Raw genomic sequence first — 72,089 nt, 5'->3', positions numbered from 1 at the left:
AGATCACTTTATTAGCCATATAGAATTACTTGCATTAGGAATTTGTCTTTTCTCATACCCTAGCTTGCTCTCCATGAGAGACACAGGCACACAGACGGGGAGAGAGAAGCTCGGGGTCAGAGCACAGGGTCAGCCATTTATACGGCGCCCCTGGAGCAGGTGGGGTTGCTCAGGGGCCCAACGGAGTAGGATTCCTCTGCCGGCCGTGGGATGGCCTACTCAACATGCTGCTCTAACGACGCAGGACAACCTCAAGGACACAGCAGCCTGAGTGCTGGGGTGAATCCACCTGCTGGGCTCAAAGATGAAGAGACAGGCGCTGATATGCAGAGAAGACGGTTCATGTGCTGTAGGAAAGCTCCAAATATTGTACTCAAAATAGCAAGGTTTAAAGCTGGGGAGAAATGAGGCGAAAAGCCAGGGGAATCCAGAATCACAGTCAGGAAAACGTAGCGGTCGGTACACAGAACGGTAAAGAGCGAGCAAAGAGAAAGAGAACACCAGCACAGCAAGAAAGAGGGAGGATGAGGCAGCGGAAACCCAATGGCTCTGCCAGGACTTAAACACAGAAGCAGATGAGCACAGTTAACAGGCGATTACCTCATGAATGAGTGGCAGGGGGGACTGATAATCGCTCATATCGGATACGGACAGCCCCAGTGGATGATTTGGACACGGCTGGTTGCCGTAGCAATATGGGGGTGCGAGCTGGCATCTGCATGGGTATTACAGCTGCTTTCAAATATACTATACTGCAGAATTTCCCTGCTACTTGCAGTTAATTGTATTGAGACTTCTGATTATCAAATGAGATACAAGTCCATGTCAAAGTTTTGCACCGGAGGGGAAAAATTCAAGCTTTATTCAAGCTTCATTGTCCCCCAGGGGAAATATTTTTCACGGCACAGTCAAACATGACACAATGACAAATAAAAATCACAGAGAATACAGTAGTGTTACAGGAGAGAAGAAACAAGAGACAAGCCACCAACTTCAGCAGCAATGTCAACTGAAGTGGATAAACAACAAGATCTGTTACAAGGTGACAATGATGAAAAGAGTAAGTTTTACACAACTGATCCCTAAAGAGGACTAGGACTTGAACAAGAAGTATTCAATCTTTCTAAAGGAAATCACAATGATCATGAAATCACAAGGCTAAAGAACACATTTTTCATACAGGTTTGGGGTCACTTTAATTGATGCTATTTTATTGTTTGTACAGATGCTTTGGATGCAAAAAAGTAGCTAGCACCCACGTTTTGTTTCATTATTGCATGTCCCATTTTTGCATTGTGTGGATGTCCCTGCTTAGATTCCCCATAACCAAGTTAAATATTCTAAAAATGTCATATTGTTTGTTCAAATTATTTTGTCTACTTTTCTCGGAAGCACACACACCTTATGTAAAAATCTCTCAAAGCTGTTTGCCAGGACGTGTAAAGACGGGTACCAAACCTCACACAACCAGTCATGGGATTGCAAAACAGATACTCTTCCTCATGTGATTTCCTCTCTACTTCAAAGTTGTCTGAGAATCAGAAGTGGTACCTATTATAACACGCAGAATCTTTGCAGAAATGAAACCAGATAACCATGAAAAATATGGGTAAAATAAAAACAACAGAAATATGTAATCTTCACTTACAAAGGGTTGTTCTGACAGTTTTACATCAGTCCTATGTAATCAGCGTTTCTATGGTGAAGAGTACAGTGCCAGATCTTCAGAAAAAGCTTGATTATGTTCTGTCACATGAGAACTATACATGGCTACAAAAGCCAGACATGTTCGCCAACTAAGCACTAACTCAGAAGTTGTACTAATCTCACAGATATTTCACTTGACCATGATTAAACTAATCTGTTGCAACTGGAGTGGCCCTAGTTTTTTGTGTCCTCTTTTGGTTTTATAATAAAGAGCTGTTACTTTGCAAAAAAAAAGAACCATTGGTTGGTCCCATGGATATCTTTTACTGCACATTTCTTATCATTCTGTATTCCTGAAAACCAGTCAAAATATACAAACAAGTTCCATTCTATATTTAAATAAAGATATACAAAAATCTGCAGTCACATTCAATAATGAATAATCTTTTTACCATTATGTGCAGGGCATATCTCAATCACTTGTGTATGTGGATTTTAAGGAATTTAAAATGTAGGTAAAAGCCAATATACATACTGGAGTCTAAAGGCCTTTTACTATTTTATATGTTAAACTCTAATCTAACCTCAACTGCTACCAACATAAACATTCAGTATGTTTTGCAATATAACAGCACAAATAAACCACTAGTTCCTTGAGCTTTAATCATCTTAAACACCACAGAATTTCTGAAAATAAAAATCAAGAAGAAACCCTAGGTTTTATTACAGGAAACAATTTCCTGAACCAGTTTCCAGTCAAGTGCTAAATCTTTGCAATCTTTAAGCAACAACAAAGAAACAGAAGTTCTAAATAAGATGTATGGGGAAAAAAAAAAAAGAGATGAAACATATATTAAAGCCTAAAATATCTTATGACAACTTTCTGTGAAGTATTGATATCTCCAGCAAATCTCAAGTTAAGATTTGGATATGTGTCTACGGTGTGAGACAAACACCAAATTCTAAAGCCAAAGTCAGACTATGGAAACACCCAGAACTAATTCAAACAGATCTCAAAGACAACTTTGGACAGACTTGAGAGACTTAAGTCGAAATTTTAGATCTTTTGGCTAATAATTTGATGCCTATCTGGAATGCTATATCCCTTTGAAATGACCCTCCGTGCTCACCTTCTGTCTCGAAAAAGGTCTTTTCATTTGTGGCTTTCCTGAGAAAACGTTTTTTTTTCCTTCTATAAAAAGAAAAATAACATTAAAAAAAATAAGAAAAACAACAAGAAAGCACACTTAAAAGTCAGACACCTGACTCACTAAATACCTAGCTGCATTTTTCAAACTTCACGGCTTTTAACTAACATCAGAATGTAACTATGTACGCGTCAGAAAACAACCAGTCACCCTGTTTCCTTTTTATCCCAGGAGGACTACATCCTGCTTGTGGACACGTGTTTATTTGGAGGCCAGATCATTCCACACCCCCACCTCTCTGGAGACCAAGTTCCCACAATGGCCACTGTGTGAGGTTATGAGCAGTTGTGAATGACAGCTCTGTGCCAACTCCCAGACTGGGTCGCACTTCTCACTGCATAGCACAGAGCTGCCATTTGTCCCCAAATGTTCACCCTCTGCTGTGGGGCATGCAGTAACCCGCAGTTCACCACACCAAGGACAACTGACGCATAACTGGTGTCAGCACCAAGCAGATACAGCTGGTGGCCACCATCTCATGATAAACTGTGACTGATTCATTGAACAGAAGCATGTAAGTCAAAAGACAAAGCAGTGCTAAACACACTGCTCTGAATTACATCAGCGCCTTGACAATTTCACTAATGAAACTGACATTTTAATTAAGAGCTTGGGAGGACACATCAACAGAAAGCTGTTATATTATGGGTTTGTGAGTTAATGGTACTCTTTACCATGTGTGTAAGCAAAACTGTTTGTTTTGGAGATCACTCATGGCCTTTACTAAAAATGTTCCTGGTTAGATTTTGGCAAGGAAAAATAGCAAGATTATCAGCAGAACTCACATTAAGAATTTTGAAGCAGGTAATTCCAAAGGAATAAAAAAATATTTAATGGGTTTTAAGTAAGAGTGCCAAATTTAAGTACAGAAGGTAAAAAACACAACTCTTGAATCTGTACATCACCAAGTTCCAGAAATCCAACAGCAATTGCAGATCCACAGTATCTTAGTTAAGCGGAAGGCTGCACATTTTAAATGGGTTGTACTAAGATTTAATTCACAATTTTATTAAAATTTACAGGTATTATAATGCATAACAATAGTCCTTTTGACTAACAATATCAATAGTCATTTACAGCTGAAACATTTTAAAAGGAGGACACTTCAAATACCTCACAGTTAAAACTATATATACATACAAATATAAAATTACCATACAAAACAATATTAAAACCGCCACTGTTGTTGCATGAAAAGAACCTGGCCAAAAAAAGCCCACAACTCTACAAAAGCTCATCTATATCTTAAGAGTGGCATTGGGTGTTCAGTTTATCCAGGTCACAGTTGTTCACAGTGCAGGGCCTTGGCATATACTTGCCATCTTCCTAAAAGACACACCTGAACAGTCGTTTACATATGTTTGTTGAAAGTGTCTTTTGCAACGCCACGGCACAAAATTGGAAATCAAGTTTCTTCTGACATTCATATGTCTGGTGAAATAAAAACAACGTTTCCAAATTCAATTCCCAATGGCAGAAGCATTAGTCACTGGGGAAGTGCACGTAGCATTTACTGAAGGGTAAGTGCCTTGTCTCTGCCTTCTGCGGAGCACATATGCTAAAGGGGTCCAATTGGCACTCTGCCTGGGCAGCTTCCGCCTGGTAGGCCAAACTAGGTCTCAGTGTTGCTGCAGAAGGGACATGGATATGAAATAGTGCTGCTTCACTACCACTGGAGGGTGATAGGGAGGTGACTGGGTGCAGAGCTGTGCCACAGACCTACTGCAAGTGAAGCTGGGGGGTGGGTGGCACTGAGTCTATGCTGCTTCTTGGGTGTACCTGGAGATGCACAGGAGGAATGCACCAAGAAGCCCAACGAGTACAGAGAAATGGGTGAAGGCAACCTGTGTCTTTTAGGGATATGAGCCCACATTGAGCTGGTGTGTGGAAACCTACTGCTGTCATCTGAACTCTTGGACCACCACAGAAGCAGGAGCGGGCGGCACACACCATAGAGTGAATACACAACTCTGATGTGGTCTGTATGTGGCATTGGGATGACAGACAGCTGAAGATAGGCCAAATGAGCGATCTATTTGGGAAGGCACTGGGGTAGAGGGCAACATTAACATGAGATAGCCACAGTACAAGCATGATACACATACTGTAGGAATGGAAAAGAAAAAGATTAATTCTTGGGACAGGCAAGAATGGGACACATCCTTTCATGATGGAATGATACAGAAAGGACATGCATACTATTAGTAATGAACAGTCAGTCTGCAAATGTTTTTCTTTACGCCAATCAATATTCTGTGTCATCATTTTTAACCAAGTAGAAGAGATTTAATCAATAAAATAATGTCTGGTGTTTTGTGCCAATTCAAAGGGTAATAGTTTCAGAACATAAATAACTTCAAATTGTAAAAGGTGGGTGTGAGCAGAGATAAGAAAAGCTTAACCCCATGAAAAGTGACAGTCAAGCGGTGTTGTGGGGTACTGGAAACATTTAGGCAGCTTTCAGTAGATTCAGGAGATGGAGTGCACTGCATGCAACACATGCTAAACCAAATTTAAATTTAAAACTGTGACAAGGACAAATGGCCTTAAGAAGAACATGTGCTGCATATCTTCGGATAGCAAAATATATGGCCATATTTTCAAATTATTTACTTGAAAATCAAACAACCTCAAATCAGCCTTAGATAATTTGAAATGTGCTAGAAATGTATGCCTGAGACTTCTGGCTGACTGGCACTGGCTCAAAGTACAGGTGAGCTACAGTCAGCAGAATTATCCCCTGACTGAGAACAGGCTTTAAGAAACAAGTATTAAAGGTAATTTTATGTTTTATATCTTAGAATACATGTACAATTCTAACATTTTGAAAATATATCATTTTGAGTATCATTAAATGTACATTCTTAAATGATCTCCTTCTTGAAAAATTGAGGGCAGTGCTTCTTTACAGAGAGGTGATTTAAGTTTCAACAGAGACACTACACTGAAATAAATATATGTTGAATAAGAGGGTTTGAACTGAGGTTTTGTGGATGCAACTTATTTTAAGACGATTCTGCACAGAAACATTTGTCAAAACAGGCTAAGAATGTGTTTACACAAGGTATTTGCAGCTTGTATAAACTAGAAACCTAACTTTTGAATCTAATACTACTGTACCTCCAAATAGTGTTCTCGGTATGTCATGAGACGGAAAGAAATGTGATTTCTTTAAAAATAGCATTACATCCTGTAATGGATGTACAGGACGAGACAGGATTGGAAATACAAATACTGTTATGGGATGGGATGGGAAAATTTCTCACTGTACAGGATTGAAACCTTTGCACCCTGATGCTCTCTACTCTGGGGCTGTGCAGAAGGATTCACAAGGTGCCTGCAGTAGCTGAAGAAAGGCGAGTACCTGCCAGACACTACAGAACAGATCATGATATGAGTGCCAAGTCTTTTGTACAGTAAGTACAGATACAGCATGAACACCAAAATGACTGCAGGTCTAAGTAACAACTGCTTTGTGTCAACTGGCAGGGATTGTGTGGCAAAGTTCTGCACTGATGTCAAGCACCCATGAAGATTGATGCATCTAGACACGTCTTGATGTTCAGCATTAGCAGCTTTCAAGCACAGGATGTCAGAGTATTGAAGAGCACACACTCATGGTTGAACACATAAAGGTACAATAGGTGGTTCATTAGTTGGAATGCCCATTAAGACCAGAAAAGGGTAAAATTCTGTCAGTTAACTGTAATTGTAAAACAGAAAGGAATTTAGCAACACATAAGAGGAGCTTGCCTGCTCTCCACAGAATAATCTGCTGTGAGTCTAGCAGAATCCTAAGTAATTGTATAGTTTTCAGAACCCACAGAAGGCTCACAGAGAAAAGGGATTTACTGCTAGAGCTGAGACAGAGCAAAAGATGGCAAGGGACTAACACACCAACCTGCACCTGTAGGAGCAGACGGACAGAGCTGGGTGTCACGGTGTGGTCTGGCTGGACAGCTCTGGGGTATGCGTTTATCAGAAGGCAGAGACCCGAGACTTCCCCGTTCGGTAATGAACACATTCTGCCATTCACACCCTCGAGAGGAAACGACACATCCTACTAACAGCTCATTCTTCACTGTCAGGCTTATCATTTTCCCTCCCAAGCATCCTCACGTTGTTTTGCTGCCAAGCGCTTTTGTTCTGAAAGGAAAAATGAAAATGTAAAAATAATGACCCAGGCTCAAACCCACTGTCGCACAAATCAACATTAAACAACGTTAAAGCGACTGGCCTGGTTAAGCAACTTGAAAGGCCTCGGATCATACTTTTTTTAATCAATATTTATATGGATCCTTCAACTAATTTTGACAGTTTTATTTCCAGTAACACTACACATGCACACTCGGTTACTATTGAAAAACCCGACTGTTTCCATTAAACATCAGTTATGTTATCTGTATTCATGGTATTTATATCATTTTCAAACATGCGTCAAAATAATTGTTTTGCAAGCTGTTTTCATAACTAGTGTTATTTGTTCAAAAGGAAAAAAACAACCCTGGAAACTTATGCTTCCATCATTAAGGTTTCCCGGTCAAGACAGAAGCATCATGCAACTACGTCACTCAAACCAGAATACATTTAAAAAATATTGTTTTCAATCCAGATACTGGAGGGCTGCAGGCCAGCAGTGTTTATAATTTTACTTTAGACACAATTTAAGAATTGGTTAAATCTGTTAATCTTGTCTAATTCAACAAAGATTAATATCTAAAGAGCAAAAAGAAGTTGACAGATGAGACAGAGTGAAAACCTCCAAACCCAGCCACCCTGAAGTTCCAGAATTGGACATGCCTGTCATAATTATAAATTTATAGTTCTGGTACAATTGGTGCAAACATAACAGAAATTCCCTTAATAGATGATCAGACTTACTACTAACATTTTTCAAAGTTTCATCGTTTCTATAGAGAGGTTATAAGACTGCATTCTCTTTAAAATGAAAGCAGGCAATTCTGCTGATCACAGGATTTTTCTTCCTGGTGACAGTGATTTATGCATCATCATAATGCAGTAGAGAACAGAATATTTCATTCTGGGAATCAATGGGGAAAAAACCAACAGCTAGATCTTTTTCAAATGAGCTCTTCTGCTGCTAAAATAAAGCTTGTGAAGCCTGGTGGAAAGGGGACGGGAAGGACCCCTTTCTAAGGGAGGACTAGCTGAGTCCAGGGGGTTGCTCTCTAATGCGTTTCTCTGCCACACCGGTGTTTATTCACCTCTGCCTCAGCGTGATGACATGTTGTTATTTACAACAGTGCGCCTACTGTTCGACCACAAGCCATCAGGCCGACCCCTGTGTGCACACAATTCTCCCTTCTTTCCTTTACGGTTTGCTGGTGATTTCAGTGCCTGTGAAACACGAGGAGATTGCAGCAATTCTGCACAGACACAGGGCATGTGAGTTTTTAATACCTTCGAGACAACACAGGCTGACATTTAAGTAAACCTGTTCGATTTTTCTGCTAAATCTTATAAGTGTCCCAGAGACTAGGGTGGGGGAAAAGGACTTGATTTATTAGCATATTCATAGTTGATTTACAGTTAAATTAGACCCTGTAGAAAATCACTGTATCTAGGGAAACCTAACAATATAGTTAAAATTAACATCACTGTATTGCACTTTGTTTCATGGTTAGGATTAGAGATCCTGACAATATTACCCCAAAAACTGTATATGTGCTGTAAAGACTATAAAAGCTTTTACATAAATATAGTCTTGAAAAGCTCCTATTTAGCTTATGTTGCATGTTGTAGTGTTTCATTTTATAAATCTCTGCTAAACTACAGGCTTTTTTACTGTTATGAGTTTAATAACACTTGTTTGTTCCACTAATAAAATCTTTAAATCTTTAAGACCCTGTCGGCTTGCTCAGATATTTTAAAATACAAAACCTTGTAGTGCTGAAATGACTTAGGATGTTGCCTACATCAACTTCCTCCACAAGCTGCAAACAAATGTGTGTTTCTTACGAAACCTCCAAGACGTTGTTTGTATTACATGAAATATGTCTCCATCTAGTGGTTTCCACTGAAAGACGTTACTGCATCCGAATCAAGACACCATGTTAACATGAATATAAAAGCACACATGCTGGAAAAGAGAGGGCAATTCAGCTGATCTGGCCTGACTGGTTAAAAATATATTCAGCAGATCTGTGCTGTCAGATACTGAACTTTGAAAAACAGAAGAGGAGCAAAGGGAGGAGGAGAAGAAGACTTAAAGAACATAAATAAGAACCTAAGAAAGTTTTCTCTCATTCGTAAGCAGTTTGTTGGCACATCTAGCACGTCTACTCCTAGAGACTGAGAGAACCCTGACATTTTAATGAAGGAAGGAACTGTGGAAGAACGCTAATGGGGTTGGTTAGCAGTAGAGGAGGGAAGGAAGGAGAATCCCTTGAGTGAGTCCTCACCACGAGCTTCTTGCAGTTTCCTCTTCTCTGCTTCCCTCTCCTCTCTGCTCTGGGGGCTCCTCACACCCAGTGCCCCTATCACCAGCCTGCGGGCCAGGGCTGCGCTGGTCTGGGGCCGCTCCTTCGCGGGCAGGAGGTAGTCTGGGAGAAGGAACAGACAAGCACAAACGCCACTCATTGTAATGAAGATTCTCGGGGCTACAAGACTGCAAGAAAAGTGATGGAGGTGATTCAGATGAGAAAAGATTCCATTAAAGACACAGTCTGCTGACTTTTAACAGCCTGTGCACAGAAGATACACAAAGAGCAGCAAATCCTTCTGCAGCATAAAGCAGTCATCTTGGGACTAATACAACAAAACACCTGATCAGAAAGCTTTGGCAAATGAGAGACATGAAACTGAACATAAAGTTAATTGAAATGTGCCTGGAGACACTGCTTTGCCTTGCTTGCAGGTATTCTTCTGCAGGTAACAGTATCAGAAACAAATTATACAGGCGACAATTTGGAAGTGGAAAACACATACTCTGCTTCACTCCAGTGGATCACATAATTGGAAGCAGCTTGGCATGAAAATATTGTGAGGGTGGCATATCATAGGTATATGATTTCAAGGGCAGATTAAAAACACTTCTGCTTTAAAGGTTGTGCTCATGACAAAGGCTTTGGCTGCAGATAGCCTTGCTCTATAACACGACAGCAGCAAGATTTGACCCAAAAAGAGAAGCACAATTACTATTACCAGGCGTCTCCTGCCTATAATTAAGATGAACTGGAGCACTGCGACCATTATCATAAGTCAAGCTACTTTAAAGAAAGGAACTGATGTCAGCCCATTTGAATGTTCCAGCCTACAGTACCTGAACATCCACGAGCCTTTGCTTTTGAGGCTGAGGAAGCCTGGGAGAGAGGACGAACCTTCATCATGGGGTGTCTGGACCTTAAGGCATCTTTTGCTGAAGAACAAAATGATGAATTAAAGTAAACGGAACACCAACAACGAGAGCTTCTTCCCTGCAGGTTCAGAGGACAAACATTTTTAAAAGCACCTTTCTACACATTTCATTAATACAGTTTGAATTCAAATTAAAACTGCAACGCACTGTTCGAAAAAAGCAGCATGATGCGTGGAACACGCAGACCAGCCTAAGACAGCACCACAGAGCTGGTACGGAATGGGAAAGCTCACCTGCTATTGGGCTGGAGAAGAGTCCCAGTGCATGAGTGTCATCCACCCACTGAATGTCAAAGCCTTTCTGCCTGTAAAAGGAATTGCAACACTCAATTTCACTACATGGTACAATGTCTTTCTGTCCCTTAGCTGCTGAATGAATCTCATTGTGCACCAGCTCCAACCCACTCACTCGACCTGCTTTCAGGTCTGACCTCACTGCCCTTCCAATCCTGCAAAACCAAAAGCAGAATCTCATCTTTAAAGAAGCAGTAAAAGTGAGTTCATTTATGTTCCAATTACAAGAATGCTTACTAAAGGTGGCTGAGCCTTGACCGGACAAGGCCTGACCTTAGATATACAAGAGGCACATAGATGGCAGTGAGATGGAGGCCAAAGAATAACAGTGGAAATAATTCAAAGTAAGTGGTATTTAGTGAGCTTCTGGTGTTACTCAACAGCCCATTTACACTGGCACAAGCATAGCTAATGCCAAAGGCTTTTAAATTTATGATTCTCTGCTTTAGCTTTCGTCACCAGTATTTGCTTTAAATCAATTTGCATTAGTATGGCCTTTGATTAAAGGGTACAGCCATCTTGTTCATGTTCTTGAATGTTTAAATGGTTACTATTGGTTGCTACCTATACTCTAAGGCCCCATACTGACGGTCTTCAAAATAACAATCTCTGATAAATAGTCTGATCTCCACTCCCACACTCTCACTCGTTTTTCTTCGTTTTGAAGGTTTTCTGGGGGGAAAAAGGGATGATAGTTCTGTCAGTAAAAGAACTGCAGGTCTAAAATTCTCTCAGGCAATATTAAAAACGACTCCTCTAGCCTCTCTGTCAGTCTCTCATCTCACACTCTTTTATTAGGTCTTTCTCTCCTGACTTTCAGTCCATGTGCTTTTATTTTGCAGCACTGTTTGAAATGGTATAATTCACATGTGGTCTCCCCTGTCCTTTTTTCATACGCTTTGGACCCCCCTCTCGGGCTGCGGTACACACTGGTAGGAGTGGAAGGACCGGAGCAGGTCCTCCGTCTTGAACTCCGCAGGGAAGTCATAGATCTCCACAATATGAGACAGCTCATCCTCGCTGAGGTCCAGCTGCGGCTCCACGGGCCCGCTGTAATAATTGAATTGTGGCTCCTGGATGGATTTCTTCACTTTCCCTTGCTTTTGTGAGATCTGTGAAGGAAGGACAGCCCAAAAAATATTCAATAGTCAGAGTGGGGGGAAAAAAAACTATTAAACTTTAGGATGACACCTAACTGGAGAATTAAGCCTTTTCTGTCTTTTACTGTACTAAAGTGACTGGCCGATGACATAGAAAACCACCTGTTCTCAGTTCTGTTTTTACGTTTAGTCTCAAAAACTACTGCCAGTATGTACTGAAGGTATTTCAAGGTTTAAAAAGAGTATTAAGAATCTACGCAGTATACAAAAGACTGCTTCAGTATAGACAGCGCCAGCACTCACCCACTGTATTGGATTAGTGCCTGGGTGTTTCTGGGCTGAAAATAAACTTTCATATTTCCTTACACAGTGAAAAACAAAAATTAGAATCACTCCACCACTGTGGTTTTAGAAATTGCCACAGCTAACTAAATACCTAATTACGTTATTAAAAATGTTCCTCTCCAACCGGCTAAATAAACAGATTAAAATAACATCCATCATAGCCATAAACATACCCTGACCTCATTCAACATAAAAACTAGAAAATATTAAGGCCAATGACTTTGCATTGTTTAGAAAACTTCAAAATAAGGTACTACGTCCACTACATATAGAAAAGTGAAACCTGTATCGATCGTTTCTTTTCCATCTTCACTGCTGTAGACACTTTTCTCTTGAGATAATCATATACTGTTTCTGATTTGTACTAATAAAACCCATAAGCAACAGTGAAACCAATGCCAGTAGTGATTATAAAAGAGCTTGTATAAACTTACCTCTTCCATTAAGGCATGAACTATGTCAAAAATCTTTATTCTACCCCAATAATATCAACATTTCCAGAGTGCTGTAAAAACGTACAGCAATGATTTTGTTACTGATTTATTCCATTACCTTTTGCCTTCTCGAATATTTTAATGCAATAACATTTCCTTGCCTGGATAACAGGTCGTAATGCAATCTGATAAGTCATTATTATTCTGCCATGACTTAACCCGAAAAATAAAATGCAAATCAGGATAGACTGGGATCTTGTTTCATCTTGAACTATTTCTGTGAAATACTTAAATAAAGAATTATTTACATATAATTGTTTGATTTCCTTATATTTAGACTAAGATCACCTGACTTTTTCCATATTTTCTCATCTGATGTTTTAATGACAGTCCAGTTTTACGTTTCAGAAGGAATATAGATCCCTCTTCAGTCTTCATGCCTATGGTGAAACTGGACAATTCAGGCAAACTGTATTATGACTTACATACAGGGAAATCTCACAACCTTCAGAAATGTGGCTTTCAGCAGGATGTTCCCTTTGGCAGCAATCCAGCTGGCTGAAAAGGGTATGTGTGCTTGACTGATAAATGAAAATGAGGGCTTAAGAACATTTGAAAAAATAAATAATAAATTCATGATATATTAAACAAAAAGTGTTAGTACCAAAACTTTACATTAACTACTTCATCTTTTTCATACCCTGTTTATAGGTTTGCCAGGAGTGTCTGATAGAACTGTGCCAACCACAAGGGTATAGTAATCTGCTATAATTCATTTCCATTACCCAAAGGACATTTTAAAACCACACTAGTCACTTACAATATGTACTGCATATTACAATTATAGTATTTTTTCTGTTTAAGGCGTGAAGCAAGAAGACTTACGTTATATTAGTTGATAATAGAAACTGGTAATTGAGTAAAATTACCTTAAAATGTGTAATTCTTTAAAAGGACAGGGCAAATATAAAATATTATATTAAACTAAGGATCCACAGTTCCATTAAGCCCACAATTGCAGAGCAAACCAGTCAGGAAGAAAATAAGACTACAGATGGCACTTTATTGCAGCAATACTGCTTCTGTGTGCAAACCAGTGACCCAGAACAGTGACATCTACATCTTCCTTCTGAATTATCTCCCCTCAAGACAAATAGCCCTTGAGAAGAGTAATTTCTGCAAAAAAAAAAGTGACCAGGAAAACAAACCTTTACTGTTGTTAGGGAAGGCGGCGGCTATAAACTGACCAACCGAAGCATGCCTATAATCCCTTTTAACCTTCCTGGACCACATTACTTACACTACCCACAATAACATTTGCCATTACAGCAAATGTGCTTGAAAAAAGAATAGAAGAGTAAAGAGTAAAGTATTCACCCCTATTCACTCTATAACACTAATCTGTGTGGGTTATGTTAATGTCCTTTTCTTCAAAATGTGAAAGGTGAGAGCAAAATCCTTGATATATTTTTCAAAGGACACTGAATCACAGCATCATCAGTTCCCTTTGTTAATGACAAAGACTATAGGCCCCATACCGAGAATTACCCCTATAACCACCATAGATACTTAAGTAAAACAAATAACTGTTTTTTTTCCAGTTACTAAAATTAAGTTTTCCTTACTGAAGGACAGTTACCTCCTCTAGCAGGTGAGGGTCCAGGCAGTCCCCATCATCATTGAAAAGGGCGTCCCAGCTGTCCTCTTCCTGCTCTGCTGTCTCTCCTGGACCGAGAGAATCAGTATCTTCCTTGTTCTCGTCTCCTCTCACTGCCATCTCTGGCGCCTCGCTGACAGGCCTGTCGGAAGCAGGCCACTGTATGTTCTGCAAGGCAGTCTCGGAGCTCTGCGTGATCGCCCCTTTGTCCAGCTCCTCATCCTCGGGCTGTGCCTCTCCTTCGGTGGGAAGTGGGTTAGGAGGACAGGCTGTTGCTAAGCTAGGGCTACCAGTCACGTTTTCCAGATCTGTGCGGAAGACACCAGGTCCTCTTACAGCAGGGTCTCCCTCTCCCATTCTCGTTAGGGAATCGCAGAGCTCCTGAAATTTGTCATTCTCCACAGCATCACTCTGTTCCTTCTCTTCAGGCTCCAGCCGTTCATCGTCTCTCTTCTTCTCTGGCTTCCCTATACCATCCTTGAAACTGGAATCTCCGTCTGCTACCCCCCCAGCAGGCACCTTGCTCCCTCCTTCCCGGTCCCTTCTGGCTCGTGCATTCCCCTTCTTTCCTTTCTCCTTACACTGTCTGGACCTCCTGCCCACCTCGCCCGGGTCCTGGAGTCTGCCCCTTGCCTCGCCCTGAGTCTGCCTGCTGGCCACCTCGCTGGGGTGGGCTTCCTTCGCGGGCTCCCCCTCTTCCTGCCGTCTCTTGGGGACGTACAGCGCCATGTCGGGCCTCCTGGAGCGCGCTGGCCTCCTCTCCCCCTCCTGTTCCATCGGCTCCCGCGGCTCGGCCTGCAACAGCCAAGAGTCAGCTCCGTGCGAACGCCTGGCCGAGGGGAGCGCTCCCGTTCCACCACTGGACACACGACACGCACCGCCAGCGCCCGATGAAGACCTTCAACACGCCACCGAGAGAACCAGCTTCCGCTTTTATCACACTGAATGCAATCTCAGCTTTTTTCAGTCCATCCTTCAGAATATCTGAGAATATCTGTAAGTGCAGGTGCATGCTACATGTGCACTTGAAAAAAATGAGATTGCCGATATAAAATCTTGACAGAAGTGGTTTAGCAGTAAAATAACCTCAAGAGAGGTTGCTGCTCTCAAAGCAATAAAGAAAATATACCTACAGAAGGCCAAATCCAAAGTAACCCAAGGAACAGGTGTATAGTATTTCTTCAATATGCATGAACATGTCCGCTTGACTGTTCTGTGAGTTTGAGAGCACTGTGAAAGCAGAAGATTACTAGGTTATACTGTTATGCTTTAAATCCTAAAGTTTTAGCATTTATTAACCCAGCATACAGAGAGAGCACCCAAGTACCGATATAGAGTGACATACATCTAATTCAGTTCAAGTAGGGAGCTGTGTCTGCATGCATAGGCTGCAAAGGAACAAGTAAAGGTTTATTCCATGTTGAAAAGAGAGGAAAGGAAAACGCTTTGGCAGTGTTGCCTTCTTTGGGTGTGAGCTCCACAGCCGAAATGTTATTTCCTTTCTTCTCTTTTCAGCACGGAATAAGCCTTTTACTTGTTCCTCTACATCGAATTCAGCCGGCTCTATTAAGAGAGATTCAGCTTCTTACATAACCTTTTCATTTATGCAGTGCAAGAAACACTCTTTTAACTAAAATGACCAAAACAGATGATATGTTCTTTTTATATATTTTTTCAATTTAGATATATTTTTAATTTCTTTGTTAAAAAAAGTTTTCTTAAGTTCAGTAGCAAATTTATGGCTGGTCGCAGTGAGATCAATCAGGTCAGGAAAAACTAGTAATTAATTCAGAGAGATGAGTGATGGGGCTTAGTTCAACCCCCCCTCGTCTTCCCTTTTATTTATCTCCACTGTCAGCCTGTTGTTGTGATTATGGATGTCATACAGCAATAAACAGCCCTGGGATCAATAACCCTGAAATTAAACAAAAAAATGAATTTCCACAGCCAGCTTTAATCTTGAGCCAGCTTTTCAGAAGAATTAAACCAATAAAAATCACAGAATCACTGAAGTTTAATGTAGGGAATGCAGATGAAAAGTAACACCAAACATAATATGGGTATAAAGAACAACCATGCTGGTCAACAGAAACTGCCAGAAAGAAAACCAATTTTGGTTAAGGCAGAACAGAGTGATAGTTAAGGCAGTAGAGTGAACTACTGTGAGTGCAGTAGTTTTGGTCTTTAATGCAAATGTTTGGAATGGAAAAAATAACATGTACTACTACTACTTACTTTAATTCATAAAGTGCCATTCCAAACCCAAGGTTGCGGAAACATACAGCTTGTATTAGCCTATAATTGCATTGCAATACAACTAGACAGCAAGGCCTTGAGAACCCTAAGACAAGTTTTGCCACTTAGATAGCCTTTAAAAGATTTATTCAACATTATCTTGACCTATTAGTCGCTTATCCAATAAAAGTGTACAATTCAAGCTGTCTGAGATCATCTTTGTCAATTTTAGCTTATTTGCTGTGAATGCGACAAGCAGAAATGGATTCTGTTGGAAGAAACAAGGCTGAAATGCACAACAGTGTTTCAGGTGTTTTAATGGGTACAGTTATTCATCAATGTGCACTGGAACTCCACTCCACTGGGCAGAACTGGACTCCACTGTAAAGCTCTTAGACGATGGTTCTTAAAGTAGTTATTTTACTTGCCCATCTAGAACAACTGAATATCATACGCTAGTGCCCCCACCACCAAGATACGCTACCAGGAAAAGTGAAGTTCAAGCACAGCCATACAAATTCCATATAAATGACTTTTTACACAAAAAGAGTGCCTAGGCTACGCTTTGTTGTAAAATAAAATTAAACAGTGAACGAAAATAATAAAAACCAATTTAAAGTGTACTTCCACTCCAATAATAGCAATAAACTCCAATAATCCAGTAGACGTTTGATTTTGCAGCTCTGGCCAACGCCCGAGCTCCGTTTCTCACTCCTGCGACGTCGATTTCCCCCCATGTCAGAGCCGGAAGAATAAATCACAGAATGGGTGGAAGGCACAAGGTACCACCTGACACGTGACCTGTCTTCAGACAAGACCCTCACTCCTCTCGGCACCCCTTGACTAGGAACAGTCCGACCATTTGTCTCTTTGACTCATGGGGAGAAATCGATCCAGAAATTAATGTACACTGCGCTGCACAGAACAGATGATGTGAGAGGAAATCCGCTGGCCCCACCCCGCACTGACAGCGCTCTTCATCTTTGCGTAATACGTTTTCTTTCTCTTTCAAGTGTTAACAGTCCCCAGAAATAATGAGGGACCATCCTGCAGATTCATATTCTCCCCTCCACCCATCTGTATTGTAAAGAAACAGGGAGCAACAAACAGGGATTTAAAGATCTGAAAGGGCAAGAAGTCAAAGAAGGGGAACAGAACTAATGTGGCTGTTGTGTTTTTCTCTCCCTCCTGCCTATATACAACTCACCACAACCTCCTGAGAAAAACATGTTATATTTAGCTTTATACAGTTTCTGAAAGATTTCATTTTTAATTATTCATTATTATTAAAATAAATTTTAGAATAGTCAGAGGAGTATGTACATGTACAAATGCAGTTCTTCCTTTCAAATATACAGTAACTTATATTTAACGTCTCACACGGGAAGGCAAACTTTATGGAAATGGAAAATAATTCCCAAAGTTAACACATTCAAAACTGGTCCATGATGCAATTTTTGATAAAGATGATAAAACTGCTGTTTGGCGACAAAAGAAGTGGCATTCCTATCTCACATGTACACTGAGATAGCATCCAACTCGCCAAAGGCAGAAAAACAGTGGGCACAGCCTTCAAGTTCACTTGACTTTTTTTTTACATGAAAGCCTTAAAATACATCATTCTACATGGACTCAAAAATATGTATAGGCATAGACAGAGCTAAAACCCAGCAACAACAATAAGCATTCTCAAAAAGTTGGTTCACTGCCAGTATTGCAGTGATCTAAATCACAAAGGTAAACAGACTGGGAATCCTCTAGGTTACACCATTTGGGAAAAGGTGTTGCCAATACTTGGTCACTTATTCTGTTCTCTCTTATTCTTATAAGGTTCTTATGAACCTTTTGAACAGATCTACAGGTCCTGCTGTTAAAGACGCAGCTTTTTTTTAACACATCCAGCTCTTCTATAATGGTTCAAAGCAAATGGTGTGAGAGTTCTATTACTCTATAACTCAAAAACTGTAACTGCCAACCAAACTGTGAACATGTATAAAAAAAAGCTACACCTCTTATTTCCAGCACAAGAATATTTTCTATTTTTAGATTTTCTTTATTGCAATTATTGTAGCTACTGTGTATTAAACTGGAAGATATAGGCTCCTGCCATTTGAAATGTTATTTGCTGACTGATTCTGATTGATTGCTGATCAAACAGTTTTACACAAGAAATTTAGTAAACTGTCATTTAGTGGTAAAATGTGGAAATGGTGACAAACTGGTGTACTATGCTTTACAATATCAAAACAATGCCCTTGGTCAAGGTAAGGGAATACAAATTCTGTATTATACAGGTTAATCCCCATCACCATTAATGTCAGTACTTAACGAGCCCAATCTTGTGTGCCAGATCGATTACCTGATTTTGACAAATCTCAGAAGCTAAGTAAGGCTTGGGAGGGCTCTCAGTAAAATCTGTTATTAGTGTGCTATTAAAACAATGTTGGGGGACTAGTACTATACCCACTGGTGTCCTTCCCTCTGGAACAGACTGTCCCGTATAATGCTATTGTCCAATTCAATGGTATGGTGAGTACAGGAGCACACTGTTGCAGTAGATGCTGGATATTAAGCAGGAATCCCGAAATCCCGCCTGCTTTGCCTGATGTATCCCATGGTGGTTTTTTAAGTAGAGGTGTTAAACCCGATGTCCTGGCTAAATTCCACTCTGGCCTTGCTAAATCTGACCTCTCTTGAGTTCCCCCTGAACCCAGCTGGTGAAGCAGCTCCTTGCTCCTCCACCTACTCCTCGATGTCTGGGGGCTGCACTTCACTGCTGGATAAAGTGGGTCTCCTCATATATGTAAAGAAACACAGTCAGTAAATGCAATAGATTACTATCATTCTTCATGACTAAATGCTTAGTTTCTGAGATTAAGAGGTGGTAGGTTAGTTGAGTCCCGGGTGCTGTTTTATTGCTCCTGCAGTTTATGTGCTCTTTGTCTACAATCTAAAGTTAAGCTTTACTCCTGTTGATTCTAAGGATGTACAAAGTGCTCTGAATTTGCATGTCTTTTTTTTACGGGACCATTAACTCCACATTGCTCTGCACTGCAAAAAAAAAACTGTTGCTGTAAGCACCTAAATTTGTCTGCATATTACACTTTTTTCCAGGTTAAATCCAGACATTAATCATTATCAGATTTAAAGTTTCACCGTAAACAGCTTTGATCACCTGTAGGTGGCTGCAAATTGAGTCATGCAACACCCTGAGATATTCAGAGTAGATGCCGTTTAAATAATATAGATGGCAATGACAGTACCTAATATATTCAAGGTGATGCAGAAAATAACACAGAAGGTGCAAATTGAGGCAATAAAGGAAATAGGTCAATTTCTGAGGTTTTAGATTTGAAGAACACCCAAATAACTCCCAGGCACAAAAAAACAGGTCGACCTTCCACAAGGCTTAGATAATATAGGCTGTACAGAGTCAGCCCCCACCCCCTACATCCCATACTAAGCAGGATCGGTTTTTCCTGCTAATCTATACAGACACATCAGATAGTCTCTTACAGGAAAGCAGCTCCATTTCCATAAGCATTCCAGGCAAGGGCTGTATTTTTAGTATACTCCTAGTCACTGTCTCATTACAAGCATTCTCTTGTTACATCAATATTTAACCTTCTAATCTTACACCTTCTGGCGCCTGACTATTGCTACATTCCCCGAGCATTTGTCCGTCTGCGTTGTGGATCGGAGCTCCGCGTTGTGTTTTCAAAGAAAGGTCTTTTATCGCACGTCGGGTCAGAACTGCCAGGGGACTGCAGGCTATTCCCCCGAGATGTTCAAGCATGAATCTGCTCTGATCATGTCCAATGCTGCACATGTCAAACGATTAAATTATACTCCAGAATAACTGCTCACACCTTGTAGCGAGGGACACTACTGTATACACTACGTGTTAACGAAGAGCCCAAGTTCACCCACTGAAACGCACGCAAGCGCCTAAAATCTGTTGCATGTAGTACCAACAACGTGCACTTAGTTTTTTAAAAATCCAAAAGATCAATTTTTGAATAAAAGGCTATATTGCTTGATAACAGACAAGTTCCACACATACATAATTCCACATAAACACGCCGTGTTTCTACTAAAGCTTTTTATAAGTATTTCCAAGTTTCTCTGAGGTAAGAATTAAGCAGCAAATCACCTTCCACAAACCAGTTCAGCACAGCCAATCGAGAAATAAATCTTAAACTAAGGTGCATTCACCACCTATCCATTTACACTCCTATCTGTAATGTTAGAATTTATACAGAATGACTATTCAGCTGACCTCTCCTTACAGGATTATCTAGTCATGATTTAGTGAAAGGCCCATTTACTGGGAGACCAGAAAAAAAGAGTAGTATACAGTTAGAAGCTCACATTATTTAAAAATAATTAAATAGCTAGCAATAACAGTGCAATATATACTGAAACCATTCCTGCCTTTTACGATTATAAAACAATATAAGCACAACAGCTGTATTTTAAATACCTTGTTCGTTTTGAATTTCCTTCTGCTGCATGCACTAATTTCGAGCCGCCAGCGCGCACACGGATGTTTGGCTTTGTCCACTTCTTGATTACGTCATCGAATCTCGAAAGAACAAGGGAATGCTGGGAGACGTAGTTTTTGAGCGTCCTTAGCACTTGAAAGACAGCCAGTTCTGTTTGGTCTCCCTTTATAAAGTGTCTGTAAATCTGTAAATTAATTTATAGATGAGGCTAAGGATATTAGGATAACAGGTATGTGGATAAACACAAACACAATTAATGACAATTAATTTTGTTGCATTAACGTCTTCATGAGCAGAACAGTGGTGTTGCTGCCTTCCAGATCTTGGGTGCTGGGCTTGATTCTGAACCGTGTTCTTTATGTAGTGAGTTTGCATGTTCTCCCCAGGACTAAGTGGGTATCTGCTGGTTGCTACATCTTCCTGCCAAAGAGGAAAGGTTAACTGATGTCTTTAGATTGCAAGGGGGAATTGTAGGAGAACAAGAAATGCAATGGACTTGTGTTCTGGCCAGGGATTAGTTCCACCTTGAGCCCTGTGCTTCAGGCTCTTCACAATACCGTCCTAGTTTCTTATTCAATAGGACTTGCCTCAAACTGGGCATGTTAACTGATTCATTTTGGATTGTTAACAGGAACATTTTGACTTCATGTTAACAAACTGCCAGTAGTGGCCTGTTATTTAAAGGTTTCTAAACTGAACCAAAAAACTTCCAGCCATTGTTAATGTGAACATTAACATCAATGATGATGAAAATAGAAAAACCCAACATTAAACAAAATTCTTTACAAATGGATCCTGTCAAATTCCTTTCAAAACAAACAGTCCTGTGTTTTCCTTCACATACAGTACAGTCCACCTTTCCTTTTCTGAGGAGAAGAAAATTGTCTGGAAACTGCTTGCCCTACAAAAGATTCACTCTCCAGTCAAGAGCTGTAAAAGGACATCAATCAGTGTACTGGAAATTTGAATTAATTTAAATTAATTAGTTTAAATTAATTTACTGGTGCCACACACCTGTATCTAAACTGTATGATTCAATCAGACTAATTATACATGATTAATGTATTAGACTCAGGCTCTGTTTTTATTACTCTATTGTAACTGACTAGGGATTCTTGAAGAAAGATATACACTCCAGTCCAGCTCTCCATTTTGAGTGAGAACAAGTCTTCTGAAATTCATCTACAGTACTTGTTTTGGTAGAACACTAAACAATACCTGTGCTTTTGTACCAGCACCAATGAGGCAAGCAGACAAACTGATGGGTCCTCACTGTTAAGTGTATAGACAGTGTGCTCCTTCTATGAGCGCAATGTTTCGTCTCCCTTAAACTGTCAGCCATAACACAAGAGCTTGTTCAAAAATATTAAATTAGTTTATTTCCTGGGATCAGCTATATAAAACAAACACTATTATACAAGCCAATCAATACCTGAACATCATTTTCCTCTTGTTCTACACAATAGATTTATTTTTACAGCTGGAAGGGCATAAATCACATATTCATACACTAAATTAAAAAATGATTTATAGCCTTTAAAAGCACCCTGGAAAAAATACTTTGTAAAAAGAGAATATTTTTGGCAAGCTGGCAGCAGGCAACATCTTTGTATTTTTGGAATATAGAGAGGCACAGGTGAAAAAGTGATTAATGTTTATTATTCTAGAAAGGCAGTAATAGGGGGCTAATATCTGGATATCAGAGGGATATTAAACACCCATCTCTCCCATGGCCATCCATGTGGGCTTTTCAGACTAAATGTCTGCCAGTGAGAGAGCTGTGACTGTATCACTCTGCTCTATTCTATTGAATAAGAGTATAAAGTAGTTCAGAGTAACCCATAATCAGTCCAGTGTTCAACTGATGGACATATATTTAGTGAGGATCCAATAAGAAGTGCAAGTATAGACCTACACGATGGACAAAAGTTGACATGCTTTAAAGAAACATATTAACACTTCATATGTTCTTTTAACACAATTATGAACACAGTAAATGTTTCTACACATTATATATATATCCTATCACCTGAGAAGGTACCTTTTGAAGATTAAAAGAACAGATTACATGACACCTACTGTAGTATGGTATACATACAGTAGGTTATGTGATGTGTAAAACAGCCATTTCTGACAGGATTGCATTTCAGCAGAAAGTGAATTATGAGAGTCATAATTCTCAGTTGAAAGGTGCCTGAATGAAAGACACTGCCAAGGACGTTTGACACACTGACAGGGCACTGATGTCCCAGCATTCACCCTCCCCAGGACACGAGATCATTCACCTGTTGATGACAAAGGGTCCATGACTGTGAGATTGCCAAGGGTCAGCACTCAGACCCCTGTACTGATAATAATGATGCAGTAAGCTCTCTGTGTGTTTGACAGAAAGTCACTCTGCTCTATCCCGACAACTTCAGTACCTTTCATTTCTGACTTCAAGCACCCCCCAAATTAATGAAAGGAACCTCGTAGAAAAGCACAGACTCTTCTTCATATTTATATCTTCATATACTAAAGCTTTATGAACTAAGAATAGTGTCCCAACCTACAACAAAGGGCATTTGTTTGAGTGTAGCTGCAGAAATGCAAATTCAGGAATTTGTAAAGAACATCTTTTAAGAGATTGTAGTACCATGGCTTTGCTGAGCTGTGCACATTTCAGTGAGATCTTTTCCCTGCTGACCTGTGTCTCTGACTGACTTTCTGCCACTGTAGGGAGGTCAGAGGAAGCCTCCTGCAGGGTTGATTAGCCAGAGCCATGCTAATCAGGGTATAAAACCAAATTGATGGAGGAATGTAAAATTTACGAGCTGTCTAAGCCAATCTCTCCCATCGCCATGACCGTGCTAATGCAGCTGTCCCTGAACTGCTATGCAGTCTGGAAATCTGCAGGCTTCGGGACTGATCTTTGGAGCACAAAGTGAGGACAATATTATAGCAGTATAAGATTGCAACTCTAAGCTTCTATATGACACTGACTTTTGGATGTTTCGTGAGAACAACTGAGCGTGGATGCAGCAAAGCAAACTTTCCACAGGCCGGTGGGACAGCAGCTCGGCTGATCTCTTAATAGCTACGAGTTCCTTTTTTCTTACAAAAAAAGAAGTAAATTTGATTCCTTATAAAATGGTTCCAAATGTATCCTATGAGGACTTACTGTAGAAACCGACACCGTAGACTTTTAAATGAATAAGCAATTTTGACTCATGCTCCCTGGATAATCAATCACCTTCAATGCTAGTTACAAAACAATAAGAAAAACCTTTAAGCATTTTGAACACATACAATGTTGTTGTACTGCTTTAAAAATCGGCATAGCCCCTCAATACCTGTTAAGCACTATTTTGTGAAGCCAAAGATGTACCTGTGTATGTGAAATGCCTTACTGTGAAAATACAGATTGTGGATGAATCCTGTTTTTGAATCATTGTCAAAAGTATGACTTTGTGCCAACAAGCCCAATATGCTTAAACAACCTTCTCAAGACCTAGGGGATCAAGCTTGCAACAGAAGATCTGTAAATTATATATTTCTAAGTGAAGCAAACAAAGTATGGGGTATGCATAGTTTTTAAATTAACACATTTATCTGAGCAAAACAGTAGAATATATATATATAAAATATACTAAATTTAATTTAATTTGAAATATTTTTCAAATGTCAATTCTTGACAAAACACAGGAGAGACCCTCCCTTTTCTTTAATATAACTAGGCTATGTTGCTGAGAATATTTCTTGACCATTTGGTCCCATTGCTGCAGAAATTGTAATAATTATCTATTAGCATGCATTTTCAACAGAACATCCTTTTCTAAATGTAAATCAAACTAAATCATTTTATAAAGTTACAGAGTCATACAAACCTGAATTAGCCCAATTCTTTTTTTAAAAGGGAGTTCATAAGCTTTTGTTTAATTTTCCTTTTAAATAAAGAATCATTATAGAAAGCCATTGACTGGTATCTTTAACAGAGTAAAAAGCCCTGGGTTTTTGTCACATTTTGCAAAGAGTCCTTGTAGTGGGCAGCTGAGGCAGCAGTACAGGATCGAGAAATAAAACAAACTTCAAACAAGCTGTAATAAAAACGAGCAGATTGAGAGATCAGGCGGAGGACCCACAGCAGGGAGGCCAGTGCTCTGAGGGTAGGCTGAAGGCTTGAAACTCCTTAACAGTCTGCTCTACGGTTTAGTTACTGAGATGACACATGGGAAGCTAAGTTATGGAGTCAGGACATCATCCGCTCTGCTTAATCCAGATCAGAATGATCAGTTAAAATCACAAAGGGAATATGAACAATTGGCACCCTATTTATAATGTTCAATCGTGAGAAGGGGACTTTTTTTGAATGGAGGGAACAAAACCATGCCATTTTACTGCCAGACTTACTATCACATACTGTATCTACTTCTAGTGTAGTGCATGGGAAACATACAGTAAATGTTAAAATCTGAATCTGTGCCCCAGAAACAGCTTGGAGTGTTGTCAAATGCTAACAAAATACTTTATGAAGATATAACAACAACCAGCATGTATCTAATTTTTAAAAAATGTTTGATGTATGAAATGTTTTTAAAAAACCAACCGACTTCACCAAATACTCACTGTAAATCTCTAAGGATAAAGTTTCAGTTACTAGAAATGGATGGATGGAAAAGTTGTAATAAAATGAATATTCCAAGGTGTCTAACTTGATTAATGGTAAGAAACATTTAATTATTCAGAAAGGTTTAAGAAAGGCTGTTCTTTGAGCATATCTACAGTGCATTTAAAACCAGAGAGTGTCTTCATAACTAATGGTGCTGCAGAAGTGCTCTCTGTAAAGATTCCAACACATACTGTACCTGCAGTTTAAAAAAAAAATAACAACATTTTTAGTGTATTTCTTTTTATCACATAGCAATGCTCTTACAATAAAAGATACATGTGCACTCAGGAGAGATATAAACATGACAAAGTCCTTCTCCTCAGCTATTAGCCAGGTCATTGAGTGTTTATAGAGTGCATTTCCACTATACTGTGCTGTACGTGTGCATTGTTTATTTCAGAGTGGTTCAAGCAGATCTTGTAGATCAGGAAAATAAATGAAGTGTGGTTTCCATTTACATCGAATGTACTTCTGCCATTTCTTAATTGATTACTGTACTTGTTTGTACCTTGTGTACCGTGTCTTTGAAAAATTCAGTGTGAAAAAGGCTGATTGAAATACTATAGTACGATCTAATTAGCTGTCATAGTCCATAAATGTATGACCTTGTAAAGAGCTTGTAATTTACATACATGTTGTATTTGTGAGTCTGTAACCTGAAAAAGTATGCATGGATGCCACCATTCAGAAAGCATAGAGGCATATCTCATAAAACTATTTTATCTGGCCCAGTGCAACAGGACTGGTTGTCTATAATCTTGTGAAAGTACTAATCACTCAAATCATTGATCCCTGCTTTCCACACCCTCTTAGACTCTTCTGTTCTGCTTTATCTAGCATAAGGACAGAACTGACATAACTCAGCAAGGCCAACACCCAGTCATTCCCCTGTATGTTCCTCATTGGTCAGACCTCCTATTTAATATTTAAATAGGTCCCCTGTGATTGGCCATTGTGTTGCACAACAGCTTGCATAAAGCAAGTGCCTTGCAGAAGTTGTGTAAGAAAAACTAGAGAATTCAAGACACCAGTGAGGAGTCACCAGGCTGAACTTCTGGATCCACCCCAGTGTGTAACCTAGCTGACTGACAAGTTGGTGGCTAGCTGATCCATTTTCTTATTGTAAGTGCTTTGTCTCTTTTAATATTCCTGCAGTGTTAGCAGCGGTTCATATGTGAACAGAGAGCATGGTGGAACTGAGCAAAGTACCACAGTGACTTCAAACAACATTGGGATGCTTTCTTTCTCAGAAACTACCTACTGTCAATGTCAAGACATTCTGGATCAACAGCATCATATGTATTTAGAAAGAGCAAAAAATACTCACTAATCTTAAAGCACTGCAATGTTAGGAATCTGTAGGATATAAACAACTTAAAAATGTTTAAATGCTTTCTTAATCACATCTTTTTGTTTAAATGTTTTTTTTCTGTAGAATTGAATGCTTTTAATGCATAAATCAGTTTGTTTAGTTATCTAGAGGAAAAGCAAATGAAATACTGTATGGACTATATGCATCCAGTATATCTTTTGTACTTTATATACTGTAAGAGTGCATGTTCTTTTTAGGAGCAGTCAATGCATGGTGAATGTTTGATTGTATAGACGAGTACGGGCAAAATTCTAGTTTCTCTAGACAAGGGATACAATCAAATTTATAAACAAATGCTGCACAGTGTATATATAAACATACACGTAACGATATATATGCACATATGAGCAATTGATACATGACTGTGATTTGAAGTGTATCGATACTGTATTTGTGTATTACATATTTGAGAAAAGGTATGCACTGTATGAGTTATTCAGAATTGTATCTGAGTTTATTTCAATCTATGAAAAATGTAAACAGTTAATTGTGTGTCAGAGCAGTATTCTGAATTCTACATTTCAGTCAATATCTACGGAGTTTGGTTATTTGGATTATACAGTATTTGCAGATTCTTCTTTTTTCTATGATTGGATCATGGTATAATACATATTGCTTGGCATAAAAGTGGATATCTTCCAAATAAAAGGTATATAAAAGGTATAGGTATTTGTTTTTGGTGTAATAACAGAAGGATAGTAGTGTCATTTGGGTCCTTTGGAATGATGTACACTATTGTTAAAGAGCATGCCTTTCATGTGTCTAAGTATAGAGGATTAGGTGAAGGACCTGCAATGCTTGTGTTCTTCTATTAGAAAAAAAAGTTAGAAGGAAAAAGCATCAAGCATTATTAAAGAGTTACTTAACATTTTGTGATATTCTAATTATATCTGACATGCGTGAAACTAACTTACATTTAATAAAATCTGTTCCATTGTTTCCTGCAGTGCCTGTGATACTGCACGCAGTACGAATAAGTCTTGATTCTTACATAATGCTCATTATTTCTAAAGAAAGAATTGCTTTTGAATTTAAGATGCTTTTTTGTCTCACTACATGTAGTGAAGATAACAAAACAACTAAAAACGGATTTCCGCCTTCTCTGTGTTAAAAACATGAGCCATTTAATTTGATACAGTTACTCATTCAATTTCAGAAAAATATCAAATCTAATTTATTTATTTACCACAATGAGTGATTGTGGTCATTGTGGGTTGAGGTCAGTCTCTTAATTCCCTTTTCATTCTTTCTGGCAGACATGGTGAATGAATTAACAAAACATTATTAAAACATAATGGAAACTAGAGTAAATAAGTTGTGGGTTTGAGCAACAGCATTCACAAAATCAATTCAAATGGTGATTCTGTGATGTTACTCAGCACCAAAAGTATGTAGGTCAACCCCAGGTATATACTTGCAAGTTCAAATGGTATAGAAAACTACCTGTAGAAATAAATATTAAAAACAGATTTCACTGTCCAAGGGGAGAATATTGTCTCAGTTGGCTCTGTGACACATGACCTGGAAAGGGGAGCCCGAGTCCAGGGAATATTGCTATCCCTAAAATATCCATCCATTTTCTACCTACAGTACTTTTTCCAATATAGAGTGGCAGGGGAGCAGGAGCAGGAGCCTATTCCGGCAAACACCGGGCACAAGGCAGGATACACTCTGGAAGGGATCACAGTGCACACAGACACACACGTCTCACATGAGGGCCAGTTTTACAGAAGCCACTGAGACTACCAGTATGTCTTTGAACTGTGGGAGGAAAGTGAAGCACCTGGAGGAAACCCATGAGAACATGGGGAGAACATAAAATCTCCACCCCAGCACCCCAGGAACTGAAACTAGGGCCCCAGTGTTCTGAGGCAGCATTGCTAATCACCGGACCACTGTGCCACTCACCCCTAAACAGCAGTCTTAAAAATTAAACTCAAAATCAGAATCCATCTTAAAGTATTCCTGGTGTTCTGCACTCCTGACAATATATTTAGTCATCAGGTCCCAAATGGTAAAGGACTGTTTCTCAGCGTGTCCCTATTCCTCCACTTTCTGCCATCCTGACATCCTGCCACTGCTCCACTTCGTCACTGGTTCTTCAGGACTCTGTCTGATATAAAGCCAATATCCCTGGCATATTTCTCTTTAATGCTGCTGCCTGCTGAAGGTTTTTCCACTTTGTCAGCCATTATATTCTCAGTTAATGGAGAGAAACTTATATATACTTTAATGGAATTGTTCTGTTAATTACCGACACTACACTGATGTAGCAATAATGTAAGCAGTAAATGTAATTAAATCACCATGAGACACTGGGGCAGCATTTAGACACTGTCATACTTTGAAGAAGTCATTCCTATAAAAACTTTCCAGAATGTAGATTGTCAGGTATATATTAATTATGAGGGTGCTTGATGCTAGTTAATCTGTAATCTGTTAATCAGTTTGTTGAAACAAACACAACAGATAACTTGTAAAAAAAACAAGATCTTCACTGCTGGGCAAAGAAAGATACAGTATTAGTCTTCCTGTTTTGCTTAAGTTTATAAAATACAATTTTCAAGTTTCTACTTTTTTGCCTGCATGGAAATAAAATTACCACTCTGACTGAAATATTATTACTGCATAGGTCAATTGTAAACTGTAACTTGACAACAAAAAAAAGATTAAGCCACTTAAGTAGAACATACAGAGAAAAATCAAGAAATTGGATTCAGATAATGTGAACTGCAACACTTGGCTGAGCAAAGCAGCAGGCAGTAATTCAGCATCAGTGCAGAAATGAGAAGGTCCACATACTGATTCTCAACTTCCGCAGTTGCCATTAGTGGTTCTCTGATGGGATTTCTGCCTTGTATTCGATTTAAGAAATGAGCAGTGCATGATCAAATATACATTTGATGTGATTTTCTGTAAGAATGTTTAGCTTTGGCATTAATTGCACAAATGTAGCTGAATGAGTTAGACTAGCATTTATTTTGGGTGTAAGTTTTGTGTGCGTTTTCAGGATAAACAAACTCTTGAACTGAATTTTCAGAGCTTCTCTTGTGTCAAGGCTATGAATGAGCCACACATCCTGTGGACTGTAGACTCGCATGGTCTTGTCAAGTCGGGCTCGTATCATGCTTTGCTATTAATTCCAACATTGATAATTATCTGTCACCTCTGAAGAATCACTTAGCTTCTCAGTCCTTTTGCTGAAATAACTGAACTTTTCTGCTGGGCTGTCTCCTATTTCCTTCCTCTGAGGCTGGTAATCTAATCAGTCAGCTTTTACCACTAAACATTGGCTTGTATTCTCAATTAGTGGCTGTCCCCATGTTTAATATGTCATCCTCACTGATTTGCAGACCACTGTGCACCACAGACTTTTGATCCTTCAGCACATACCACATACTGCATTTCCTCCTAACCCCATACTCAGGTGTTAAAACCACACATTTACTGTACCACACAGCTCTCCCAGTCCCTCCACTCTATAAATTAACATTTTCCTACATACAGTATTTGTATTGTCTAAGCTTTCAGCCATGAGTTTGAGTCTCCTGTCTCTGACCTGTACAACATCCTGCCTCTGTTCAGTTCTCAGGCAGGGTACATTTGAAGAAATCAAACAGATTAATTTCCCTTTCAGGCTGTACTTAAGATCAAATGACAGCAGTCTTTTTTCATTTATGGATTTTTGTCTTTGTGATTATTTTCCTACTTTGCAGATTGCTTCACCTCGTGACTTTCCATCTCATTCTCCTGCTAAAGCTGTCTTCTGCTCCACTATTTATGTTCTGTTTCCATTCAGACGTTTTTGCTTTACAGGCATTCGTAATTACTTTTTATAAAGAAGGAGACGGGGCAAAACAGTTAAAATGTCAAGGGGTACTTCTTCTCTTTACCAGGACCCATAATTATCTCTGGTGTGTTCATCTGTCCAGGTTGTGAGGTCACACGACTTTCCTGCCATGAGAAGCAGCTTTATTCTTTGTAGTGCCCATCTTGTTTGTATTGGGAGGCTTAGAAAAACAAATGACTAAAATACTCATAAAAAAACAAAATACTACTAAAATGTAGGGAATCAGGAATTTTCATAATATGTTGCACATTTCCACATAAAATCAGAAAACAAGCAGACAAGTGCAGAAAATAGAACAACAACAGATGAAAATTATATTGTAATGATCACAGGAGAACCAAAAAAACAATAGTGACATTAATCTATTTTCAATTCAATTTAAAAGACTTCAATATTGAAAGAAAGTCTTAAAATCTTAAACAAACTTTGCTAAATAATCTATAAGTTGTGTAAGGAAACCTGAGCTGCTTTCTTAAAGAATGATGCCTAGAAGCCTCTGATGGTGAATACTTCAGTACAAAATGATCTGTATTAAGTGATAAAAAGGGGGTTTTATTTTTAAGAAGTACAATTTTTATCTGGAGGAAAAAGAGATGTTTTTGCTCATGGAGCAGCAATTTTGGAGTCTTCATTGACATCCTCTGTAGCAGAGCAAACACATAAGTTACTGAGAGTGATCGGCTCATTAATTGTGTGCCAGCATTCTCCCAGTGTAGCTCTGTGCCAGTGGCAAACAGCCAACAGGCGCTTGTCAGGGAGTATGTGGGAAGAGATTGAAGGTGTGGAGGAGTGGGTGTCAGTGCTCTTGGTAACAGTACTTCTGTGCCAGCAGGTGAAGATGTCTCTTTGGCCCTGGCTGCTTCTCCTGGGTCTGCCCGGTCTGTCTCCCGCACAGCGCTGGGAGCCCATGTTCTCTGGCGTCACGAAGACAGTGTTGCCCCCGGATTATGAGAATAACCCCACGCAGCTGAATTATGGGCTGGCTGTGACTGACGTGGATGCGGATGGAAACCTGGAGGTGGTGGTGGCAGGGTGAGTTCCCAGACTCCCACTGACAATCTGATTTCCTTGTTACACAACACATGTCACACATTATACAAAGTAGTGGGACAATGCCATTGCTCTTCTACCCACCCCAGGAGTAGAGCAGACAAAGGACATCTCCTAATAACTGGGAATGGCTTTTAATCTCCAGTATACTGTATGTGAAATCAATACCACCTTTATTACTGTACTTTGGAAGACTGCCCTGTTAATGCAGATATTAACAGGTGCTGATAATCAAGCAACATAAAAAAACATTGATATCATTAATGTTCTGTACATATATAATATATAGATTATATAAATAATATTGATTTTAAGGGGAAAAGTAGACTTGAAAGTTATCTTAACTTCGTTTTTGTGCTCCAAAATCTTTTATTATTTTTTATACATTTTCAATAACCCTGAAACACTTCAAGCCTCCTGCAAATTTCCAGTGATAGAACCACAGCCAATCTTCTGCCTCAGTGCACTCTAGCTGCAGATAAAGCACCACTATTGGAAGACAGTTCTGACACCTATCCAAGCCACGCCTCTCCTCTAACTATTGAAGGTCTGGGCTTTCTGCAAAGACACATGCAATTAAAAAGATTTCCAGTGCGACAGTGATTTGCCAGTGTAACGGACATACAGACATGAACTTATACGTCTGACAAAAGCTTAACTCCCAATAGAAATCAATGCATTTTTTTAAAGCCCCAAGGGTCTTTACTGCTATAAAAAAAAGTACATTCCTTCAATCTTGACAGCCAGGCACATCCACAGCAGAAACTTTGCCTGGGGGGGGGTTGAAGCCGGGTGTGGGTGTGGGGCAGTCTAGGGCTTCAGCTTCACACAGTCATTGGCCAAAGCTCGTCCCCGCAAGCTTCACCCATGCCACTGACCATGGCATGGCCAAAGAGCTACAACCACAGAAGTGACATTGTCATCACATAGATGACCACAGCCAAGCATGTCGCTCAGAGCACTGAACCTTCCTTCACCACTGTACAAGACAACTGACGTCGGAAACAATGACATGACAGGATAATTGCTCGAGTATTCATTTCAACTAACTGAATTGTTATTTAGGTTTTGTTGCATCATAGTACAATTTCAGACAGGCAACTGTCAATGCATTTACTGAGGTGTGTGAGGTTTGAGAATATACAGGCACTCTGTATGTTGTATGAACACTCCATTCATTTCCTTTGTACAAGACCTTCAAAATTATTTCAATGATATTCCCAGATATCAATGATATTGATAGAATTTTGTGCCTGAATGACCGTGTATATTCAAAATAAATGAAGAGGCTTTTCCAAAACTAAACTTTAAATGTTACTAGCACAATTACTGTACACCAAGTATCCTGGTACTGGTAAAGGATATGTTGAAAACAGCAAATATTTGCATTAGTAACACCTCCCTGAGCTAGTCAGATGAGTTTTCTAGCCTGTTTTAAAACAGTGTTTTATAAGCATAATTATGTAAGGTTTTCAGTGAGACAAAATCATAGTTTATTGTACATTCATAAAGGCCACATTACATGGTTTGCAGGTGAGTGCTTTACCTTCAGTGTACTGTACATGGGGATTCGGAGTAGTAAATATAAGGATTTTTCTTTTTCTCCCAAACAACCCACTTAATTATTGTCAGAAACTAGGATCCTACATCAGCCAAAGTAGTAGACATACCAATTTATCCAATATATAACTGCATAAGAACAGTGCAGCCTGTTAAGTACAAAATTATTAGCAAAACAGAACTACCACTGTATATTATACAATGGTTTAAAAGCAGTGCAGTCATCTGCCACTGGTCATTTGTTCAATTGGTAATTGGCACAATTGGTAAATGACACACTAACATTGAAATTTTAACTGTCTCATTGACTTCCTACCATTTTAAATAACGAGAGCTTTTGTTACTAAAGATATAAATAATTATTATTGATTCTATCTTTGCTGCTAACAGTGCTACAATATTTTACTATTTTAATTAATGACAATGGACCTTGCTTGGAAGTCTTCAAAACTGCTGGCAGTTTTTTACTTTATTACAGCTATATAGTCTATAGTGAAACGTTACTGCAGCACCCCAAAAAATAATCAAGACAGTGCTGTGCAGGAATGTAAATTAAATATGCTGCACATTGAAACTGAATGGGTTCATTTTATTTTTAGAAAAATCAGATTTTCAAATAAGGATTTGAAACAGAACCCAGGCGTACTACTTTGGTAACCAGAACCATACCATTTAAACAAGGTATGAAATTACAGCCTCGGTAGTAGATTAATCTATATTGCATGAACTTAAAAGAACCCACGTAAACAAGTAAAACCGCCCATGTAGTCTGTAAAAAAATCTTCTAAGTCTGGGACCTTTCCTGGATTTAACATTCGACTAAAGCTGCTACAGATTCAAATCCAATTCTCTGGTGTGTTTCTCAGGTACAATGGGCCGAATCTGGTTTTGAAGTATGACCAAAGCAAGAAGGTGCTCTATAACATCGCTGTGGATGACCGGAATTCCCCTTACTATGCCCTGCGGGATCGGCAAGGCAATGCCATCGGCGTGACAGCCTGCGACATCGATGGCGACGGCAGAGAGGAGATCTACTTTCTCAACACCAACAATGCCTTCTCAGGTAGGCTGGGCTCGGCTGACCTGTCTCTTTCAGGGCCCGAGGCGGGGGGGGGGGGGGGGGGTGAGAGGTCAGACAGAAGGGCTGCACAGTGAACGGGGCACAGCAAAGGAAAGACAAGACCGGCAGGAATTGAACCAGAGAGTGAGGGAAGATGAAAGAGAGGAGAGAGGCTTGACCTGTGTTCCTGAGGAAGGAGATCCCACCTGCTATTGCAGAGAAGATTCACACTGAAATTCTTGCTAGATCTCAGATGACTTCGGTGCTGATTCCAAATGGAGGCACAAGGTGGTGGGTGTCTGTGCCTCTGAAATTTCTCTGCTACCCCAGAAATTCCCATTCTTCCTCCTCTTTGTACACACTTTCCTGCTTTCCAGCTCCCATTTTCTCTAGTTTCTGCGCACCCTTTTCTGTCCTTTGCTCATCCTTTCACCACCTTCTGATTTTATTCTTTTTAATGGGTTTTCAGGGATTTCTCCAATCCACCACTTAAACAGGCACTGACAACAAGTATGTATGAAATATCATCGAGACTGTCTCACTAATATACTTGAATCTGCTCTCGAGAGGCTAAGAGTGTAGTTTGCTATTTTTCCATCAATCCAAACGTTGAGTTTCATTTCACTGACTTATGTTGTTACTGCAATAGGTGAAGTAGGTCATCATTAATTTTGTACACCCATCTATGGCTATCTGGCAAAAGCCTTGCCAATAAAAAGTGTGGTAAGTCACTGTTCTTTCATTTCGTGTTCCGTCGGTAACGCAGACTCCTTTGTCCTGCCTCAGGATTGGCGACATACTCTGACAAGCTTTTCAAGTTCCGCAATGGTCGCTTTGAGGATCTCCTGAGTGACGACATCAATGTCCAGAGAGATGTTGCCAATCGCATGGCGGGGAGATCTGTTGCCTGTTTGGACAGAAAGGTACCCACATCCTCCTTTCAGAGATGCTGTTCTCTAACTTCAGCTGTGACTGGCTGTGCAGAGGGTCTAATTGTTACAACAAGGTTATAAACTGTTACTATAATGTTACTAAAGTATGCTACAGGAGTGCTAGGACAGTGTTGGAGCTGGAACTGTATTATGTCTGTGTAGAATTCATTCCTCTTTCACACGTTCCGCGTACTTACTCCAGTGAAGTACTGTATCAAGGTACAGTAGTATACCGTCTTTATCAAAATCAGATTGTTTTACAGCAAGTTTTTAGATTCTAAAATATAATTTAATGCAGATGGCAGACTTTAATTAGTTATCATTCAGATATTTAGGATGCCTTTTCTTCTGGATGGGTCAATCATTTCTGTGTGTTAATACTAGTCTGACATTTTTATCACTGAATTTTTTGGCATGATATAAAACAATTTAAAACATTTTTACCCACACAGCTGTTCTGGAATATATAAGAAAGAGAGGCTCCTGAAAGAGTATGAATTAAATTCATAATTATTGAAGCTATTTTCATATGACAGCACGGATAAAAATATACTCATTCCAACCTTTCTAGCACCTTTCCCTTGAAAACAAATTACCTTCCTTTTCTTTCATCATTCACAGCTATTAAAATGTCATCAACCTTCACTATCAGTTATATGAAAATCACACTTCAGTAGGACCCTGAACATAAAGCATATGCTTAGTGCCAAATGTGTTAGGGTGTTTAAAAGTTGTAGTCTTTGAAAAGTTTGGATTCTCTGAACCTGGGGTGGTGAGGGTGTTAACATGTGCTGGCGTTGAAAAAGATCCCTCTTCATCCACAGTAGGTCTGATGTGCTTTTCTGGTCTCTAACTTTAAGATGGTTGAGATCACACCTGCTATCAAGCCTATATTTTTCTTCTTACTCTTACTTTTATAGTTTATGTTTTGATGCTACCTTGTCCGATTCACTGTAGTATGATAACTAGGACAACCATAAGTTCGTTCAATTTTAGATGTGCTTGGGAGTAAGAACACCTTCTTCCCTGAAAATCGATTCACTGAAGGTAAAGGGAACTTGGCAGTGCAGCTGATCAGGCCATCAAGTAACCTTGTCTACAGAGAACAATCTCATTTAGGCTCATGATTCGGTGCCAGCAATTTAAAAAACATTGGCCGTGGTGCATAATACTCTATAGTGCGTAACATGTAGACTTCAAGGAGTGCCATCATCTACTGACATGAGAAATGTGCAGCGTCCCTTCCTCTGTGGTCCTGTGCAGTAGGACAGGCACCGCTCTGCAGAACATCTTTCATTTCAAAAGGATATTTCATACGCACAAAAGCTACTGAAAGAAATAAATTGCACGTGTGCATCCATCAGGGATAGACGGTTATTTGAAAGATTTTTGTAGCTATATAACTTTGACAGTGTTACATCTGCTGATACTAAACAAACTAGAATTCATAATAATATAAGTTTTAGCAGCTAATTTATTAGGCTAGTCTTTATTATTAATTCATTTACTAAAGAAAATATGCCCTAAAATCTCAAAAATATCCCTACATTTTCCTAATGTGCTACCTCATACCTGGGTTTAAAATGTAATATACGAAAAAATAAGGATTGTGTTTGTTGCCAAGAGTAAATTTACAAAAACACCATGAAACACATTACAAAAACATTCATTTGTTTAGTCTGACATTTGCTAGAGCTGAACAAGTGCATCTAGGACCTATGTTTAGTTTCACCCTGACACTACTTTTTAAAAAGCCTTGTGATTTAGTTTTGAATTCTAGCCCAATGTAAGACAGTTACTTGCATGATCTGTCCCATTTCTCACATGGAGCATCCAGCACTGCTGGGTTGTTCAATCTCTCCCACTGGGCAGAGCCTGGGAAGGGTGCAGATTCATGGGCAGATACTGTATGGAGCAGCACTGAGCCCTGCACACAGATTAACATTTAACATTGCTCAGATTACTCATTGCTCATATTATACAGTGAAACACAGTAAGAACTGTCAACAAGTACAGTATGTATGAAATATCATACTGACTATTTCACTAATTTGCTTGAATCTGTGCTTAAGAGGCTAAGAGCATACAGTAGTAGCAAACAGCAGTTTGCCCATCAATCTAAACATGTTGTGTTTCATTTCACTGGCTTTTGTTGTTACTGCAATAAGTGAAGTGAGTCATCAATAATTTTGTACACCCATTTCCCTGTGGGACTCCAATCAGATACTGTCGCCTGCTTCTCACAAGACTTCAATCCATTCTGAAACAATGCCATTCAGGGGCATTCTGGGAGGTTTGGGTCTAGACACCTCCAAATGCTGCTCAGCGTTTGTTCTTTCCATACCATATGTGGGTACAGGCAATATTGAGCTACAGAAAACCCCAGACTGTTTTCTGACTGTAAACACTCAATTCTCCCTCGAGCCTTTAATTAAATTGCTTACATCTGTGGTTATTTAGTCCGAAGTCTTCACAGATGAATTAACATCTGGGAGAAATGGGAGAAAGCTTTCTTCCGTTTCTCCCAGCAGCCATATCACCCTGCAACTCACAACTGGCAACCCACTGTAGCTCAGCAGGTGTGAGCCTGGTCAGTACCTGGATGGGAGACCTCCTGGGAAAAACTAAGGTTGCTGCTGGAAGAGGTGTTAGTGGGGCCAGCAGGGGGCGCTCACCCTGCAGTCCATGTGGGTCCTAATGCCCCAGTATAGTGACGGGGACACTATACTGTAAACAGGCGCCGTCCTTCGGATGAGACGTAAAACTGAGGTCCTGACTCTCTGTGGTCATTAAAAATCCCAGGGTGCTTCTCGAAAAGAGTAGGGGTGTAACCCCGGCGTCCTGGCCAAATTTCCCATTGGCCCTTACCAATCATGGCCTCCTAATAATCCCCATCTATGAATTGGCTACATTACTCTGCTCTCCTCCCCACTGATAGCTGATGTGTGATGAGCATTCTGGCGCACTATGGCTGCCGTCGCATCATCCAGGTGGATGCTGCACATTGGTGGTGGTGGAGGGGAGTCCCCATTACCTGTAAAGCGCTTTGAGTGGAGTGTCCAGAAAAGCGCTATATAAGTGTAAGCAATTATTATTATTCTCCCAAGCAGAAAAACCTCATATTGTTGAGGTGCACGAACATGGCTAGTTTGATTTTCTTGCCCATCACCTGAATTAAGCTTTTGTTAGCTTTCATCTTCATGTATCAAAGTTACACAATACACTGTTATTTTTGTTGAATCAATGTAGTTATAATGTATACTATACAAAATACAAAATTATTATTTGATAATACCCTGAGTAAACATGGATCTCTTTAGAATGGAAATATTAACAGGGTTCACTTAGACCATTTTGAAGGACTATAGCTAGAATAATTTGCTGGAGACATGAGCTGTTGTTCTGTGACTGTGCCTCTTTGTTGTTGAAGCTATCAAAGATCCATCACAAAGCCATGAAGTGAGAGGAATAAATGCTGCTTTCTGGCTGACTAACAGCACTTGTCTAGATTAAGATGGTGTCTTAAAGGAGCTGTTTTAAAAAGCAGTAGACATCACACATTTAGTTTTACGCAGGGAGCTATCCATCGTGCTAAACTCCCTAAAAACAACAGCTGGCGTATTTTTTTTCTCTATGAGGTTCCATCTTTTGTTACTGGAACTGTATTTACCTTTTCAGAGACAGCACAAGAGGTAGACAGGAGGAAGAGGTGTGAACAGTTTGATCTGAGAGAAGACATAGTTGATTTATGGGTCTCAAGAGGTTCTCTGCCTCTTCTGCTTAAAGCTTCTCTAGCACATTACAGCACAAACCACTGAGAGAAAATTCCTGGATACACATGCCAAAGGCTGTGAAGGAAGTAGGAGCTGGTAAAGTACCTTGGGTTAAAAAAGACTACAACCATTCTGTGCAATGCTGAAATGACCCACAGTGCGTAATAAAAATCATGCAGTTTTCCTGATCTTTGTAAATAATTAAATTAGCTGCACCACTGGATTTTGAAAAAGCACCACAGGCCATTTATACCTAGAGAAAAAAATGGAAATTCTGTTGCGCAATTTGTGAGACAAAATATAAAGATGCAATCAACTCCTTCATCCGAGGCAGTGACTGTTTGTATCGGCTTGTTGACAGGAAACAGCCATTAGAAACAAAAGGATTTTAACACACTCATTTAGAAACTACTGAGCCTAAACTGCCAGTTGATACTTTCCTAGATATTTTGTTTCATCTAGATGGAACAAAGCTTAATAATAAGAATTAAAAGTAATAGTTACAAATCTAGGATGAACAAGAAAGAGAATTAATTCAGAGACAAAAAATGATTTTCTGTAGACTTATGCATTCATCCCTTATAAGCAATAACTTGTTCAGTGCGATTTCTTTCAGGAATTGGGCAGAAGTGACTTGTTATTTATCAGGTGTGTGATTTCTGACCTCATAACCCTGCTACTCCATGCTAACTACTGTACCTGCAGTTTGAAGGCCTCATAATGGTAGACAGCTGGTGATTAAATTATTGACCATTTGACCACCTCTATTCCTTTAAACAGTATTAACATTAGTTTACATACAGTAATATAAGTCAGTGAGAGTTAATTAAGAACGGCACTGCAAAAATAAGCAAAGGGACTACATTTTTCTGGTACACTATGTAAAAAAGTAAAGCCTTTAATTAAGGAAACCAAAAATTACAATTTCTTGTCTGCTAGATAATTTTGGAATGTTTTTCATGTCACGGAAAACACAGAAATAAAAGAATGAAGTCTGTTTAAAGTGAAAAATGTGCTTCGTTCCTATTGATTTGGTTTTAACTCCAAACTTAAAACATTCATCAAGTGAAAGAATATCTTGTTAGCATCGGTGGTTTATACGACACTGGATTTATTGTTTATTAAAATAGTTTTTGCAGAGTCTTGAAAATTCAGTACCATTACATAAAGTGACTAAAATCCTCTTCTTCTGAACACTTCATTAAACAAAGAAGATTATGTTATGTTTTAAATAAGAAATATACATTGATATAATCACTCTACACAGCACAGAATGGATAGCAGCATTCATTATCACCTGCTTTGTAACTAAAACAGGGCTTGTATAAGAATCATGTGAGGTCAAATTTCCAGTTTGACCTGGGTCTTATTTAATGGCTCTCTGATTAATCACATGTTCCACAGTTTCTATAAATCAGCCATTCTTTCCCTACCTTTCTGAAAGCAGCAGTACTTTAAAGACTCACACAAACACTTCCACCCTTGGATCGACCTACATCACCTCATGTCACCTGCAGATGTTGTCAATGGCAATTCTGTCATGTTTCTCACTGATATCAGTTCTACAAAAAAACATTTGGATGGCAGAAGTGGGGTAAGGGGTAAATAAATTCTTTATTGCACAGTGTTCATTTATCTTACATTATTTTAGTTTTCCATATCATATATCTTTGATAGTTGATTTGTTTCAGTCAGCACAAACAGGAATTGTGTTGTTTCAGAGTGATGCTACTGTGAATGGTAGTGTATGCAAATGCCATCAGTGTGCCTCAGGCTTAGTTTACAACTAATGGAAACCCACACTCTGTCATAGAACACGGACAGATTGATGGGTTAAGCTCTTCTGCTATTCACAGTGTGTTTTCATGAGGAGGTAACACACTCCTCAGGCCCCAAACTACCTTTCTGTACTAGACAGATTCTTCTGCCATAGTATGTTTCCATACTGGGCTGATGTGGCAGTTTTTAAATACGAATACATTTGAAGTCATATAAGTATGAGATTTATGTCCCTTCAAAACATAGATACAGAGAAGTGGCAGAATTGCAAGCTGCTCCTTAACAGTTAATGTAGTTGACTATAGTTGTTCATGTCCACAGGGATTCCTTCCTGATAATGGGGTGTGAAATTAATGTGTAAAAGGGGGAATGGGAGTTGGGTAACCTTTAGCACGCAGCTATGTGCCGAGATTCTTTATTTAAATATTCTTTTACATACAGTATGTGTAAGGGCTGAAAGAACACCAGCTGTGCTAAACAACAATGCTACCAAACCTCCTATTGACACAGTCCCCTGCATACCTAAGAAGCATCTCTTTACCCGTTGTGTGAGGTGAGCATTTTGGTCGAACAAGTTTTTGCAGTGCTGCTTGTCTGGGGACTGCTAACGGTGGCCTGGGATCCACAGGGAATGTAGCGTTGACTGGGAAGTGAAGTGAAATCGACTCAGTGTTCCACGATGCAGAGAAGGCTGGTATGGAACGGGAAATCTCTTTGATGGGTGCTCTGGGATCATTGGATTGGATTCATCTGCTGATTTAGTTTGTCTGGTGGAAGCAAGCCAACTGCAGAAGTTCCAGGTCACTCATCTGCCTTCACTAGCATTCACTAGCTCATAAGCCATGAATCTGAACAGTACAAATGTTCAAAAGTTAAAGGGATTAAAACAAACAAACAAACAAACAAAAATAAAACCAAACACAATGTGAAAATGTCCTTGTCCTTCTTGCAGCCAGCATGTTCAGCTGGGCTCTCCTCTGTCCTCTCCTAGGGAACTGGACGATACTCCATCTACATTGCTAACTATGCCAGCGGCAATGTGGGTCCTCACGCCCTCATTGAGATGGATGAGGCTGCCAGCGATGTGTCCAAAGGGATCATCGCCCTGTCCAATGTAGCCAGCCAGGCTGGAGTCAACAAATTCACAGGTCAGATGTGTGAGATCAAAAACTCCTATGAAACACTGTGTATTGGAATCAAAGTTTTAGCAAATAATATGGATCTGAATTTTACATACCTGCATAATAATGTACTGTAAAAGCTCTGATTGAAAAGAAAGCTTTACCATGATTATTGACCATATTTTGTACAATGTAATGGAATTGGACTATTTTAAAGTGGTAATGTAAAATTGCTTGTGGAGACTCCTTATATTAAAATCACAAAATATTTGAGGATTATTTTCTCAGATTTTGGACAGGATAATTTATGTCATTTTTATAGAATGCCCTGCTTGTGCTTTGATTTACAAGTACTGTACATAAAGACTAGTCCAATAGCCAAGTTCGGTAAATGTGTGGAGCATAGTGCTTCTGTAGGAGATTTCTTGCTGCAAGATAGAACTGCTCCTTAGTGCTCTCAAGACATCCCCCATGGCAAAGGACCTTTTGGTGTAAACCTTGACCTTGGATTGGCTGTGCCCTTGGATTGGCTGTCCCCTTGGATGTGCAGGGTTGGCTTTTTGATTGTGTTGTTGGAACACACTACAGTGCTATCATGGTAAGTCAGGGAGATTAGAGGGGTAAAGGTGTGTGTAGCAGGTCTCATATAAGATGAGATAGCTTCAGTAATGCCACTCTTTAGGACTCTCAAAGATGCAAAGCAAAGCAGCCAGCCTGTTAATAGAGTACATTTTTATCGCTTGTCTGGGCTATGGCAAAAGGTGTGCCCTGCTACAGTAAACACTCCAAACTACCCCACAGACACGAGGTTCTCCTGCCACTGTATTCTCACTGTAGAGTTGTTACTTGAGGGGTATAGCCGTCAAAGCGGCAGTGAGTGTGCTTTTGGCTCAGTCAGCTGTTTGCGGCACTGAAAGTCATAGAGCAGCACAAGGACGATGAAGCTATATTTCAGCCCTGACTTGCTCAATGGGGCAAAGAGTCAATTAATCAGCAAGTTGTATAGGCAAGGCAGAATTCCAAGGCAGGGGCTGACTTCTTCATTCACTAGCGACACAATGAGAGCGTGTGGGGTCTGCTGGTTGCAGATGGGCCTGGGAGAACAGTGCTGTAAAGCATCCAGCACTGCAAAGGAAAGGGACCATTTTATTTGGATTAGACTGAAGTAGTGGGAAACACTTCTGATGTGTTTTATTGTTAGATACTGGGATGTCCTGGGGCTCAATTGTACTTGACCAGCAAATGCAAAATTGTATAGGAGTGGTTGAGACCAGTGGTCACAAATGAGGGAAAAGGCAGCGTAGTACTGGATATTCAGCTTTCACCTAGGCAGATATATCGAATCCCTTCTGGAATGAATTAAAATGCTTAACTATTAACTTGTAACTGCAACACAAAATACATTTTTGTAAATTAACAGTAAAAGTTATGAAACCTTAACACAAATATTATTTAGGTCAACAATGATTAATTCTATTTCTGTTGAAAATAGAGCATGATATGGAAAGATTTTAGCAGATACTGTACATTCCTGTTTTGCTCTCATATTGGCCTGAGCTTTCTGGGACTCCCCCAAATAAATGCAAAAATTATAAGAGAATGTTTTTCAATGCTTGCTACAGTATGTAGAGCTCTGAATCAGTGTACAGTATGCCTTCTTCTTTGGTGTTCAATCTAGCCAGTGAAAACTTTATATTTGTATGTTTATCTAATACACGAGCTAAATATAGTCGATCTCACTGTGAATCCCACCATATGCTCTGACTGTCAAATATAGATTCTGTATAATTGTACTTGAATTGTCAAAATTCACTGCACCTTTTTCAAGTGTCTTTCAAATTTAAATGATAATGGGGCTGTGAGGTGGAATGGATGCAGGTGGAAAGATTCTCTTAATGGAACTGAATCATACGTGACAGCAATATGCTCTTGCCATTTGGTAAATGGCTTGGAAAGAATCAAAAATAATTTGAGAACTGTCGCTTCTTGTCTCAATGCACAGGGGGGCGTGGTGTAGTGGTGGGACCGATTGTCAGTCAGACCCTGTCAGACATCTTTTGTGATAATGAGTACGGGTCCAACTTCCTGTTCAGGAACAATGGAGATGGCACCTTCACCGATATAGCAGCACAGGCAGGTAAGTGAGAGAGAGAAGGGAGAAGGTAGAGACGGTCACAGGTCTCCTCTCCTCACTCTACTTTCATTGTGTCGATTGTTCTGAGTCGGATTATACTACATTACATGAGAAACGTAAAGAACAGAAAGAGATATATATATATTTTTTAATTTGTCACATTGATTCAGGTTGATCAATTTTAGAAGCATAAAGTTTGCTGGCTTCATTTTTTATGTTCTCACCGGGAGAGAACGGTAAATTGTGGTTTGTTTTCTTCATGACTGTGCTGCACAAACCTGTTCCAGGTCCAGCTGGTCTGAAGGGGCATGGGGTAAAGATGAAGGAGCTGTGAGGTGCAGCTCTCTCCCTGGCAGAACACGCACAGGAGAGCATTGAAAAGGGGTATCTGATACACTGCATAGGAAGAGAGTTGACTGAAATCATTGGCAGAAGAAATTCTGGTGTCCAAGCCTTTGATGAGCTATGGCTGTAATTTATGTTAGTACATTTGGGTTCAGTTTCAGAAACACAGTAGTTCTCTAAGCTTTTTAGAAGAAACCTCCATGCCTGCCTTGAATACAAAGGAGAGGGGGTATGTCTGCACTTACAGTATGTGTGGAGAGCAGGAGGTATGGTAAGATGGGACATTCCCAGGGTCATGGAAAGATAAAACATCATTTTTTATCCCCCTCAGTGTGTGAGGTGAGTGGGTACCCCCCACCTTATTGTAAATGACGATTGTTCTCATTTGACTCATCAGGAGTGCCACCCTGATTTACTGCTTCAGTACTACTGAAGCTCCAAACAGTCAGTGTGGAGACAGCTTTCTTGTGGGCCTCTACATCACTTTGCTACAATACGATATTAAAACTCTGGCTTGTCCACTTGAGAAAAACATCTTGAGACAAAAAATACACTAAGGCAAAACACAATGTCCAAAGCAAAGAAGCTAGCACTTTTTCTGACATAAATGTTTTTTTTAGGACACAGAAACATCAGTGTTGTTGTTTTGTGCCAACACGATGAAAGCTGTGTATGAAGGGGTGTCTTGATTTTGGGACAGGGCTTGAGGACCACTTACAGCACGGCCGGGGGGTGGCTTTGGCTGACTTCAACCGGGACGGAAAGACAGACATCGTGTATGGCAACTGGAATGGGCCGCACCGTCTCTTCCTGCAGACCAGTGCCAATCGCAAGCAGAGATTCAAGGTAGGGGGCAGGGACCTGTGTGTCTGCCTATGGGCTTGATGAAGGAGGCTTCAACACACCCCCAGCTTCAACATTTATTGAGTCGGGGGTCCGAAATTTGGAGAAAGCAGAAATTCTTCTACAGCATGTCATTTTCGATTTGCCCATTTTTATTTCTGTTGGTCTTCCTTAAGCTTTGTTTAAAACGGTGTGTTTTTATCTCTGAATTCACCTTGAAACTTAATAGGTTTAGGACAGTGAATGATCTGAGCCACTGTACATCACTCTCTACACCCCCCTGGACATGGACAATGTGTATTGAGGTGAGAGAGAAAAGGACTGTGTGTATGAGCGAGGGGGAGAGGAGCCCAAGGTCTCCCTCTTTTCTCCTCTGATTAACTTTGCCTTGGAAGCCCAGTAAACAGTAATTACAGCTGGGTGGGAATGTGCTGACAGTAAGAGTGCTGGACCATATGAGGCCTGACTTCCTTGAAGATGTATAGACTGCTTTCAATTAGGCTGTGCCACTACTCCTTACACACTGCTAGCTGCTGCAGGAACTGGGTTTTGAAATAACCACCTGGCAGACACTTATACTACCAAAGTTGAGACTGTCAAAGCAAATGGACTGGGGGGATATTCCAATGTATTTACTGGTACAAGGATAGCTTATGAATGTGTCCATAGTCGTTTCTATCGCAAAACATGCCTTTTCACTGTGGAATACAGATTGGAGTGCAGCTTGTTGTAGGAGGCAGAAGTTATTCATTGTTTATTCATCACTACAGATTTTTTGTTCAATTGCTCTTGATACACTAGTTGATATTGTATCTTCCTTTTTAATTTACCTCTAATGATATCTGTCTTTGTGATTACCTGTTTAATATTTTGCTTCTTGTGCCTAATTTAGATAGCTTGTGAACACTTTTGCATATGTGTATGCTGACTATCAGAGGATGAGGCAACTGGTTTTGTTTTAATTAGACCTTCTAAGGATTATCTCCAATTTTGAAGATTTCAAGGAAAATCACCACAACACTTTTGTTCAGAAGCTTTAGTTTGTCTTTGGTTACTAAAGCTCCAATATCAGGTCTCTCCCAGGGTCTGGGCTAGCGATGTGTGCTTTAGGCGTAGCTAATTTTATGACTGATGAAGTTATTAGGAAGTTGCACAGGAGGGTTCAGAGCTTTTTAGCAAAAAGCAGATGCATTCTGTGGATACTACTCCATTCAAAATAAACCATAATGACACTCCGGTAAATAGCTAATTAAATCATGGCTCCCAGGGCTGAGCAAGCAGGTTGTAGAGACAGCATAATGTGCCCTTTGAGGCTGTATATTTTTTTAATCTAAAGCAATTGGCCATCCTCCCTTCCTCTCTGGGCTTGTCAAAATGTGTACTATATGCCTGTATATTTCACTCCTCCGCCACTGTACTGGCCCAAACTAAATCTTTCCCAGCTATCCCTTCTCACTTTTCTGGGTAATGAATCTAAAAAACAGAAAAAAAAATATTTTGCAGGATGAAGATCTGTGGATATCGCTTCAATGGAACGGAATGATCATGTTTTCATTCATGAGGGCTATTTTTGAATCTTCCTGAGTTCTGTTATTTATTATATTAATGTGTTTGCATTTTTAGCAAAGACGATTTTCTGCATGCCACAATCTATTGTACTGTTTTGACTGAGGTAATGCACCGGAACTCTGATCTTTTGGAATTTCTTTCCAAAATCAAAAGAGTCTGTCACTCTCTAGATTGGACTAGGGGTGGCTTATGTATAACATCCTAAAAAAGCTGAATAATTGCTTAGCAAAATAACAAACATTGGCCATAAAACTGATTTTACAGACCTATACAAAATGACAGCCATAAGCATTAGACAACTATTATTGAACAATTACATATTTGCCTGAAATCCTTTGCAAACATTTGCAGTCAAGTCAGGTTTTAGGGGTATTAAGGGTAATTCCCACGGAGTGCTGCCCCTGTCCTAGTGTGGCTCCTGACACCCCCACAGACTGAGCAAGGTCACCTGCTCACAATATGGGAGCAGGTTTTATGAGGCTTGTAATTAATACTTGGCGCAAATACTGAGGTGTTGAAAACCCGCCCGTAATTTTTTTTCAAAGTATTGCAGCAGTCCTGGAACACATAAATATTGGTTACATTCACATATGAGTTATTTCCCATCTGACCACAGTGAGAAAGCCTGTGTAAGCCATCCATGTCCCAAGCCTCTGCGACAGACTGCTCGCTTGATCTTCCTCCCCACAGCTCTGGACTCTGTACAGTACGTGTACGTGTATGACTCATGGGCACATATTCACTCCCAAATAGCTTTTTTTAATAATTAAAAAATAAAACAGATCTACTTGTTTTTTATCTGATTTTTTTAAATTATAGAGTCTGAAATGGAATACTTCAATTAAACTCCTACCACCCCCACTTTAAAAATCTGAAGAGAATCACAGGAAAATTCACATTTAGCCTCGAAGAAAATATAAGTGTTGGCTACTAGACATGACCGGGACAAAAATTATTAAAGATAATGTTTTGGCTTCCCAAACTGTCCAGTTAAAATCCCTTTTTGTGTTCTGTATGGGTCTGCTTTAAATGCAGGCTTGTTCAAGATGTCCTGTCTGTCTCTTTCAGGACATTGCCACTCAGAAGTTCGCCATGCCCTCCCCTGTTCGCACTGTTATTGCTGCAGATTTCGACAACGACGGGGAGCTGGAGGTCTTCTTCAACAATATTGCTTACCGGGGGCCCTCTGCCAACAGAGTCTTCAGGTCAGCATCGCAGCTCACTCCTTTCTTTACTGCTCCCTCTCGTCTAGCACAGATCAAACCAAAAATAACTCATTCACAACACGTTTCGGTATCTGTCTTCCTCAGCACTGTTCCGATTCAGAATTACTGTAGAAGAATGTGAGGATCAAATCCTTTGTTACCAGCTCGTTTGTCTTACTGTCAGACAGAGAGCAGAAACTGGTGTCCTCCTGGCTGCTGTCATCCCACTCCAAGGCAGCCTGGCACTCTGCCCCATGCACCACTGGAACAGCAAAAGCAATGCAAAAAGCAAATTGCATTATAAATCATGTGCACCTGATGTAAAGATTACTTGCGGGAGCACCTCAGGAGGGAGTGGAAGTGCAGGGAAGTGCAGTTATCTCAGGTTGGTAAGCAGGTGGACTGGGCTAGTGGGAGGGGGCTGACTCAGACTGGGGCTTGAATCATGAGAGGAGTCAGGGTACAAAAGGCCAGGCCTGCCAGATAATATCCACAGTGGGCACTGCTTCACATTTTTGACTAATTGAATTCTGGAGTGAGACCATTTTGAACAAGCACCAGGAGCAGGGCCAGTGGGGCTGACAGCTCTTTACTGCTGTGATACACAACTCTGACCACCTGGCATACTGTGAGGTCTGCTGCAGCTCGTTCCATGGAAATTAGTTCTATGAAGAACACGGCAATCTTTCCCTGTCAGTCTGAAATTAGAACAAAAGGTACAATATGAGTGCTTATATAGTACAATAAACTGTCTCTAACAACAGTTCATAACTGAAGACATCAAGAAGCAGGAAATGGTTTGAATTTCAGTTAATCTCTTTGGAAATTGAGTGACTATTTCTAAAGATTTTGGGAGATCCAGACAGGATCTCCAGCCAGGGGGATTTTCAGCCAGGCCACAGTTTATTGAGCCAAATCTCAATGGTTGAAAACACTGCCGCAGGCCAGCCTGACTCTGATGGAAAAAATACAGCATCCACATGCTGTTTAAAAATCCCTGCAATTGCACTCCCCCATTGTATTCAAGAACCTATAAATCCCTCACGATGCACTGCAACTGAGACAATGCCCTCTGATCTCCATTCAAAAGGCCTGCCAACTTTCCAGCGGTTTCTGCTCAGCAATGTGAATGCAAATTTACTTGAAAGAGGGTCAGGGCCTGCAATGCTTCTGTTTTATAAATACTGAAAACTACTGTTTTCACAGCATATTAGTGATATACTGAAAATCCCATTGATTTACAGCAAAAGGTTTCTGGCAATTTAATGAATACCAGGCATTACAATGAAACTCTGGCTGTTTAGATCACAGAGTATAAGAAAGGTCTGAGGCCAAGGGACAAATGTGCAGGTTTCAAGCCTGATGTGCCTAGAATCCTTGAGCGGTTATAAATGCTATTTGCAGAAAGGTGAGAACGAGAGAGAATCCCACAGATCACATTAATTTAAATATACAAAGGTACAGCGATACAGCAGGCAGAAGGCTGCCCAGTAAAAGCACATTGCATCACGCTAACGCCCCTATTTCCTCTCAGGGTGTCTCGAAGGGAGCACGCGGACCCCCTGATTGAGGAGCTCAATGTAGGGGAAGCTGCTGAGCCAGATGGACGTGGGACAGGCGAGTATCATAAAACAAAACACTACACTACCACTTATAGGCCACAAATACATTACAATATTCAAGCATGTTGACGTTATTTCATCCAAATCTCGAAAGTAATCTTAAAAATATCAATATTTTTATATTTTATATTTTTTAAGGTAACATAAGATAATATAATATGTAAATATTATAATATAATTGTTGGAATTTCATGTAGATGGAACTTTTGAGACTTCACTAGGATGCTCTGCAGATGTTAGTCATTTGTAATTTAGAGGAGAATTGCTTGCTGTTTGGAAAATTAACTATGAACAAAAAAGAACTTGGCATGAACAAAATGTATGAATTCATTCGGGACAGAAGGAAAACCTATGGCAACCCGTACTGTAAAAGTCTGTTTTTCTTGTTTTCAGTTTTCAATGCAAACATAAAATATGAAAAAAAACAGCTATATAAAGATAAAAACAAGTCTGACAAGAAAGGAAGGTAAAAAACAGATATTAAAATACCAGTTAACTTCTTTAAATAATTTTGAATGGGACAGCAGCAGCTGCATATCTGTGCTTCGACACATCCCCAGTCATTCCCATCTCTCCCACAAGGTGGTATTAGAGATCCACATCTGGCGGTGTACGTGTTACAAAATTTACTCCAGAGTAAACTTGCTTGTGCACGTGTTTGAAATCAAGCTGTCATTCCAGCTCCGTGATCACACCACCTTTCTACATGCGAGTGAAGGGACTGTGCACTTTGCCTATTGCTCTTATCGAGGTGTGGGAGCTGGATTCGGATTCCTACAGCCAGAAGTTAAAAGCTGTAGCTGATCAAATAAGTAGTACTGGAATGACTTTTTTCTCCCTCAGGTGTATCTTGTCACTTGTCTATTCACATTACCAATCAGAATGCAACACACAGTAACAAGGGATTCAAGACAAACGAACTGTACCTTTATTCTCAACACTTCGGCTGCACCTCCGTCTGGGGGGTGGTCTGGGGGGTGGACTGGGTGGTGGTCTGGGGAGTGGACTGGAGGGTGGTCTGGGGAGTGGACTGGGGGGTGGGAGGGGATTGGTCTGGGGGGTGGTCTGGGGAGTGGACTGGGGAGTGGACTGGGGGGTGGACTGGGGAGTGGATGGGAGTGGACTGGGGGGTGGACTGGGTGGTGGTCTGGGGAGTGGACTGGAGGGTGGTCTGGGGAGTGGACTGGGGAGTGGGGTAGTGGAGGAGTGGGGGGTGTACATGTAGAATGCGTATGTGATGTCATGACCAGTTTGTCCTTTACTTCCAGATGTGTGTTGATGCAGATGTGTGTTTGAATGCTCAGTGAAGAGTATTGTAACTTTTGGAATCAACAGTCCTGTCAATCTGTTTTAATGGAAGTTGTCTATCCTGGTTATGCTACAGGGGCAACGGTGACAGATTTTGACGGGGATGGGCGGCTGGATCTGCTGATTTCCCACGGAGAGAGTGCGGCCCAGCCCCTCTCCGTCTTCAAAGTCAATCCGGTAATGGCCTGACGTCAAGGCAACATTTCAGATCCCTGGATTCAGAAACCAGACTGTTGTCAATACCAATTATTCAAGCCTCCTGTCCTTTTGACCCATGACAGTAAATTGGATAATGTGTGAAAACGGTAACTTTCCGATTCAGGAAGCTTAATTAATAGAATCCGCTCCTTTTCCTTTCTCTCTTTCCTTTCGCAGGGCTCGGCCAATAACTGGCTGCGTGTGATACCTCGCACCCGTTTCGGCGCCTTTGCCCGTGGAGCCAAGGTAGTGGCGTACACCAAGAGGGGCGGCCCCCACACACGCATCATCGACGGGGGCTCAGGGTATCTGTGTGAGATGGAGCCTGTTGCTCACTTCGGACTAGGTACTGCAGCTCCTCTCTGGAGCTCTCCCTCCACACCAAGGAACAGAATACTCTGGGAACTGGAATTCGATCAGAGAATGGAAGGGGCTTTTCCTGCCTCAGTTGTAATGGGGAATGCTCTTACCACTCTTTTTGATTATTGTTTGGGGCTTAAGTTCTAATGACAGCACTTTGCATGATTAATGCTGATGTTACCTTGGTAACTTGGAACAACACAAGTGATCTTAATAGTGCTTCAGCCCCAGCTGATTCTACAGCTCACACGCACACATACATCCACCCCCCCCCCAAAAAAGTGTCCTGTGTCAGTCTCCTTGTAAGCACGGGACATGGACACACAGGATGAGGCGAAATAGAGAACAGATGGTTCTGGGGAAGGAGCAAACGCCTTGCAGATTAAAACGCAACAAGCAAGTCAAAGAAAAATGAAAAGTGGTGAGGAGTATACAACTGCAAGGACACTTTATAAAAGCTATACTGTCTGTGCTGGCTTCCTTGCACAGTTTTCCAGTTTCACTTTCCAGCGTGGCTTCACATTGATGAGACTACAGTATGTCTCAGTGTTACTGCTGCGTGTCTGAATGGAATCACATTCTTCATGTCTCACAGCATTCAAACAATCATCACAAGGGATATTTTAGAAGAGTGATTTGGCTTGTTTGCTATTAGACGTTTCAGATGAAAGCCTGAAAATGTACTCTTTTTGTATTAAAAACATTTGTCTGAGTTTCTTTTGGAAAACCTCTTGTAGTTATGCATTCACATGCTAATATAGTTAGCATGTTAACAATATATGTGCACTGTGCTATATATGCAAACATATTGTGTCGCTGTGATTCGAAAAAGGAGAGGGAATACGAGAAGCTGTCTAGTGCAGTTGGGGAAATTGCACATGCTAGGCCTATTCTAAATTAGGCTCCAAATCCAGGACAGTGATAACCCTGCAAAACAACCTGGAGTTTTAGGGAAATCCACATGTGGAAGGTATTGTCTTGAAGTCTCTGTTGATTAATGGGCCAGGGAAACTGAGCACAAACACAGAACACTGGAGCTGTAAGCACAGGTGCAGCAGCTTGTGCCTTCAGCAGTGCGTGGCCTCTGGGAGGCTGGAGATTTCCACCCCAATGCTGCTGCTAATGGTTTCCAGAGTGAAGCCGTGTTGTCCAGGCGCTGTGGCCGTGCATGTTTGCAGTGCAGTAAGTGGAATTATGATTGCTCCTAATTTACTGTGAAGAACAAACTGTTTTCCCTCAGTGTCTGCAAAACAGATCATTGTGTTTACTGGTGGGGGCAGCCTAGCTTTTCATAACCATGAATCACCTTTAAATGCCTCTCACACTATTATTTGCTGCCTAGTTTTGTCACTGTGCTTTGGAGCTCTCTGTCACGTTGTACTTGTGTGATGTGCCTTATGGAAACCATAGGCTTTATTAGTAGCATCTCCTTAAGGACTATAACATGACACTCCATGCTCCTCGGTACATTATCATCTGCAGGAGAAACATAAAGCAACAGCACTACTCTCACCACTCCTCTGCCATTTTCTGAATCTTAAAAGTGATCTTTTTCTCATCTTACCAACTTTCCTACGGAGTGGACTCTGAAGCACTGGGTTCAAAGTCTAGTGCCTGAACTGGCAACTACCTCAACCTCTCTCTTCAGATACACCAGGATGTGTTTATCTTGGAAAGGTCAATTTAATTAAGAACAAGTAGACTCTTCAAAGGTTTTTCACGCTTGATAAAAATGAGTCACTCAAGGAAAGACGAGCTGCTCTAGGCAGAATTGTCCCTCTGTTCTCACATGTCTCTAAAGAGTTAGCTTCTTTTTTCTTAGGTGGGTAGCTGCGTCAGCATGCGTAGGCTGCAAAGGAACAAGTAATAGGTTTATTCCATGCTGAAAAAAAGAAGAAAGAGAACACAACGTTTCAGCCGTGGAGCCTTCTTCAGGTGTGAAGAAGGCTCCACGGCCGAAACGTTATGTTCTCTTTCTTCTTCTTTTTTCTTAGACCTTCCTGGTTTTTTTTTTGAAAGTCTCTTGCCAGGAATCGGGATCAGACTCAGTCCTGTACCAGTCTGTCTGCAGCCTGTCTGTCTGCGTGTCTGCCAGGTCATTGAAATGGTACTGAGATGCCATTTACAACACGTTTGAGGTCCATCAGATGGAGCGATGGAAGCGGTCACAGGGGCCACTTAGTTTGCTTCTCAGGCTCATGCACTTTTTCTCATCTTCTTAGATGTTTTTCTGAACATTTCACTAACTTGATTTGAGACAACTGTTCAAGTGTTCTCACCAGATGAGCACACAGCAATCCTTTGGAATAGTTGGGACCATAAATTTTACTTGGTCATCTAAGTGGTTCTAATGCAAAATATAAAAAAAAACACTTTCAGCCATCTTTCTTTATATTCTTATACATTTAGCCCACCTGGTTTAGCCACATACCTCTGACATCTGCACTGTCCAATTTACTGATTGAGAAGCTCCTTCAATTTCCCTGGGAGAGCAAATCCCTTAGCACGATGAGTTGCAATGGAACGAGCTAATTTAATGTTAATAAGCTACTTTGTGTGAGGTGGAAGTGGGATATGCCTTTAACCACACAGAACTCTATAGTTCAGAAGGCATGGAGGAATCATGCATTCTACAATCTAACTGTGTGTCCGACTGTGGAAAAATGTGGAACTGAACCTCCAATTTCTCAGGCATTCTGAACTCTGACACAAAAAGCAAATGGCACAAAAATCACAATAATTTTGATTTTGTTTTCATGGTGGGATCGTTTTAGGTGTTATCCTAAAACTAAAAACAAAAAATAATGCTACAGTATATCTGCTAAAAGCTTTGTCTTGAGCTCACTTGCTGGAATTTTATACAATGCAAGCAGTGACAGCATGTTAAAGCTGCATTAAAAGACAGATAATAAATTAATTCTCATATATCAAAGGGATTCTTTGTGAAAATGGTTCCATCCATAAGTGCAGAAGTATTCTCTTCAAGAACCCCACAAGCTCTTGTACAAAGAAACGAATGAATTTGGTATATCCCAATGGGCATTGTCAGTTCTTGACCATTTCATCACAGTGCTCTCTGATTGGTCCACAGGAAAGGACGTGGTGACCAGTGTGGAGGTATATTGGCCAGATGGTCGCTCAATTGCACGCCCCCTACAGACCAGTGACATGAAGTCTGTTTTGGAGATCCCTTATCCACAGGATGAAACGGAAGGAACACAGCCCACAGAGGTGGAGGTATGCAAACCATTTAGGTATTAAGATGCACGAAGTGCAGTCTCAACAATATTCCAATACTGTGCTCTCTAACGATACTATTTTTTTGACATCATAACAAAACTGCCCAAATTTGTTTTCGCTGATGTCTGTCTTTAGCATGACTCGAATGCTAATGTCTTGAACTCCTTGTCAGATCAGTTCGAAGTTAGGCATGCCTTGGTAATAAAATGTGCTTCCTGTTTGCAGTGCGGAAATGGATTTACTGCCAATGAAAATGGACGCTGTATAGGTAAGACTAATTTAAGTGCCAGACTAGTACAAATGATAGCTACATAACTGTGGTAAAAATTTTATATGTTTAATTTTTGTGGAGAGGCGAAAGAATGTGTTTAAGGAGGCAAATATAATATTTGCAGAATAAACAGGGACTATTCTAATAAAATAAGTGATACTTACAAAACCATTCCTGTAGCTCTGTTCCTGCTGCAGCTTTTCTTCCATCCCCTACTGTGAACTGTACAGTGCCTCATGTTTTTATGCTGCTCCAACTGCATTGACACTCCTGTGTTGTAATGCTTTTCTTGCATTGCTAGCTGTCTTGAATTTCTCCTGCTGTCTTGCATAAACCTTCTTCCTCCTTTTGCAGAATACCCCAATGACTGGACCATATTAAATACACATTATTACAGCTATTACTCTTGAATTCTGTGCTATGGTCAGTGTTATTCTGCACAAACACATTTACCATTAATCCAAGTCTCTTCCTGTCCCAAAGTTCCTCTGTCTTTGCATTAACCAATGTATCAAAGCAATATTCCCATTCTCCTTTATCTGTTGGATTGCTCAGAGAAAAGATAAAGAGTGCCCAACACCAGTTCTGGAGCAAGGTGGCCCAATGGGTGTTTGTTGGTCTCTTTAAATCAACAATGCCATAAGAGCTAGGAAGATTTATCAAAATGAACTAACCAAACCAATAATTACTTCAAATGAGAGTTTAAGAGCTAAATTGGAAAGAAACTCTACAGCTACAGCAGCCCTCCATGACTGGGGTTGGGCAGCCCTTGCTTATACAGTACATATGTGTACTTATTTGACTATTTTCTTTGCACATTATTTTATATGCTGTGTCCTTAAAATGTATTCATCCCCATGAAATATGAGCAACAAACAATAAAAGAATGAGTGATAATGTGTCTTAAAATTCTAAAAATGTCATACCATAATCATAATAGCATTAAACAGGTTAGTTATTTTTCAGAATTAACTTTATACCTAAAAGCACAACGTTCACATTTATACAGACTTCTATTCCTTTATATAAAATCCCAAACAAACCAGTCTAGAGTAACATCCAGCTCTTTGGAAAGTGCAATGGAAGACTCTGGAACTGTATAGAAAGCTCTGAAGGTTTCCCTGGGTAATAAAAGGAAGTAAAACATGGGAGACATTCAGTAATAGTATGTGGATGAAGTCTGACCTGGAGGAGTGGTCAAAACTCTCCCGTAAGAAGTCCCAGAACCTCATAGCTCACCAAGGGATGTGTTTTGTCAGTGAATTCCGTGCCAGAGGAGGATTTACAAAACACTAACTACAGAGGTGTTAATGTGACCCTTTGGTTTTCTGTACCAAGAATACAAAAAATCTGACTTTCTGTGTGCAATGCACTAATAATTACAGTACACTATTTTTTTGTTGAAAGCAAGGAACATTATCCAATCAACAAACCTTTATTGTGTGAGGTTTTTTTGTTCCTAATTCATCAGGGGCATGAATTTGGAGGGCACGATAAGACCACACTGTTCTGTGCTACTGGCCGTGAGTTGTGCTGTCAGACCCCAACCCCTGCATCCCTATCTCCCATAGACGTAGATGAATGCACCCAATTTCCTTCTGTGTGTACCCGTGATCGGCCCGTCTGTGTCAACACCTACGGAGGCTACAAGTGTCGCTCCAACAAGCGGTGCAGCCAGGGGTACGAGCCCAGTGAGGATGGGACAGCCTGTGTGGGTGAGTGGGGACAGGGCTGGGGGCCATTATGGGCTTGAGGCTCTGGACTGTCATGATCACAAGCTCTGTCACCCTCCATCTCGCTAAAGAACCTCACGGCCCTCGAGTCTGATGGTTTTTATGGATGAAACAGGTCCATCCTCTGTACTCCGGGACTGCTTCTATTCACTGAACCCTGAAACTCTCCATCCTTACGTTTCAAGTGAACTCAAGTCTGAAGTGAGGCAAACCCTTTTCTCTCTTGCTTTCCCCTGCAGCTCAGATTGCTTACTTTGGGGGGAATCGCTCATCATCCTCCAGGCTCTCTGCTCGTCTCTCCCAGCTCTCTCTCCCTCTGTTGGGCTTCACTGTGTGGCTCCAGGCCTGAGCACCACAGTCTCTCTGATCCCAGGACCCCCAGAGCTGCTCCTTCTGGCCACTAGAGAATCTGCTCCTAGACGAACACTTCATGGCAGGACAGCTCCAGTGGTCGAGTTGTTCCCCAAGGACCAGGTTCCTTACAGTTCCCCTGTCATCCTTCCTGGAGCCTTTATATTAAACTGAGCATGCCCGCTGTGTGCAAGGAATCTGTTTCTGGGACTGTTGTATTGTTTCCCACAACTGTCTCCCCATGTCAACTAGATCTGCTGGCCTCCTCACCTCAGCCAATGTGTGATGCATGACCTGTGCATATAATGGCCCAGCCTTCTTCACACATGAGTGACATTTAAAGAAAAAAAAAAGTTTGGTTTTGTTATTTCTTGTCCATCTCACTGACATTTTGTCTTGCTGGTGCTGTTAGCAGGAAGGCAACGGAGTTGACAACAACATTGAGGAAGTGTTTGTCTCCTCTTTGATATTACAAAAATTACAGTAAGAGGTAGGGATTCCCATATTTCTACTGACTTGCATTTCAAGTTCAGCTTGATGTAGAGAGCTACATAGCTGCCACAATGTTTCTCCATTACTTTCCTCTGACAGATACAATACATGAACAGAGGAAAAACACAGGGAGGAGTGTTTCTTATTATCTTCTGTCAGTAGTCAGCAGTATGATGACACCCTTGAAATTGTATATTAATTCTGAACACTTTCATACCAAAAGTATTGCCTTCCAAAAAAATATCCTTTGCATTCTGCATTATTAAGATCTATATAAATCAGATCTATAGAACACCTAAACAATTTCTGCCTTCACTTCCTTCAAATAACAGACCTATTTAAAATGTGTGCAACCTGATATTACTGTACATTTTACTGGGCAGTATTGTTATAAATTTTACAGGAGGTTGTGCTTAAATCTCCAATGTCTACAATAATGACAAGTAACTATGGAAATGCTGCATAATGTTAATTTAAATAATTCAAAAGGAAAACAAAGGGAAAATGGTGAAAAATCTTCAGTTAATAATGAAATAAAATGGTCTGTGTAAACACACCAAGCTTTTTATACATTTTATTTTAAAGCCTCAATCTGTTTAAAATATCCATGCTTATGCAACATATCTTAATAAGTACTCATTACAATGGGTGTTCAATACAGCTGTTTTACAACAGTCTAGAGATGGCTTTTCCAGATATCTTTTGAAATTCCTGCAGTACACTTTATTTTTTGGTGGAAACAAAAAATAGGGAACAACCACTGAAAATGCTATGAACAGTAATTGGACTGTTACTTGAAATAGTTGGCAGTTTAATCTCTCAAGCGAAAAAATCAAAATATTAGTTTAGGCTCTCCTTCAGACATTTTTTTGTCTCTAGAGCAGAATCCCTTTATGTTAAATGGCCATTGGCTCGTGATTGACTGGAAATTATTTGCACAATGAGAAACGCACACCCGCATTCCTGTTCATTACCAAGGAAAGGTCCTCCATAGACCCCTTTTTTTTGTCTCCAATGCACAGGCTTTAATAAGATGTGATTTGTGCTGTCTTCAAGCACCCAAAAACATACCCCAAATGAAAAATAAAATGAAATTAGATACTGTGTTGGCTAGTGCAGTGCAGACCTCCTTTTAGATACATCAAATAAACAAGGATTCATTGCCTAATGTATAAAGACATGAAGAAATCGTAGGTGATGTCTAAATAAATAATGTGATTAACTGAAAGAAACTGCAAGCACTGGAGTACTTATTGCACTAACTCAACACAGAGTCCATTTGGCACAATGTACAGTAATGTTAGTACCTAGAGTCTGAAAAGGAGAAATATTTTTCAGAATAAGGTTCCTTAGTGGCTCCTTGTTGGGTCTACGTGATAGCTTTATTCTCTGTTCACAATAAGAAGTCCTGTCACCTTCTGGACTGAAACGCTAAACAAGGTCTATACTTCCAATGGTTTTGAGTTCACAGCCTTCCCCTGTGTTTTCCACATGGCTTTAAAAACACAAATACAGTGAAGCAGCATAGAAACCTCTTTCCTGAAAATGTCAAATCCTTCAAACATTCTTTATGTTGCTTTCAGTGTTAGTTCGCGGTTTTTAAGAAATACATTCTTTTTAAAACACTTTTGGTTTGGTGTAGTAGGAAACATTGGACTATTCATTTAATAAACAGCTATATTTTTGCAGAATGAAGTTTGTGGAAGATATTCCCGTGTGAAATAAAAAGTGAAATCTGCACCTCAGCCGAGTCCTTCTGTTCAGAGTGAAGCCCTGGGCCTCAAGAGAAGGGCAGACCAGACACTGACACACTTACAGTACCTGAATGTTGAAGGTGCTCCTCAAACCCTCAGTAACCCTTCAGCAGCACTGTTCTCTCAGACCAGTCAGGAATCAGGGGCCAAGTGCAGAATGTTTCCAATAGCAGCACCTTACCGTTTTCCCACATCACTTTAAGCCACGCAGGTGGCACTGGAGATTCAAGGACGGCAGATTAGCTTCCTTAGGAGGGTGAAAACTGCAAGAGCCAGCTGGCGGGAGGACTCCTTCATCCTCTGTGAACCACGTAGAAGATCACCAACAGTGGGGTGAAACGTGCGCCACAGTGCGAGGGGAATGTCAGGCAGGGAGGCCACTGTATGTCAACATGTCTCTGGGGAATACTCACCTGTAGTTAAGTCCAACATAGCTGATGACCCTTTCCTTCAAAATCAATTAATCAAAAAGATTAATCTTTCAAGGTTGTTCATGGAAAAGAACAGCACTTTGGTCACTGGCCAGTTTTCTTCTTCATTAGCTCATTAACGTTGGAGTAAAGTCATTTCTGGTTCTGCCCAAAGTACTATGAATAAATGCTCAAATATTACAGGGACAGTGAAATAGAATACAGTAACCTTCTGGCTTGAATGTCTAAGAGTAAACTGATAATTATTTTAGAGCCTACCATTTTTTTTTACTTGTTTAAATAGAGATTTAGAAATTGATTAAAAGACAATAGTTCTCAGGTCAATAATTCTCAATAGTTCTCAGAACAATTAACAATTGCCGAAATACTCTAAATGCTATGCGCAGAGGTATAGAGTATGTCTTTTTAAAAAAAAAGGGGGTCAGAGAATTTAGTTTAGAAGATTGTTTTAACTTTTATGATGAGAAAACCCTATCCACATCTTTTCATGTATTGCCTGTGACAATCCACAAAATATGACAAAATATGTCAGTTTTGATGCAGTGGGACAGAAAAATGATTATCTGTATTCAAGAGGAAATTGCAGTTTGGCCTATATCTTGGGAAAGAAAATTTCTCCCAAATTTGTAATTTTTCCCCATGAGTCAGAAATACTCAGAAGTTACTGTACACTTATTTGAAGCTGAATCTGGACTGATTTTGTTTCTCGGCAAAGCATGTGTTGCGGCATAAAATTTATTTACAGCTTTCTCTCTGTATTGATCTGCATCAAAAATTAGGGAACATGCCAATGCGACAAAACAGATTTATTGTCAGATGGCGAGACAAGATATTGAGAAGCTATAAAATGGCTGTAGTTTGGCATTATTCTGGAGATAGGAGTTGGGCTTTTACAATCACTTACTTCTCAGCTACTGTATATGTAGGTCTAGAGAGACTTCAAAAAGCATGCAAGTCAGTAAATGGAAAATGTTTGCAATTTAAACAAGTCAAATTTAAACAAGTCAAATATAAACTGAAACTTTGAAGTCTTATTATAGAACAAGCACAAATTCAAGTTGTTTGGTAGAGACTAGAAAGCGCAGAAAGAAATTTCCTACATGTCCGGATGCTGGGATGAGCAAGGTCAGGCCAGGTCACACTCAACAATAAAATTTGTAAAAGACACCTTGTGGAAGAATTTGGCACTGGTCAAATCAGCAGAGGTTTCAGAAGTGCTGTGTGGCGTGGAGCTCAGATTAAAGAGATATCAAGCTTCTAAGTGGAAGTCTGCCGACAGGAGCCCCCGGGCGATTGTGAGGGAAGGATTCTGTTATCTCATAAGCAAGGAACATACTTCAAAGACGAACAGATGGAGCGTGCTGAGGAAAGCTGGAGAGACAGAGGAAATACTTGTAGACAAACAGGCAGAAATAGCCCAGAGATAAAAAATCATGTATGAGTAGTGGGGATAAAAAGAAATTATTTTAATCAATTCCCCTCCACAGGGCTCTGTAATGTAAAACTAGCGTAAGCAATTGAAAAGTACAGTACCTTGTTTAATCCAAAGAAGATGTCTGGAACCTTTGCCCTTATTCAGGTCTAACACATTAATTCCTAGCTTGGATTCTTTGTCAGAGACTTTTTCTATGCTTGCTTTTTTGTTGGTAGGTAAGGTCTGTAATTCAAATGAAGTCAGAAAATAAGGGACAATAGTTAAAACCACCTTAATCATAATGTCATCATTTGTAAGCACCATATACAGTAGTACAGTGAAAAGTCCTGTTAGGGTGCACACTCTGCTGTCATTATGGGTCGTTATACTGTGTACAAGGAAAGTGGAGGAGGAAGGTTGTGAGGGTGAATGGGAGATTAGATCTGAGGAAGGTAATCCAAACAGACTGGGCTGTTGTGATGCAAGGCCTCTCTGTCTGTTTGTTGTCTTTGAATGCAACATTAGATTCCTAAAGCACTCATTCAGCCTTTGAAGATGTAGCATGAAGGAGAAGTCTTTTCTGGTATGTGGTGTGAGGGAGCCCTTGGCAAGGTGCACTCTGCGAGGGCCAGGAGGAACAGAACAGGGAGAACAGAACATACGCCACACAGGCATCTCTGTTTACTCAGGTGCTGACCTCTGGTTATTGACAGGCAAGTTGCCAAACATGACAGACCCACAAGAGGCACTGACTCCATCTTCAGGCTGAAGAATAGCTGGGATGCCCTCGTATAACTCCTGGGAAGCAAGGGACAAGGCAGCACTGATTAGAAAACCGGCTGGGTTCTGGTCTGCTTAGTCTCTATAGAACTTATGACAACCTTCATTCTGAGGTTCTAATTAATTAATGACGACCATGTGCTTCATCTGTCTGTTAAGGTCATTAAGCCATGTGTACAATAAACATGCATATTATTCATAAGAGGCCAGATGTTTGTTCAGCAGACAGGAAATTTTGTATGGAATCAGGTATTTTCTCTTTTAACTGAACGCTTCATGTGTGCCCAGATGGCACAATGTTATATTTCCAAGCGCACAGTATCCGACAAGTGGAATGAGTGCTCCATGCTCTTCTGGCAACTGAGATGGCATGACTGGAGCTGATAAGAAAAATTCAATTCATCAATCCACAATGATCCAATCCACTGACTAATAAACTGTTATGTGCCAATGTAGTAACTGCAAGATAAAATGATCTAGAATATTACAGGGAAAGCAACTAATTACTGGATTATCTTTTTAATGCTTAAATAATTGTCATGAATTTCGAACCACACTCGTATGTAGAAAGTCCTTTAAACCAAATTTGTATGGCATTTTTGCTCTTAAAGAATGACCCTATGTGGAGGTGCAAGCGAGGAGCTGCCACCAGAGAAAGGGAGAGTGAGGGAAAGTGAGGTCCCTACTAATGTCCTGCTGCTGGCTGGTCTAATCAGAGCAGCATCTGAGCATTGATGAGGGTGCTGACTGACTGGCAGTGATCCTCAAAAGAAGTGGGTGTCACAGCTCATAGCTCATGGCTGAGGCATGCCGCTATCTTCTGCTCCAGCCCCCCCCAGGAAGAACTGCGGTGCCTTTCAGGGGAGCTCTACCATGGCAGCGACACACGAGCGTGCCCCGAAAGGAGCACTGCGCTCCGAGGCGGTGCGCTTCAGCCATAGCAAGAGCACAGAGAGCTGATGCAATACCACCTGTGCATGACTTCAGGTTTAAAAGCACATAAACAGACATCTCCCTCACCCCTTGCTTTTAACAAGCATTTTTCAATTCTCTGCAAAAAATAAACAAAAGATTAATCCTGAATGTATGAATACAATAATCGAATTATGTAAACAGATAAGTACTGTACTGAATATGTGTAAGGATATTACGTCCTGGTTATTTTACATGAGAAAATACTGTACATGCTGGAATTGCTTTGATAAAACCATACAATGCTAAATGACATGAACCCCATTGCTAAAAAACAATAAGCCTACAATACACAGTACATAGCATGAGACAAACAAGACAGCGAATAGGAACAGATAACATACAGCACACTGGGACTTGCATTCCAGTGCAACTGATGTGATTCTATCAATTTTAAAAGCATCAGAAATCATGTGTGGGCACTAATTAATCATCATCTGTCCATGTTACCAAATGGTAAAACAAGCCAGAGAGCTTTTCTTCTAATGTCAAGAGTCAGTGAATTATGAATAACTAAAAACTCTCTAAGAAAAGGTATACTGTCATTCTTTGAAGAAAGCCCTGCAGGCAGTAACTGCAGTGTTCAATGTTCTTCTCTGGCAAAGAGTGCAAGCAAATTGTAATTTATTTTGTAATTTAGAACCGGTGTTCAAAGAAGAGTTAAAAACTCAAACCACAAATTCACAGATAAAGCTTCTGTCAAAGTATTTACTGTAGAAGACAATCCAAGACAAGGCAAGGTTAAACTCTGAAAATCCAGCACAGCCAGGCACAATGTGGAAGCTTAGAAGGTTCCATTATATTTGCAAAAATGATTTTTTCAATGCCTTTCATAGGTAGCTGTTGGAACCATTTAGCACATTTCAGTAAACAGCTCCCACAAACCTCACAGCAGACTGTGGCTGTCTGTTCACGCACTTGGAATCTCATTGAAAGGAATAAAGGCCCAAAGGAAATTATCAAAAAAAAAACCTGAATGAAGTTGCTAAAATCCATGGCTTTTATACAAGGCCTGTAGGGAGGAGAAGCTTTTTCCATTACAAAAATCTCCAAATAACTTGGACCTTTCTCACAAAATAAAAAGAACCTTGGCTGAAACAAGACAGGCATAATAAACCAGATCAGAACAGCTCTGAAACATGTGCTTCTCTTAAATCATAGGATATAACGCACTGTACAGCCATCTGCATTAATGGCAGATAGACAGCATAAGAAAGGTTACAAAAGGGAAGAGATTTTGCCTGGTTTGTTGCCAATTAACTTAATGATTCAGAACTTACAACAAGGAATTTCTTTAAGGATCCTACAGAAGTATAAGGATGTTGGTTCTAAATTCACATGACAGAGTAAAGGTGTCTGTCATTAATATTACTCATGTTAATTTCTATTTAAGACTCCAAGTCTGTGTTTTGATCCCTGAATTTGAAGGCTTGGTCAATGCCATTTATCAGGACAAATTACGGTAAGTTATTTTATAATGGGCATGTTTTAACATGTACTTCTGGAAGAGGTGTTAGTGGGAGTATTAGGGGTGGTGCAGTGGCTAAGGATCTGCCCCTGTGGCTGGAAGGTTACTGGTTCATATCCTGCGGCCGGCGGAGGAATCTTATTCAGTTGGGCCCCTGAGCAAGGCCCTTAGGCCCAGCTGCTCCAGGAGCGCTGTACAATGGCTGACCCTGTGCTCTGACCCCAAGCTTCTCTACCTGTCTGTGTGTCTCATGGAGAGCAAAGCTGGGGTATGTGAAAAGACAAATTCCTAATACAAGAAATTGTATATGGCCAATAAAGTGATCTTATCTTACCGTGCGGTCTGTGTGGGTCCTAATGCCTCAGTATAGTGACAGAGAGACTATAATGTAAAAAAGGCGCCATCCATCAGATGAGATTTAAAACTGAGGTCCTGACTCTCTGTAGTCATTAAAAACCTCAGGGCATTTCTTGAAAAGAGTAGGGGTGTTAATCTCGTTGTCCTGGCCAAATTTACCTCTGGTCTTTATCAATAATGGCTTCTTGATCATTTCCATCTATGACTTGGCTTCATTACTCTGCTCTCTTCCCCACTAATAGCTGGTGTTTGGTAAATGTACTGGTACACTTTGGCTGCCAGTGCATTATCCAGGTGGGACTACAAATTGGTGGTGGTGGAGGGGAGTTCCCATTACTTGTGAAGCTCTTTGAGTGGACTGTGCAGAAAAGTGCCACATAAGTGTAAGGAATTATTAATCTTATGATGGTTTTAATCCATTGGTATTGTTAAGTTAAAGCAGAGGCAATAATAAATACCATGAAAGACAGAGAGTAAGTCAGAGTCCTCTCTTCCAGATGTGGACGAGTGCTCTCTGGGCTTGAGTGAATGCAGTCACAGGTGCACCAACACAGAGGGGTCCTTCTCCTGCCAGTGTTTTTCTGGGTACAGACTCACTCCCTCCGGCCAGTGCGAGGGTAAGTGGCATTTTCTTATACACAGACTTACTGTTGTGTATTTTCCACACTCTGTTCCTTTCAAATGCTATGAAATTCTGAAAAATTATATACTGTAGCCTGGCTCATACCAACCAGGAGAGATGATTGCAGGTTCTTACAAAGCAGTAATAATAAATGTGAAATGCACTCCACAGAGATATGAAACAAAATGACAGCAAAAGTGGATTTTATAACCTTCAAGGGCCAAAATGCCCTTTTGCTGTTCTGTGAAATTACTTTCCCCTGCAGAGAGCTTTTTGATAGTCTTATCCAGTGTAGGCTGATGTTACATGGGAAAAGAGCATTTGAACAAAACAAACCATGCTGTTTGTGTGTTATTGACTGTTGCCCTGATAGCTTGAACACCAACTTGACATTCATAAATCAAAGTGGAATTAAACTACACAAAAACAGCCTGTTTAAAAATAGGAAATATTGAGAACTAGAATGTTTTCACTTCTTAGTATTGCAAAGGTGATTAAAATGGTTATGAAATGCCCTTTATACAAATGATTTGAAAACCCCAATCAGGTTTTACAAATAATTTCTAGACCAGGCTCTCATTTTTCTCCTTTTGCAAATTGAACAGAAGGATGGCTGGTGCACAGCTGTAGGAAGACGGCCGTGCCTGCACTGTCATTCACTGCGTGTCTCTGTGGTTCCAGATGTGGACGAGTGCAGGGAGCAGAATGAAGCGTGTGAGCATATCTGCCACAATGACCAGGGCTCCTTCCACTGCCACTGCCAGCCGGGCTTCAAGCTAGCAGCTGACAAAAAGAGCTGCCAGAGAGCCTAGGACCCTACTCGTGAACCTCAGCTCTCTCTCTCTCTCTCTCTGCAGGGAAAACGACTTCCCTGTCTGGGCTTTTCTTGCTTAAAATGATTATCTCAGCTGTCGATGCCTGAGGTATTTTTCGGCTCTGTGTTCGCCTTTGCAGTTCTTAGAGAAAATGTGTTTTAATATTCAAGAAATTTTATCTGAATGTTATCTGTCTGTTCTGAATAACACTGCTGGCTGTATTGGTGCCTGGTGTTAGAAAGGGGCAGGGGGCTCTGTGGAACGTTTCCCAGATGACCAAGTACTGAACAGTATGTCACTTACAAAACAGACCAAGAAGACCATTATATTCTTCTTATTATTATTATTTGACAAGCCTCCTAACCAACTGTTCCAGGTTGATCTTTAAACTTCAGAATAGCAAAACATTTATGAAGTTATACACTATAAAAAAACCAACAGTGTTCAGTACAAAGAATGGAAAATACAAGAATACTTTAAAATGTTACAGATAATGGTGAAACTATTGGAAAAGCATCTGAAAACAGTGGCATTGTTTTAAGAAATCTTGTTTAATAATAAACTTGTACTTTTTTGGTCTGGCTTCCTCTGTGAAAGGTGGCACTTTTATTAACTGGACACATACAGTAAAAGCATTACGTGAGCAATGCAGTAACAAAATCTATTTCATGGAATTTATACAGCGCAGGATTGTAACGTAATCAGCATTACTTTGACAATATATTCTGCTATACAGAGGCTAAACACGTTTAGTATCCAGCCAAAAATCCTCACCTAATCAACCATGGCACCACATAGGCTGAGATACCAGCCTGTTTCTGACAGCGATATACTGTAGATTTGCACGTCAGGGCATTCTGGCCTCATGTCATTGCCCTGAGGTGGGCAGCAAGCATGACTGTGGCCCATAATGGCCCAAGTGTGCAATTCCACACAGGGCCAAACTGGATGCCCTCCCTGGGCCTATGCCTAGGGGTGGAATGATCTAGATGTGCAGACCCGGTTTCCACAGCATGGGCTGTCAGTTATTTTGGGCCAGTGGTGCTGAACCATCCTGCTATAAAAAGGCTGAGCACAAGCTAGAGCACTTCTACTGTATATACTGTAGATAAATGAATTTCTTACTTAATGCCAATAAAAGCTGTCACTTTTATTATAGAATTGCAAATATTGCAGAATACTAGTTAAATATTTGATATATATATTTACTTATAAAAAAGTTTGATGACTGATAGATTAGTAACTTGCAAGTACTCTACAATTTCATGTATACGTAAACAACATTTCAGTACAGAATCATTATGGTCATTCAGCATAATCAATATTTCGTTAACTGTCAGCGAACAATACTAAATTTTCATTTCTTAAAACTTTCGGAGACCGCAGGTCTTCTTGGCGGGGCTTTTATTGGCGGCGTCCGAAATAAATCTACTCTTAAGTACCGTAAATGATTATGTAAATTACCACTCTTAGCAACGGTTTCACGATTTATCGATTTTTTGCACTTCACTTTTAAGAATCCTAACTTACTCCGCAGACTTACTGTTCGTCTTAAGTGAGATGGAAACGACACACTACCATTTCAATGCAGATATTTGATACCAATAAATATATTGGTAACTAAAAGCCCAAAAGTCGTGCCTTGCCCTTTTCAGTTCAGTTTGTTAGAGGCTCAAGTTACAAGCGTCTTTCCTTCCATTCTCCGTCGCTGTTAAGGGAAATAACCATTAAACACAGCTCCTCATCCTCCACTGCTGGGTCTCCACGCCTCTTATACGCCATAAGCGTATATTACAATTATTGTATACTACAATACTATTGATACACGCTTCGACTGTTTATTAAAGGTGGAAATACATTACAGTACTGTACATCTTCCAATAAATTAAAAAAATCCCACCGCAAATTTAGTCACCCTCCTTGCTTCAATTCCCCCAAAATCCCACTGACACCACTAGAGCAAAACTACTTGTGATAATTTCTTTATTCTGTCAGCTGCAGATGTATTAATTGATAAACCTTTTTTGCCCCTAAGATAATTCGTATTCCACGTCAAGAGCTTAAACAGTAACATGTGACATACTGTATATGAGAATAATACAATACAGCAACAGTACAATACCATGACACAAAACAACATTTATCAACATTGCACGCACACATTTCAATTTGTATTCGCATTCATACGGGAAAATGTATAAACTATACATATACAGTATAAAAGGAGTAGGCAGGTACAGTAATACGAGAAAAAAAAAACCGTGATATTTAGCCCAGTACTGTTAGAGTGAAGGATTAGACTGATCACAACGATATTTAGTGACTTCAAGTAAAAAAGGGAAAACACCAGAATACAAATATTTAAACAATTTATTGCTTTTAGACCGTCAGTATTAACTTACCTGGGTCAGAACTCTAAGAGCTGTGTATGATATAGTGTAGACCAGCTCCGGTGTTCAGTGTCGAAACCGGTAAAAAGTCGAGGAGAAGGACTCACACAGGACGACACGTTCATGAAAATAAAATCCTTCCGATGCAGGATTTTAGGAATGACACACTTCGGTACCAGGGTACACTATCATTAAAATAAGTAAACCGCTACATCAGATGGAGTGCTTAGTGTCTGACAGACTGCAAAGTTAAAAAGAAAACACAGCGAGGAATGTATATCATCAATGCGCTACTAGGGAGAAGTTCCTCCGTTTCTCTTCCAACCCACCCTAGCACGTCTGTCTCACGCTGTATCACAAGGCTATTAAGGCTTCAAGAAATTAAACTGCATAGTTGGAAAGCATGACCATCTCAACATTTTGTGGAGATCTTACTTTTCCTAACTTAAAAATACTTAAGTATTGGTATTCATTTTACAGCTATTTCTTTTTTTTCACCTGTTGACACCAGGTAGTACAGTATACAGTATGCCGGCTTGGGACCCACAGTATGTCAGTGAGTTTCTGGTGGCTGCATTTTGTCATTCCATACTAGGTCCACTGTGTTTTTTCATGGGTGGAAAATGCACGTACTGTATGTGGCCCATTTGTCTTTTCTTGCTGGCCAGTTGGCAATGAACCTCAAAAGAAATATACATGTAATATAAACACTCCCTTTCCTTTTCCTTTATGACTCACATTTTTCCACATTTCCTCATTGGCTTAAAATTACACCCTACAACGATGAATACAAATCAAAAAACATTTTGATGACAAGCTGGTTTGGTTCCCTGCTGCACAGGTCATTTTGATATCAGTATGTTTTAGAAAGCTCCAAGAGAAGACTGTATCCTACAGTACACTGGGTCCGGTTTATCACCTTTCTCTTTCCAGTAAAATCTAAAAGGGCATCAACTTTTGAAGTGCTGAGTGTCCGAACAGCAGGATCAGGAAAGGATGTTGCTCCCGTTCCATTGAACGCAATGGAGATCTACAGTAGATGAATTTGATCTTGCCCCTCCTTTCAAGGGCTGTGCTCCCCTTCCCTCAAGCGTGGCTCGTGTTGCTGTGTTGCGCAATGCCGGGGGCGTTCAGGCAACAGACCCTGAAAGACCAGGACAGGTGATACATTCTGCTGCAGCTGAGAGCTCAGCACCCAGCCTGATAACAGGAACAAAACCCCCCTTGTGTCACAAAAACATACTTCACCCTGGGAGCTCTCAGCAAGTGCACCGAATATAGAACCTGACCTTTCTGCCCAGGTGTTGTGTCATTAGTGTAACTTTTTGGTGTTTTCTTAAACACTCCCAAGTCTGAAAGGATCTGTGGTTGCTGATGGCGTATCTGTGCCAGGCATATGAAAGGGCTCTGATTGATGTGTGGGCTGCACTTTGTATCTGATAATCCTACAGTAACAAACTTTCTTTCCCCCCATTTCTTTGATGAATTGGCTACTTGTGAAAAGGTGCCGTATCGACAGTCCATGTCACTATAGCCCTCATTCTGTGCCAGAATCACCTGTTATTAACACTATTTATGAGGAACCAGTCTTAAGAAAAGTATCAGAAAACATTGTACTACTTTCTTCCCTGAGGGATGAACTAATACACAACAAGTTTCTTGAAACCTGAACTTAAATCTCAAAGTATGTTTCATAATACTGAAGGTCATGCTAAAGGACTTTGCACACACAATATGGATGCATTTCTCAATAGCATAATATAATAGTCATGTGCCATTGTGTTACGTTTTCAGTTTCAACACCCATTCTTCTTAATTTCTTACATCATCTTCTTTCAGGTCTTTATGCCCTGTTGTCAGATAATTGTCATTCCATCATGAAAGTGTTGTAATCATCCTCAGACATAATAGCATCCTTATAACTACATTCAACAAGCATAATTTTTCATGTTGGCTCAAATTCAGTGTGCTAAAACTCAGGAATTTAAACAGGTCGATATAGTTATTTTGAACTTTCCTGTTGTTTGCTAAGGAAATAGAGAGTTTTGCCTTCAAAAGCGAGAGTCGGTTTTGTCTTTGTACCTTTGGTAGCAGTCAGGAGAGTTTATAGTGGAGAGTGTCGACATGCGAAACACTTTTAATTAAATCCCTATACTAAGGAGCCATTGTATTGGCTAGTTAACAGCAATGGAATTGTAGGAAGGTCATGTGAATCTTTTGCACTCCTTTCATTTGAAAAGGTAGCAGTGTGCCTGACTGTTGCAACACGTTTGCTATCTGTTTGCTGTTTGCTTTGTTCTGCTGCAGTCTATTTCAGTTCTAAATTGGACTGAGCCCAGAGTACGAGGGAGGGAAAATAAACCACTATGTTTATTTATGTTCATTTGCTCAGACCATTAACAGAACCACTGAAACAAAGAGAGAACTGCCTCAGAGTCACATTCTTTTCTTAAAAGTCACAAAGTGTGAGACCCATACAGAAGATCTGACCGATGCCATATACTGTGTCATGACTCACATAGAGGGCACATGAAAACACAAATATAATTCAGAACACCATTAGGGAAAATCAAAATCCCTTCGTGTGCACAGGAAGTTGCCTTTTATTTGTTCCCCAGGTATGGGTTAAATATCCAGACCTCTCCAATATACACAAAACACAGATATTCACACAAGCTTTCACATTCGCTCTCCGTGATGTCAGGCAGCGTCTCGGCAGGTGATGAGAGACATCTTATCTGAAGTGACACCCACAACCCTGCCTGCCTTGTGCTGCTGGGCATGTCACCCTCATGCTCCGCTGTTTGAAGCAGGAGCTGCCAGGATAGCTTTACTCTGAGATACACCAAACTTTCCCTGCTGGGAGTGACTGCCACAGCAGGTTAAAACATTTCAGTTTCCTGCAATCGACTCGTCTCCTGAGCATAAATAACCTCCTGTGATGCATCCCCAAGCCCCATCTGTGTTTCCTTGCATTACGAATGGCACTTGAAACACACACATTACGATCAAGGAACAACATCCTTTTCCTGATTTGATGAAAATATATTATTACTCAGCCATATCTAAAATGTTCAGCATACCAGCACGAATCTTCTCACGGAGAGTGTGCACTCTGTCTATTCTTCAATAGGCATCACTCACTGTCTCAATAAGCATATTTTTTCAAAAATGAAAAAGTCACTTTTTCCTATAGACAGCTGCATGTTCAGGTAAGTTACTGTAGCAGCTGAAAAATGTATGAAACTACAAGAATTATACCTGTCACTCTCATTTAACTACCATCAAGGTTTTTCAGAGTTTTGCTCATTAACTAAGCAGAGGATTTTTTTTTTACTTTCAATAAAGGAAACAAAACAGAGGAATCTTCCAGAAGGTAGTAAAGTGCTCTGTGAATGGGCTCCTTTGTCTATGTGTCCCTCTTTCTCTGAAAAGCACAGTGTTTCTCTCATTAGGTAGAGTTTGGCT

The 72,089-nt window shown here is 40.2% G+C and overlaps 2 protein-coding genes across 2 annotated transcripts; one reads left to right on the top strand and one right to left on the bottom strand.

Moving 5' to 3' along the window:
* Positions 1-3,663: 3,663 nt before the first annotated feature.
* On the bottom strand, positions 3,664-20,853 carry r3hcc1l (R3H domain and coiled-coil containing 1-like). Its single transcript, XM_088917174.1, has 7 exons — positions 20,781-20,853; positions 14,045-14,857; positions 11,457-11,638; positions 10,467-10,537; positions 10,138-10,233; positions 9,278-9,418; positions 3,664-7,001 (listed from the first exon to the last, which is right to left on the bottom strand). Exons 2-7 carry the CDS (start codon positions 14,837-14,839, stop codon positions 6,949-6,951), a joined length of 1,338 nt encoding a protein of 445 aa, XP_088773300.1. The 5' UTR covers positions 14,840-14,857; positions 20,781-20,853; the 3' UTR covers positions 3,664-6,948.
* Positions 20,854-26,448: 5,595 nt separating this feature from the next.
* On the top strand, positions 26,449-66,814 carry LOC148834856 (cartilage acidic protein 1-like). Its single transcript, XM_088916579.1, has 16 exons — positions 26,449-26,572; positions 31,505-31,704; positions 34,149-34,345; positions 35,129-35,265; positions 41,818-41,974; positions 43,950-44,084; positions 45,127-45,272; positions 47,907-48,043; positions 49,578-49,660; positions 51,050-51,150; positions 51,349-51,517; positions 54,623-54,768; positions 54,997-55,039; positions 56,614-56,757; positions 65,292-65,411; positions 66,098-66,814. The coding sequence occupies exons 2-16, from the start codon at positions 31,511-31,513 to the stop codon at positions 66,226-66,228; spliced, it is 2,040 nt and encodes a 679-aa protein (XP_088772705.1). The 5' UTR covers positions 26,449-26,572; positions 31,505-31,510; the 3' UTR covers positions 66,229-66,814.
* Positions 66,815-72,089: the final 5,275 nt, after the last annotated feature.

Source organism: Atractosteus spatula, chromosome 5 (genome assembly GCF_055471065.1).
Source record: "Atractosteus spatula isolate fAtrSpa1 chromosome 5, fAtrSpa1.hap1, whole genome shotgun sequence".
NCBI classification, from domain to species: domain Eukaryota; kingdom Metazoa; phylum Chordata; class Actinopteri; order Semionotiformes; family Lepisosteidae; genus Atractosteus; species Atractosteus spatula.
The sequence above is the reverse complement of the archived record's forward strand: the minus strand, read 5'-3'. Positions and strand labels throughout refer to the sequence as shown.

What these genes read in the sequence shown, in the direction of transcription:
- r3hcc1l (XM_088917174.1), bottom strand. Translation starts at nt 14,839, where the DNA reads ATGGAACAGGAGGGGGAGAGGAGGCCAGCGCGCTCCAGGAGGCCCGAC. An exon ending in CTTCTCCAGCCCAATAGCAG is followed by an intron (nt 10,234 to 10,466) that starts GTGAGCTTTCCC and finishes TTTGTTCTTCAG; the next exon opens with CAAAAGATGCCTTAAGGTCC. An exon ending in AAAGGCTCGTGGATGTTCAG is followed by an intron (nt 9,419 to 10,137) that starts GTACTGTAGGCT and finishes TCCTTCTCCCAG; the next exon opens with ACTACCTCCTGCCCGCGAAG.
- LOC148834856 (XM_088916579.1), top strand. Translation starts at nt 31,511, where the DNA reads ATGTCTCTTTGGCCCTGGCTGCTTCTCCTGGGTCTGCCCGGTCTGTCT. An exon ending in CACCAACAATGCCTTCTCAG is followed by an intron (nt 34,346 to 35,128) that starts GTAGGCTGGGCT and finishes GTCCTGCCTCAG; the next exon opens with GATTGGCGACATACTCTGAC. An exon ending in TCCCTCCGGCCAGTGCGAGG is followed by an intron (nt 65,412 to 66,097) that starts GTAAGTGGCATT and finishes CTGTGGTTCCAG; the next exon opens with ATGTGGACGAGTGCAGGGAG.